Below are 72,089 nucleotides of genomic sequence, written 5' to 3'. Positions count from 1 at the left end.
CAGTTATAGACCGCGTATAATCAATATCAGTTATAGGCCGCGTATAATCAATATCAGTTATAGACCGCGCATAACCAATATCAGTTATAGACCGGGTATAATCAATATCAGTTATAGACCGCGCATAACCAATATCAGTTATAGACCGCGTATAATCAATATCAGTTATAGGCCGCGTATAATCAATATCAGTTATAGACCGCGCATAACCAATATCAGTTATAGACCGCGTATAACCAATATCAGTTATAGGCCGCGTATAATCAATATCAGTTATAGACCGCGTATAATCAATATCAGTTATAGACCGCATATAATCAATACCAGTTATAGACCGCGCATAACCAATATCAGTTATAGACCGCGTATAATCAATATCAGTTATAGGCCGCGTATAATCAATATCAGTTATAGACCGCGCATAATCAATATCAGTTATAGACCGCGTATAATCAATATCAGTTATAGACCGCGTATAATCATTACCAGTTATAAACCGCGCATAACCAATATCAGTTATAGGCCGCGTATAATCAATATCAGTTATAGACCGCGCATAACCAATATCAGTTATAGACCGCGTATAATCAATATCAGTTATAGACCGCATATAATCAATATCAGTTATAGACCGCATATAATCAATACCAGTTATAGACCGCGTATAACCAATATCAGTTATAGACCGCGTATAATCAATATCAGTTATAGGCCGCGTATAATCAATATCAGTTATAGACCGCGCATAACCAATATCAGTTATAGACCGCGTATAATCAATATCAGTTATAGACCGCATATAATCAATATCAGTTATAGACCGCGCATAACCAATATCAGTTATAGACCGCGTATAATCAATATCAGTTATAGACCGCGTATAATCAATATCAGTTATAGACCGTGTAAAATCAATATCAGTTATAGGCCGCGTATAATCAATATCAGTTATAGACCGCGTATAATCAATATCAGTTATAGACCGCGTATAATCAATATCAGTTATAGACTGCGTATAACCAATATCAGTTATAGACCGCGTATAATCAATACCAGTTATAGACCGCGCATAACCAATATCAGTTATAGACCGCGTATAATCAATATCAGTTATAGGCCGCGTATAATCAATATCAGTTATAGACCGCGCATAACCAATATCAGTTATAGACCGCGTATAATCAATATCAGTTATAGACCGCGTATAATCAATATCAGTTATAGACCGCGCATAACCAATATCATTTATAGACCGCGTATAATCAATACCAGTTATAGGCCGCGTATAATCAATATCAGTTATAGACCGCGCATAACCAATATCAGTTATAGACCGCGTATAATCAATATCAGTTATAGACCGCGTATAATCAATACCAGTTATAGACCGCGCATAACCAATATCATTTATAGACCGCGTATAATCAATACCAGTTATAGGCCGCGTATAATCAATATCAGTTATAGGCCGCGTATAACCAATATCAGTTATAGGCCGCGTATAATCAATATCAGTTATAGACCGCGTATAATCAATATCAGTTATAGACCGCGCATAACCAATATCATTTATAGACCGCGTATAATCAATATCAGTTATAGACCGCGTATAATCAATATCAGTTATAGACCGCGCATAACCAATATCAGTTATAGACCGCGCATAATCAATATCAGTTATAGACCGCGTATAACCAATATCAGTTATAGACCGCGCATAACCAATATCAGTTATAGACCGCGCATAACCAATATCAGTTATAGACCGCGTATAATCAATACCAGTTATAAACCGCGCATAACCAATATCAGTTATAGGCCGCGTATAACCAATATCGGTTATAGACAGCGTAAAATGATCGATATCATTTATTCACCTCTCAGAATTCCAACGTTATTGTTCCTTTTTAGAAATGTGTTTACGCTCTCGATCTGTACAACTACGTATTGTCAACGTGATCACCGGACATATATCCACATTTAATTCATTTAGAAGAACTCTGAAAACTAAACATTCATTACGCAGATGCGCCGGGCCTGCCGATTTGGTTGCTGAGGACATTAACTATTACTTAAAATTTTAGTTAAACTTGCCGATATGCTATATGCGCTGGTTTCGCGATGTAAGCTAAGCAAATAGTATAGAAATTAAGAGGTTGTATTTTGTTATATTCATGTCACTTGTCTTTGTGTAGTCTTCATATATGTGCTCATTAAATCATTTCTTTGACATCAATGTAGGCACTCTTGACCTCTACAACTTGGATAAGAAATAGATATAGACTAAGAAGGGTATTGAAGCAAAAATTACATTTTGCTTCGTTGTTTTAATGATGCAATCCTTGGTCAAAATTTCAACTTGACGATGTATCAATTTTGTAGAAGGATGGAACGTTAAAATTTTGGCCAGGGATTGCATCATAAAAATACAAGCAAATCTTATATTTCACACGTGTAGAAGCAGAAAATAGCAGAATCTTTTATAGGCTAAGAAATATTTTCAAATCTTTTCTGTGAAAATGTTATTTAAAAATTAACTTACTTGTTTGTTTACATGGGTTGTGCCCCGTGGTGACCAATGTGAGAACCCCTTTAAGTCACGTGATTCTTCACACTGAAATGTTTACTGAAACGAAATGTTCACTGAGGTTTAGAAATGTTTACCTGAAATAAATGTACATTTGACAGATATGTTTACCAATAAAAATGTTCACGACCATTCGACATAACTCTTCCACGGAATGAAATGCTTTCTTGATTTGGTGGATACATATTCAAAGATATACTAATAGTACACACCATTGACCTTTTGGAAAATCTGATGTATTTCTGCTGCTTTAAAATATTAGTTTAAAGTAGTGTAAATGCTTTACACTTTTCCATCCTAATCTACATTAATGTTTTGCAACGTTTAGGTCATCTTGGGCCTCAGCAATTTGTATGCAATGTATGAACCGACGTCACAGTGTCCTTATCGGAATGTTCCTGTATCATACACATGTACATGTATAAGGTTATCAGACTGCAAGCGATAAGGAGTTTTTATTATATTCTTTCCGGTGATTTATAGAGATTTATGAGTGAAATAAAAATGATATTTCACTGTTTAAAAATTATCCCGCTCTCACGTGCAAATCAAACGTCAACGCGCAAGGGGCTGGGACACGAATTAAACAACGTAGTTTCTGAAATAACGTCACGTTTGCAAACAATTCGGCGCGATCTTCTGAAATCAGCAACTATCTGTCATTTAATATCCTTTTAGGCATTCAAACGAAAAGAAAAAAAATAGAACCGTTTCAGGGTAAGATCGCATTATGTTTCACCTCGTAATCACCAAACGTATATATTTCACTCGTGGCTATTCCTATGGTCAATCAATCAATCAATCAAATCTTTATTTTCTCCTATACAGAAGATATGCAAATATATTTACAACTTGTAAAGTGCTCTAGCATTGACCAATATAGAACAAGTTAACACAATAAACAAGGAAAACGTATCTAACATAATTATATATATGTATATATTTAGTTACACATATGTACATTGGATGCTTTTGTTTTTAGGTTTTATATTCTATTTTTTTCATCTTATAACGGGTCCACATTGTTATTTGAGCTAGCGATTTAATTAGTGATTATAAACATAGCTTTGATGAGTATAATAACAGGTATGTATAAGAATACGATACATGCAAATGCATACAAGTATTGCTGTGTAATCAACCTAACGAAACAGAACACAACACTGAAACTATTGTCCTCTATGTATTAACATTTGAATATAAATGTATTATGTATATTATATACAGCAAGCATATGTTTTTTATTTTACAGCTCTGCAAGGATCCTATCAAGTATCAAAGATGAAAGCGATCGAAAGAAAATCATCCGTCAAAAGTAGGACTGTTGTAGATAACAAAAATATACGATATTCCATCGTCACCATGTTACGCAAATCATTTCCTGTCACAGACAGTTTTCCAACAGATAACAGACAACCGCCACTGATACCACACATATTACACCAAACACATTGGGATACCAAGATTCCGAAAGATGAGGTTGAATATGTTAGGTCTGTTGTCAAGCACACTGTTACCTGGAAGTATTATTTTTGGACAGACACAATTGCACGAAGGCTCATTAGAGACAGACATCCAGGCTTTTTGCCAACATGGGACTCGTATGACAAGGGAATAAAACGTGGGGATGCATTGCGGTACTTCGTGCTGTACGAATTCGGTGGTGTTTATATGGACTTAGACTTTGTTGTTTACAAACCACTAGATCAAGTCACTGGTAAATATTCTTGCATTATACCACCCGAACCACTGGAGCAGGGCTTGTTTCTATTCGCGAGTCCTATTGTGTTGAACAATGGGATTATGCTTTGCAGACCAAAACATCCTTTTTTCAAGCACATGATAGAAAACTTGGATCAGAGATCAAAACAAGGTGTTTTGGAGGCAACAGGACCAGCATTTGTCACGGATGCATTTTTTTCTTACATTCAAAATGTCAGTGCAAACGGTTTGTACGATTTAGCGGAGGAACATCATGGAATAACGTTTAAATGGAGCAATTCGTATCACGGTTCTGAAAGTGACATTCACATAGCGAGTACTGTTTTCTTTAATGATGAACTTGGGCGAAAAAAGAATCAGGGATAGTACCAAACAGGATGTGTTAAAAAGAAAAGAAGTGAAAAATAATAATTGCTTGTAACGAAATCATAGCTAGAGGCTTGCACGAGAAAGGAATAACAATTTCACAGAATATAGCCGATGTCAAAAACAGTACGAACTATTATGATAAATTTTGTCCTAACGGGCTAAACTCACCAATATTTGACTTGAAATGTGACGAAGTTTTCAAAGCTGGACTGTTGAGATCCTATGGAAACTATACTTTTACTTCTCACAAATTTTATTACTCATGGGTTTTTCAAGAAAATGTAGAGAAAAAGCCTAACGTGTATATTGGAGATGTGGTCCCTCATGTAATACTGTATTCGTAATGTTAAGAAATACATGTTTGTCTTGTCAATCAGACAGATCTGGAAAATGAATTCCGCTAGTTTGTCCAGTGCATACATTGAATACATTACTTTTCCAGTGCGAACATTGAATACATTATCAATAACAGTGCACATATTCAATACAGTACTTTTCCATTGTAAACGTTGAGTTAATTATTTTTTACAGTGCTAAAATCAAATACAGTACGTTTCTAGTATAAACGTTGAATTCATTATCTTTACAGTGCTTATATTCAATACAGTACGTTTCCAGTGTAAACGTTGAATTCATTATCAATTACAGTGCAAATATTCAATACAGTACTTTTCCAGTGTAAACATCGAATACATTATCAATAACAGTGCAAATATTCAATACAGTACTTTTCCAGAGTAAACGTTGAATACATTATCAATAACAGTGCAAATATTTAATACAGTACTTTTCCAGTGTAAACGTTAAATTCATCATCAATTATAGTGCAAATATTCAATACAGTACTTTTCCAGTATAAATATTGAATACATTATCTTTTACAATGCAAATATTCAATACAGTACTTTTCTAGTGTAAACATTGAATGCATGATCTTTTACAGTGCAAATATTCAATACAGTACTTTTCCATTGAAAACATTGAATACATTATCTTTTACAGTGCAAATATTCATAACAGTACTTTTCCAGTGTAAACATTGAAAACATTATCTTTTACAGTGCAAATATTCAACACAGTAGTACTTTTCCAGTGTAAACATTGAATGCATGATCTTTTACAGTGCAAATATTCAATACAGTACTTTTCCAGTGTAAACATTGAATACATTATCTTTTACAGTGCAAATATTCAATACAGTACTTTCCGGTGTAAACATTGAATAGATTATCTTTTACAGTGATTGTATTGAATATAATACCTTGAACATAATTATTATCTTAATCAGTGCAATTTACGTCTTTTAAGGATTATTTTGTTTTGTTTTGAAGCTATATGTTTTTAGTGTTAATGTTTATAGAAATCATCCTGGAAATATCATCATTATGCTTCTATAAAGTGTATAATTAAGAAACAAGAAGTATTGCGTCACAGCCAGGTAGTGTTTTCCAGCACGGCTAAAAAACGAAAACGCCCACCCGGTGTGCTAGAAGTTTTTACAAACTATTACACATTCTTACTTAGGAACAGACTTGGAAAACTTTTGTAAACAAAACAGTATTCCAGGTTTATTTTACAAACTTACTTTTTTGAAATATGGTACCTACAAGTACGATTTTCAACTCCAAACTAACTCAGTTGAATTCTGTGGTCGATAACAAACACGGCTGCCAATCACGTGACCTTTGTTGTTATAAAGTAGAAAACCGAATATCTACCAAGTCGACGAGCGCCGGTTAGTTTTCATGTTTTTAACTTTAATTAGCTCAAGCCTAAAGGTTGCGGTGTTAATCGATTGGACGGCCGTTTTTTTTATCATACTTTATAAAATGGTATTTAGCAGGTAGTTGACAAATAACAGCCACCTGTTGAAAACCAAAGCAGGCATACGGCGAGTTGTTTACAGCAAAAAGTAAGTCCTAAGTCATTTATCCTACCTTTGAAAATGTACTAGGTCTAAAAGAAACAAATGTACAAAATTAGTCGTAAATTTTTCCCAGATAAAATAGTAAATCATGCTAGTTTTATACCTTTACTGAATCATTTTAAATAGGTTTTTTTCTTTATCGACTGAAAATCTTGGTATCGCCCCTGACATTACATCATGTTTCTTGAAGTTTTCTTAGATCTGGAATTGCCTGGGATTTGCAATCATTTCTATCAAGTCACTTGTGGCATTTAAAACACAATTTAAGCCTCGATGGAGTCACGGCCGAGTAGAGTCAAAATGCAGCCATTAAGCGCGGACAAACCTTATTAAACTCAAACATATAAACAAACAAACTGTTCCATATGGCAGACTTTGATTATCCATCATGTGGAGATAGTGGGCTGGGAGAATAGTTTTGTTTCTCGGTGAAACCACCGTTTGTATCATGCCCTTCGATGATCTGAAATTAGTTTAGCCTAAATGAAACTGAATTGCCAGGCATTTCCACTGACACTTTTCTTAGAGAAAATGTCGAGCAGCTAAAATTGATGCGCTTGAAGGCGAGCTGTCGACATCAGTTTCGTCCCAGGGAGTAATATCATTTATTTTATACCAACCATTTACCATAGTGTTCCAGCGTGTTAATGTCACATATGGTAGGAGTGGAAATGACGTCTATGTAGGCTAGCTTGGGTCGGACATTAAGGTCCAGGATGTCCAGTGTGCGTATTTCACATATGATAGAAGTGGAAATGACGTCTATGTAGGCTAGCTTGGGTCGGACATTAAGGTCCAGGATGTCCATTGTGCGTATGTCACATATGGTAGAAGTGGAAATGACGTCTATGTAGGCTAGCTTGGGTAGGACATTAAGGTCCAGGGTGTCCAGTGTGCGTATTTCACATATGGTAGAAGTGGAAATGATGTCTATGTAGGCTAGCTTGGATCGGACATTAAGGTCCAGGATGTCCAGTGTGCGTATGTCACATATGGTAGAAGTGGAAATGACGTCTATGTAGGCTAGCTTGGGTCGGACATTAAGGTCCAGGGGTGCGTTTCAATAAAGGATTTTAGTCGTAACTTCAATTATCTTAAACCTGTATAAAGATTAACAATACATGTACATCGATTATTTTTATTGACTCAATTTGGTGTTCATTTTCAATGCTGACTCGAGTTCAATTCACTCAAATATGTAATAAAATAATGAAACTATGACACTAAGATAATTTCAATTTACGATAAAAATCTTTATTGAAACGCACCCCAGGATGTCCAGTGTGCGTATGTCACCTATGGTAGAAGTGGAAATGACGTCTATGTAGGCTAGCTTGGGTCGGACATTAAGGTCCAGGATGTCCATTGTGCGTATGTCACATATGGTAGAAGTGGAAATGGCGGCTAGGTAACCTAGCTTGGCTCGGACATTTAGGTCCAGTGTGTCCCCTGTGTTCATGTCACATATTGTACAAGTGGAAATGGCGGCTAGGTAAGCTAGCTTGGGTTGGACACTAAGGTCCTGTGTGTTTCCACTGTGTTCATGTCAAATATGGAAGAAATGATATTGGAGGCTAGGTAAGGTAGATTGGGTTGGACATTTAGGTCCTGTGTTCAAGTCTGTTAATGTCACCTATGGTAGAAGTGGAAATGAATGGAGGCTAGGTAAGGTAGCTTGGGTCGGACATTTAGGTCCTGTGTGTTCAAGTGTGTTAATGTCACCTTTGGTAGAAGTGGAAATGGCGGCTAGGTGAGCCAGCTTGGGTCGGACATTTAGGTCCTGTGTGTTCAAGTGTGTTAATGTCACCTTTGGTAGAAGTGGAAATGGCGGCTAGGTGAGCCAGCTTTGGTCGGACATATCGGACTTCGATTTCTCAACAAGGTGTTTAATAGTTGATTGAAGGCTCATGCTAAAATAAAAAGAAATAGTATGCCACTCAAAGTATGGGTACTGAATTCAACACGTTCTACCATGCCTTATCTAAAAATAGAGCTGAAAGATCGATTGTCAACGCGATTAGTGGAGGTGTAAATAAGAGGAAACTCGCAATCTATAATATTTACAAAAATGTAAGCATTGTATAATCAGTCATCTGGTGAATACAAAGAAACAATCGTATAATGAGGCACACACTATCGGTTAATGTATTATATATTATTTATTTCACGCGTTTCGATAGTATAGCGTAACAGTTTTTTCAATCGGAATACGAGAGGGTTTTTATGGTAATGTGCTGATTGGTCAGTCTTGCACGAGGATTTCATGAGAAAGGTTTAAAGGTGTTTTGTGGTCATTGTGGCAGATCCGTGGTCTAGTGATAACACACTTGACTATCAATCCAGGGGTCGCAGGTTCGATTCCCCGACGCATCACTAAAAAAATACTAATCGTCTTCCGGGAGGGACGTTAAATGGGGGTCCCGTGTGTCAGTGCTATACACTGGTGCACGTTGAAGAAATAGGGTAGCTCTAACCAGGGTTACATTCTGTCTGTGCACTATGCTCCAAAATGCCTAAAATGACTAACACTCTTAACGGAGCACTCACCGAATGTGCACGGGCCCGAGTGCGAATATAGATAATCTTACACACCACGTATGTGGTCATTATACCAGTCGACTTCACGCTGTATACATCGTTTATTTTGTTTGCATTGCACATTATGTCGTATATGAATTATAAAATGTCAATCCAGACAAATGAATGAGGCTCAACAGTCATACTTTGTGAGCCGACATATGGCAAATGAGCACAAGCTTCCGGAGTTAACCGTCTCTGTTTTTCCTGGCCGGTCGGTGGCACAGTGTATGACTTTACTTGTTTTACACACAGGCATCTGGATCATTGTTTGTCACTTTAATGTTGTTTAAAACCATTTTGGGTACATACAATGAGATAAACAACACATCTGAAGATATTTAGTGTCTTTCATATACAAAAAGGAAACACGGTATGTAACTCAAACTTACCCGATTTCACGGTAGGGTCCAGTTTCATGCAAATTTCTCAACCAACATAAAAACAATCCATTTTTAAATAAGTGACATAGAAAGAAGAGTCAATCACCTTTAAAATGGGTGTGATCTGTTGGTATATATATAATGTCTTTACACAAACAAGCATAATTCAATGTCCAATTCTCGTGTTTTTCTTTAGTCGGAAAGAGTACAGCAAATTCAAATCTTCAATTTTCCTCGTGTAATCAGTACTAATGACAGTCCATTTGAAGTTATTTTATGTTTCAGTGTACAGATAAATTAATTCCATTTCTTAATATCACCATAAGACTAACACCACAGTTACAGAACTCACTTTATTGAGCAAAATAAGAAGAAAATATTTTATATCTTTGCAAAATTAACAAATTGCTGATACTAAAACACTTATTAAATATCACAGCACAAAAAAACAACAACAAGAAAACGGTACTTATTTAACGAATATACACTAATTGTCATTTCCTTTAAACGTAACGCGGCCATTTAACAAAGTGAACATTCGTGGGATTTTTTGACGATCATTATATGCAGAATTGAGGGTTCGTGAGTCAATCGCTATTTCTATCGATGACGCGAATTTGCCTTCTTCTTTGTATTAGCGAGCTGATCATGTTTATGATAATACTACAATTTATTTACTTCGAAATGGCAAACATCTAGCTGTCTAGATATGTTGGAAGTGTTGTCTGCTTCGACCTTCGTGCTTATCCTCATGTTTCTTTAAAGAACCATGTTCCTGAATATTAACATGCTTCTGGAGCATTAGTAAAGTTAGATAAATTTATTTAGGTTTTACCAGTTTTTTGTCACGCTATTTTAGCAACACAAAAGTAGTTCCGAGACTACACCAGGTATTCGCATGATACGGAATAAGAAAACGACAGTATGGTGAAACGGATTTTTCGATACGGCGTGCTGTATTTTCACTGTTGGATATGGAAAATGAAATCGATAGGCATATAATAACTTACCTGAAGTAAAAGCTTTCAGTCACATAATCTTACCCTTTGTTATTCAAAGTTATAAAATTGCTTTTTATGGAGAACAAGGTGATTTGCACTCGATAATTTCGGGAGATTTAATCGATTTAACAACTCGTAAAATTATTTGAATATTTGTTATATACACCAAAAGGTGAATCGGACATACTATTGATCTTGCCGCTAAAGGTAAAACAGCGTAAATATTGTCACCAATCGTAATTATATCTATCTAAATGTCGGAAAAAATATGTGTCAACCGACTGGAAAACAAAAGCTCACTTAGTAGTAGATGGATTTCGACGAATGTCGAATCAACAATAGTTTCATAGACATTAAACTAGAATCATTAGCAAAAGGGTAGCATATACTTAATGATGTTATGCTCTATTATCTGTAGATCGCCAATATTGAAATCTAACATATACTTTCACAAAATTTGAAAACAAAATGATACCAGCAACGAGCCTCTATATAGCTGCACTGTCACAGATTGACCGTTTTCTCAACTTTTTTCATATTTAGTTCGACTTGAAATGAGCAAATCTGTGCGCACTTGGCTGAAAACATAAGACTGTTGACAAAAGTGGCAGGTTTTCAACATTAACATTTGAAATATAATGTTTTATGGCTATACGCGTTACTGACGCTTTAAGGAAAATTAAATATTTGTGAATTTACTTATCATTTGAGATATGTTCTTTTATGAGTTATCTTAAATTGCCGAATTTAAGGTGTATTGAAGAATAAATCAGCTAAAAACGTCAAAACAGTCAATCTGTCAGATTGCAACTTTAAGAAAACAAATGATGAATCAAACTGTTGCAATGTGTTAATGAAACCTTAACTATGGGGGATTTTAGGTCAACAGTCGTCATTGTTAACCTCAATACGAACTTATAAGGAGTCATTTCACACGTTGTTGTAAAGCAAAAATAGATAGCAGTATTTTTGCGTTTGTTTTTGTTGTTGTTTTGCTTAAGAAATAAACTGAATTACGTTCTGCATTTTGAACAAATGATGAATACGCGGAATTATCGTCATAACTAAAAGTTCTGTTGTAAAGTGTGCTATTAGACGTGAAACAGATGAGGTTAAATGCAGTGGTGTGATTTTGTTTTTATAATTTAAGATTGTGAAATTGTATATAATGATGAAAATAAATGCAAATAGTATGTAAATATGAGTTTAATACCAAATACAGCACTTCATCAGAATAGTGCATCCGTTAGATAGAAACAAACAACAGTTTATAAGGGAAGTGGGTTTGCTTAACTGTATTTCTGATAGATTTGTACGTTTTTTACCGGATTTAACGAGATCTCAGGTAAGAAAACATATTTCCTTATTGAAATTTAGATGACAACGTTAATAATTGAAACATTTATGTAATTATGTAAATATTGTAAAATCAATATAAATTAAGTTGTAATATATGATAATGACACAATAACTCCTACAGCATATCGAATTTAATGTTAGCGGTAGTTATAAAACATATATATATAACCACTATTTTAATTCGATGAAACGCATATTGCTATGGAAATTTTACACTTGATCGCATCTATTTATATTCGAAAAGTGATGTTTTATGATAAAAGCGTTATTTATGTTTGAAGAAAAATTTAATATTTTGCCCCTTACCGAAAAAAATGAGATTTGTTAACTTATATGATTTCATTGAAGAAGTTGATGCCAAAATCAGCTGATTCTGAGTCCAAAAAGAAATAAAAAAATGTCGAAACGGCCAATCTGTGAGAGGACAACTTTCAGAAAAACAAATGATGAATGAACCAGTTGCAATGTATTTATGAAACTTCATATATGGATAATTTAAGGTCAGCAAGCGTCATCGTAACCTCATCATGAACTTATAAGGGAGTTATTTCACACGTTATTGTAAAGTAAAAATAGACTGCAGTATTTTTGCGTTTTGTTTTCTTTGTTTTCTTAAGAAATAAACTGCATTACGTTCTGCATTTTTAACAAAGGCTTAAATACGCTGGATTCTCATCAGTACTTAAAACTTAAAATATAAATTAATTTGTTAGTTGTGCTATAAGATAAGAACAGATTTGCGATTTTCTTTTTATGATTAAAGATTGTATTACATTGCTTATGATATTGAAAATAAATGCAAATAGTAGGTAAATGTGAGTTTAATGCTAAAAACAGCACATCTTTAGAATAATGCATCCGTGAGATAAAAACAACAGTAAATAATGGATAGGGATTTCCTATTTTTTTTCTCTGATAGATATTTACGTTTTTTACTGGATTTAACGAGATAGCAGGTATGGTGGTGCATATAACTGCCGTAAGGTAACCTGATATTGTTCACTTATTGTTTTGTGTTTAACACGAATATTATCTAGATAACCAGTTATAATGTGACTTATTACGTGGGATTCGCAAACCATAACTAGTTAACCTGTTAATGTTGTACAGCCTAAAAAAGATAACAGGTGGTAGTTCTTGGCACTTTCAAGCCTGTTTTCAGTCTTATGATATTTATCTTAACAAAAAGTAAAGCGAATATTTACTAGATAATTATCACAAAAGGTGTTAACACGAAACAATTCGCGAACGTTTACCGGTTATCTTACGGCAGTTATATGTCACCATAATCAGATAAGAAATTAACTTTGTTTCTTATTGAAATTAAGATTAACACATTGATAATGAAACATATATGTAATTATGTAAATACTTCAGCATCAATCTTATTTGTGTTAATGAAAATGTCAGAATAACACCTACAACACATCAATTAACATGCTAGCGGTAGTTATATATGTATTTTTAATGTATGTTTATTCGATGAGATGCACATTGTTTAGGAATTTCGCATCTATATATCGCACACAATATCTAGTTTCGACATCAAAATCAAAGAAAGACTTAAACCTGAGACAAATGGGTTGTCAGTTAAGCCCAAATTTCTCGAAGCAATTATAGCAAGTCCCTTACAATATGATTAAGCTATGCTAAATTAAGCTACAATTTGTTATAATTTGTATTATGTTGGCATTCTTAATATTTTGAATAATGATGTTGTGTTTTTACATTGAGAACAAGGTGATTTTCATTCGATAATTTTGGAAGATTTGATCGATTTATCAACTCGTAAAATCATTTAAATATTTGTTGTATACGCCTAAAAGTGAATCGGACATACTTTTGATCTTGCCGCCAAAGGTAAAACATCGTAAATATCGTCACAAATCGTAGTTATATCTACCTAAATGAGTGTCAACCGTGGACAACAAAAGTTTCTCATGTAGCCTTAAAGGGCCACATTTTACAGGGTCAGATATTGAAAACACAAGTTCTTGAAATGTGAAGAAAAATCTTGAAATGATAAAACATCACCAAATGTTTCAAATAAAACTCTTTTGTTTTTATTCATTTAAAACTGTGATAGAAAATGCTCTATTTTACGTTGGTAAAGAGGTGACATATTATTATTATTATTATTTATTATTATTATTATTATTATTATTATTATTATTATTATATTATTATGTCAACTTCATTACACAGTCCTATATCGCCGAAAAAGGGTTCCTAATGGTGTTGAATAGTGATTGTTCAAATGAATATCTGTCAGTTATTGTTTCGAGTATGTTGATGAAAGTAGGTACACGAACAAAATTTGGACACAGCTTAAAGCTTAATAGTTGCATGCACTAAATCTATGAGCGAGTCCCTTTACGAAAACAAATGATGAATCAAACTGTTGCAATGTGTTAATGAAACCTTATGTATGGAGGATTTTAGGTCAACAGTCGTCATCGTTAACCTCAATACTGACGTAAATGAGTACATTCATATATTTACACGTTTTTGTAACGATTAACAACCATTTTACTTGGTATCCGAAGTATGTTTACGTTTTTTTAAGAAATAAACCGATTTATGTTTTGCAATTTGAACAATGGATTGAATACACTTATTTCTCATCATTACTTATTTATATAAAGAATGTTGTAAAGTGTGATATAAGACGAGAAACAGATGAGGTTAAATACAGTGGTGTGTTTTTTTTTTATAATCTAAGATTGTGATATTGCATATGATAATGAAAATAAATGCAAGTAGTATGTAAATATGAGAAAGAAACAAACAACTAAATACATCACTTTATTAGAATAATGTATCCGCGAGGTCAAACAACAGTTTATAAGGGATATAGATTTGCTTTACCTTTCTTTCTACTAGATATGTACGTTTTTTACTGGATTTAACGAGATATCAGGTAAGAAATCATCTGTGTTCCTTATTGAAATACAGATTGCTACATTGATAATTGAAACATATAGATCATTATGTAAATATTGTTACATCAATCTTTATTAAGTTGTTTTATGAAAATGTCAGAATAGCTCCTACAAGATATCGAATATAATGTAAGCGATAGTTATATAACATATATAATCACTATTTTGATTCCATTAAACGCATATTGGTGAGAAAATGTAACACTTGTTCGCTTCAATTAACCGTTTTCTACAATAAAATACACTATCAATATCAGCGTCGATTAGGACTTAAAGCATCTTTGTATTAAAACAAATAAAAAGGTAAATAAGACTATTGAAAATAGAAATAAAAATAGAACTGAAAGATCGATTATCACCGCAGTAAGAATGAATGTGTAAATCAAAGGAGTTTTCGTTGATCGAAACTGTTAAGCATTTACACTACTGTTGCACTGTATAATCAAACATTTAGTAAATAAAATAAAAACAACTATGGTCGCATTTTAAAGCACACAAATAGGCTGATGCAAATTATCTTAAGTTAAGTAAAAGCTATATGTCAAATAATGTATCCAATTGTTATTCAAAGTGATAAAGTTGTTTTTTATTGAGAACTAGGTGACTTTCAGTCGGTAATTTCGTGAGTTGAAATTGATTTATTTATCGTCAAATTATAAAATGCTATTTAAGCCTAAATGTGAAGCGGACATACTATTGATCTTGCTGCTAAAGGTAACCAGCGTAAATATTGTCACCAATGGTAGTTATATCTACCTAAATGTCTGAAAAAACAAGTGTCTACCAGTTATCTCATGCAAGTCGCGTGATCACGTTTTAGACCGTCATATATAGAAAACAATGTGAAATGTGAAGAAAAATCATGGTTCAATGATAAAACATCACCAAAGGTTCCAAATTCAGCTATTTTGTTAATATTTATCTAAAATGTGATAGCAAATGCTCTATTTACGGGAATATCGAGGACAATAATAATAATAATAATAATAATAATAATAATAATAATAATTATATTTATTATTATTATATATTATTATTATTATTATTATTATTATTATTATAGTTATTGTTATTATTATAGTTATTATTATAATAATAATAATAATAATAATAATAATAATAATAATTATTATTATTATTATTATTATTATTATTATTATTTGTCACCTTCATGACACCGAACTATTTCGCAGAAAAAGGGTTCCTAATGCTGTTGAATAGTGAGTTTTCAAATGAATATCTGTCAGTTATTGTTACGAGTTGATGAAAGAAAGTTCACTAACAAAATTTGGACAACGTTCGAAATGTTGCCTGCATTTAATCTATGAGCGAGTCCCTTTAAGAAAACAAATGATGAATGAATCTATTGCAATGTATTTATGAAACCTTATATATTGAGGATTTTAGGTCATAAGTTGTCATCGTTAACCTCAATACTGACTAAAACGAGTCAATTTCATACATTTACACGTTTTTGTAACGTTAAACAACAAGTTTACTTGGTATCCGACGTTTTTATAAAAGAAATAAACCGAATTATGTTTTGCATTTTGAACAAAGGGTTGAATACGCTGAAATCTCATCATGACTTATAAATATAAGATATGATGTAAAGTGTGCTATAAGACGAGAAACAGATAAGGTTAAATGCAGTTGTGTGATTTTTTTGGTATGATTTAAGATTTTGATATTGCATATGATAATGAAAATAAATGCAAATAGTATGTAAATATGAGTTTAATACTAAAAAAACAGAACTTCATTCGAATAATGCATCACTGAAATCAAAATAAACAGTTTATTTGGGACGTGGATTTGCTTGACTGTTTTTCTGATAAATTCGTATGTTTTTTTACTGCATTTAACGAGTTATCAGGTAAAAAATCAACTTTATTCCTTATTGAAATTCAGATTACGACATTGATAATTAAAATATTTATGTAATTATGTAAATACTGTAAAATCAATCTAAATTAAGGTTTTTTATGTATATAAAATGACATAATAACTCCTATAACATATCGGATTTAATGTTAGTGGTAGTTATATAACACATACCCAATGTTTTAATTTCATTAAACCCATATTGCTATGACACCTTTACACTAGATCGCATCTATTTACAATCGAATTGAAGAAACACTTTAATTAAATGATAAAACATCACCAAAAGTTTCAAATAAAACTCTTGTTTTTATTTATTTAAAAATGTGATAGCAAATGCTCCATTTTACGGTTGTAAATTTATTATTATTATTATTATTATTTTATTATTATTATTATTATTATTATTATTGTAATTATGTCACCTTCATGACACCGTACTATTTTGCCGAAAAAGGGTTCCTAATGCTGTTGAATAGTGATTGTTCAAATGAATATCTGTCAGTTTTTGTTTCGAGTTTATGAAAGTAAGTACACTAGCCAAATTTAGACAACGTTCGAAACACACATGTTGCCTGCATTAAATCTATGAGCGAGTCCCTTTAAGAACACGAATGATGAATGAATCTATTGCAATGTATTTATGAAACCTTATATATTGAGGATTTTAGGTCATAAGTTGTTATCGTTGACCTCAATACTGACTTATATGAGTCGATTTCATACATTTACATGTTTTAGAAACTACAAGTTTACTTGGTATCCGAAGTATTTTGACGTATTTAGTAAATAAACCGATTTATGTTTTGCATTTCGAATAAAGGACTGAATACGCTAAATTCTCACCATTACTTATAAATATAAAGAATGTTGTAAAGTGTGCTATAAGATGAGAAACAGATGCGTTTAAATACAGTTGTGTGATTTTTCTTTTATAATTTAAGATTGTGATATTGCATATAATGATGAAAATAAATGCAAATAGTATGTAAATATGAGTTTAATACTAAATACAGCACTTCATTAGAATAATGTATCCGTGAGATAAAAACAAACAACATATTATAAGAAAAGTGGGTTTGCTTAACTGTATTTCTGATAGATTTGTACGTTTTTTACCGGATTTAACGAGATATCAAGTAAGAAAACATCTTTTATTATTGAAATTCAGATGAAAAACATTAATAATTGAAACATTTATGTAATTATGTAAACACTGTAACATCAATATAAATAAAGTTGTAATATATGATAATGACACAATAACTCCTACAACATATCGAATTTAATGTTACGAAAAGCGATGATTTATGACTAAAAGCGTTATTTATGCTTGAAGGAAAATTTAATATTTTGCCGCTTACCGAAAAAAATGAGATTTGTTCTATTATTAGTTATCTTATATGATTTAATTGAAGAGGTTGATGCCAAAATCAGCTGATTCTCAGTCCAAAAAAAAATGTCGAAACGGACAATCTGTGAGAGGGCAACATTAAGAAAACAAATGAAAAATGAATCAGTTTCAATGTGTTTATGAAACTTCATATTTGAAGAATATTAGGTCAGCAAGCGTCATCGGAAACCTCAAGATGAACTTATAAGGCGTTATTTCACACATTTTTGTAAGGTAAAAATAGACAGCAGTATTTTTACATTTGTTTTGTTTTGTTTTCTTAAAAAATAAACTGAATTACGTTCTGCATTTTGAACAAAGGGGGAATACGCTGAAATATCACCACAACTCATAAGTATTAGTGCTATAAGATGATCAACGGATGAGGTTAAAGAGAGTTGTGTGATTTTCGTTTTACAATATAAGATTGTGATATTGCATTGGATAAAGAAAATAAATGCAAATAGTATATAAATTTGAGTATAATACTAAATACAGCACTTCATTAGGAGAATGCATCCGCGAGATAAAAACAACCGTTTATTATGGATATGGATTTGCCTAACTTCATTTTTTTTCCTAATAGATTTGTACGTTTATTACTGGATTTAACGAGATATCAGGTAAAAAATCATCTTTGTTCCTTCTTGATGTTCAGATTAAGACATTTATAATTGAAACATACATATAATTATGTAAATACTGTAACATCAATCTAAATCAAGTTGTTTTTATGAGATTATCATAATAACTCCTATAACATGTAGGATTTAATGTTAACAGTAGTTATATAACACATACCCAATGTTTTAATTTCATTAAACCCATATTGCTAAGGCAATTTTACACTTGATCGCATCTATCTACAATCGAAAATTGATGTCTTATGACTAAAAGCCTTACATATGCTTTAAAGATAATTGAATATTTTGCTGTTTACCAAAGAATTTGGATCTGTTCTTTTATGAGTTATCTTATATGACTTTATTGAAGAGAATGATGACAAAATCAGCTGATTCTGATACCAGTAATAAACAAAAAATATCTAAAGGGTCAATGTGTGAAAGAGCAGCTTTAAGAAATCAAATGATGAATGAATCTGTTGCAATGTGTTTATTAAACCTTAACTATGGAGCAATTAAGGTCAGAAGCGTAATCGTAAACCTCAACATGAAATTATAAGGAGGCATTTCACACGTTATTGTAAAGTAAAAATAGACAGCAGTATTTTTGCGTTTTGTTTTGTTTGTTTTCTTAAGAAATAAACTGCATTACGTTATGCATTTTGGACAAAGGCTTAAATACGCTGGATTCTCATCATTACTTAAAATATAAATTATGTTGTAAGTTGTGCTATAAGATAAGAACAGTTTTGCGATTTTCTTTTTATGATTAAAGAGTGTATATTGCATATGATATTGAAAATAAATGCAAATAGTATGTAAATATGAGTTTTATACTAAATACAGCACATCATTAGAATAATGCATCCGTGAGATAAAAACAACAGTTAATAATGGATATGGATTGCCTATTTTTTCTCTGATAGATATTTAAGTTTTTTACTGGATTTAACGAGATAGCAGATATGGGGGCATATTACTGCCGTAAGGTAGCCTGATAGTGTTCGCTTATTGTTTCGTGTTAAACACGAATCTTATCTAGATAACCAGTTATTATGTTACTTATTAAGTGGAATTCGCAAACCATACCTAGTTAACCTGTTAATATTGTACAGCCTAAAAAAGTAACAGGTGGCAGTTCTGGGCACTTTCAAGCCTGTTTTCAGTCTTATGATATTTATCTTACCAAAAAGTAAAGCGAATATTAACTAGATCATTATCGCAAAAATTAAGTGGTTAACACGAAACAATTCGCGAACGTTTACAGGTTATCTTACGGTAGATATATGTCACCATAATCAGGTAAGAAATTAACTTTGTTTCTTATTGAAATTCAGATTAAAACATTGATAATGAAACATATATATAACCATAATCAGGTAAGAAATTAACTTTGTTTCTTATTGAAATTCAGATTAAAACATTGATAATGTAACATATATGTAATTATGTAAATACTTCAGCATCTATCTTAATTAATTTTTTTTATGAAAATGTCAGCTACAACACATCAATTAAAATGTTAGCGGAAGTTATATAATGTATATTAAATATATGTTAATTCGATGAGACGCACATTGCAAAGGAAATATGGCATCTAAATATCGCTTTATTTGCCTAGTTTCGACAGTAAAATACACTATCAATATCAGCATCCAGAAAGACTTAAACCTGAGATAAATGGGTTGTCAGTTAAGCCCAAATTTCTCGAAGCAATTATAGCAAGTCCCTTACAATATGATTAAACTATGCCAAATAAAGCTACAATTTGTTATAATTTGTATTATTTTGGCATTTTTAATATTTAGAGTGATAATGTTGTGTGTTTTTTCATTAAGAACAAGGTGATTTTCAGTCGATACTTTCGGAAGATTTGATCGATTTGTCAACTCATAAAATTGTTTCAATATTTGTTGTTTACGCTAAAAGTGAATCGGACATACTTTTGATATTGCCGCCAAGGGTAACCATCGTAAATATTGTCACAAATCTTAGTTATCTCTACCTAAACGTCGGAAAATATAAGTGTCTACCAGTTTTCTCATGCAGCCTTAAAGTCGCGTGATCACGTTTTAGACCATCAGATATAGAAAACAATAAGTTCGTAAAATGGGAAGAAAAATCTTGATTCAATGATAAAACATCACCTAAGATTACAAATTAAGCTATTTTGTTAATATTTATCTAAAATGTGATAGCAAATGCTCTATTTACGGGAGTATCGAGGATAATTATGATTAATATTATTAATATTATTATTATTATTATTATTATTATTATTATTATAGTTATGTCACCTTCATGACACCGTTCTATTTCCCCGAAAAAGGGTTCCTAATGCTGTTGAAAAGTGAGTGTTCAAATGAATATCTGTCAGTTATTGTTTCGAGTTTATGAAAGTAAGTTCACAAATAAATTTTGGACACATTTTGAAACAAAAATGTTGCCTGCATTAAATCTATGAGCGAGTCATTTTAAGAAAACAAATGATGAATGAATCTGTTGCAATGTATTCATGAAACCTTATCTATGGTGGATTTTAGGTCAGCAGTCGTTCACGTAAACCTTAATATTGACTTAAACGAGTCAATTTCATACATTTACACGTTCTTTCAAGGCGGTACCTAACAATTCTTGATAAACATACCAATTATATATATATATATATATATATATATATATATATATATATATATATATATATATATATATATATATATATATATATATATATATAGTATTTATGCACTGTGCTGTTTGTAGAGTTGTGTGCTGTTCTATGTTTCTTATTTGTGAATTTGTGTTCTATGTCTTTGGCGTTGCCCATTGCCACTAAACCGGGTTTATGTTTAAACTTTTTGCTACTGAGCATGTTTCTGTAGCTTGCATATATACTGGTAACGATAAACAACAAGTTTTCTTGGTATCCGAAGTATGTTTACGTTTTTTAAGAAATAAACCGATTTATGCAATGCAATTTAAACAAAGGATTGAATAGACTTATTTCTCATCAGTACTTATAAACATAATTATGTTGTAAAGTGTGCTATAGGACGAGAAACAGGTGAGGTTAAATACAAGTTGCATGATTTTCTTTATATGATTTAAGATTGTGATATTGCATATGATAATATAAATAAATAAATGCAAATAGTATGTAAATATGAGTAAAAATACTAAATACATCACTTCATTAGGATAATGCATCCGTGAGTTAAACACAACAACAACAGTATATAAGCAGGGGCGTACCTAGGCATACTCCAGTACGCCCAGGCGTACAAATGTATTAAGGTTCCCGCAAAATGGCCAGTAAAAAGTCCCACGTCAGGGGATATCGGTCCCGCTCCAACCCCATATATCATATTGGGACCACAATATAGAAATAACTTTACTTTTTTTTCACCGCTCTCAAGTGTTCGGGCGTACATTTCAAAATGCTTCAGGTACACCGCTGCTTAATAAGGGATGTGGATTTGCTTGACTGCATGTTTTTCTGATAAATTTGTGTGTGTTTTTTAAACTTTATTTAACGAGATATCAGGTAAAAACTCAAATTCGTTTCTTTTTGATATTAAGATCAAACATGGATAATTGAAACATCTATGTAATTACGTAACTACTGTAACATCAATCTAAATGAAGTTGTTATATATGAAAATGACACAATAACTTATACAGCATATCGATTTTAATGTTAGCAGTAGTTATACAACATATATAAACACATATTTAATTCAATAAAACGCATATTGCCAAGTAAATTTTACACTACTTCGCAACTACTTACATTCGAAAATTGATGTCTTATGGCTAAAAGCGTTACTTATGCCTGATTGAAAATTGAACATTTTGCAGTTTACCAAAGAATTGAGATTTGTTCTATTATAAGTTATGTTATATGACCTAATTGAAGAGATTGATGCCAAGTCAGCTGATTCTGAGTCCAAAATAAACCAAAAATGCCGGAACAGTCAATCTGTCAGAGAGCAGCTTTAGGAAAACAAATGATGAATCAATCTGTTGCAATGTGATAATGATATATGAAGGATTTTAGGTCAGCAAGCGTCATCGTAAACCGCAATATGAACTTAAAAGGAGTCATTTCTCACTTTTTTGTAAAGTAAAAATATACAGCAGTATTTTTAAGCTTTTATTTGTTTTGTTTTCTTCAGACATATAGTGAACTACGTTCTGTATTTTGAACAATATGATGTGGATTTCCTTAACTGCATGTTTTTTTCTGAATGATTTGTGTTTTTTACTGGATTAAACGAGGTAATAAATCAACTTTGTTTCTTATTGAAATTAAGAAAACGACATTGATGTTTTAAAACATTTATATAATTATGTTAATATTGCAACATCAATCTAAATTCGCAATGATTTTCGTTGATCGAAGTTCTTATATTTACAAAAGTGTCATGCACCGTATAATAAAACATCTGGGAAATAAGAAACAACTGCTGTCGTATTATAATAAGCCACGCACAATAGGTTAATGCAAATGATTTTACTAAAGAAAATGCTTTAAAACACATACTCTAACCCTGTGTTATTTAAAGAGACAAAGTTGTTTTTCATTGAGAACAAGGTGATTTTCAGTCGATAATTTCGGAAGATTAAATCGAATTACTAGCTCGTTAAATTATTGAAATATTTGTTTTATACACCATAAGGTGAATCGGACATACTTTTGATCTTGCCGCCAAAGGTAAAACAGCGTAAATATTGTCACTAATCGTAGTTTTATCTACCTAAATGTCGGAAGAAATAAGTGTCAACCGTGGAAAACAAAAGTGTCTCATGTAGCCTTAAAGGGGCTCGGTCACATTTTACAGGGTCAGATATTGAAAAAACAAGTTCGTGAAATGTGAAGAAAAGTCTTGATTAAATGATAAAACATCACCAAAGGTTTCAAATAAAACTCTTGTGTTTTTATTAATTCAAAAATGTGACGGAAAATGCTCTATTTTACTATGGTAAAGGTATTATTAATATTAATATTATTATTATTTTTATTATTATTTATATTATCATTATTATTATTATTATTATTAATAGTAGTAGTAGTAGTAGTAGTAGTAGTAGTAGTAGTAGTAGTAGTAGTAGTAGTAGTAGTACTATTATTATTACTAGTTCAACTTCATGCCACCATACTATTACGGCGATAAAGGGTTTGAAATGCTGTTGAAAATTGAGCGTTCAAATGAATATCTGTCAGTTATTGTTTCGAGTTTATGAAAGAAAGTTCACTAACAAAATTTGGACACAGTTTGAAACAAAATGTTGCCTGCATTAAATCTATGAGCGAGTCCCTTTAAGAACACAAATGATGAATGAATCTGTTGCAATGTATTTATGAAACCTTATATAAAGAGGATTTTAGGTCATAAGTTGTCATCGTTAACCTCAATACTGACTAGAACGAGTCAATCCATACATTTACACGTTTCTGTAACGATAAACAACAAGTTTACTTGGTATCCGACGTTTTTATGAAAGAAATAAACCGAATTATGTTTTGCATTTTGAACAAAGGGTTCAATACGCTGAAATCTCTTCATGACTTATAAATATCAGATATGATGTAAAGTATGCTATAAGACGAGAAACAGTGGTGTGATTTTCTTTGTATGATTTAAGATTGTGATGTTGCATATGACAATGAAAATAAATGCAAATAGTATGTAAATATGAGTTTAATACTAAAAAACAGAACTTCAGTCGAATAATGCATCATTGAAATCAAAATAAAACGTTTATTAGGGACGTGGATTTGCTTGACTGTTTTTCTGATAAATTCGTATGTTGTTTACTTCATTTAACGAGATATCAGGTAAAAAATCAACTTTGTTCCTTATTGAAATTCAGATTACGACATTGATAATTGAAATATTTATGTAATAATGTAGAAACTGTAAAATCAATCTAAATTAAGTTTGTTTATATATGAAAATGTCATAATAACTCCTATAAAATATCGGATTTAATGTAAGCAGTAGTTATATAACACATACCAAATGTTTTAATTTCATTAAACCCATATTGCTATGACACCTTTATACTAGATCGCATCTATTTACAATCGAAGAAAATTGAAGAAAAACTTTAATTAAATGATAAAACATCACCAAAAGTTTCAAATAAAACTCTTGTTTTTTATTTATTCAAACATGTGATAGCAAAATTAATGCTCTATTTTACGGTTGTAAATTTATTATTATTATTATTATTATTATTATTATTATTATTATTATTATTATTATTGTAGTTATGTCACCTTCATGACACTGTTCTATTTCCCCGAAAAAGGGTTCCTAATGCTGTTGAAAAGTGACTGTTCAAATGAATATCTGTCAGTTATTGTTTCGGGTTTATGAAAGTAAGCACACTAACAAAATTTGGACACAGTTTTAAACAAAATGTTGCCTGCATTAAATCTATTAGCGAGTCCCTTTAAGAACACAAATGATGAATGAATCTGTTGCAATGTATTTATGAAACCTTATATATGGAGGAATTTAGGTCAGCGGTCGTCATCTTTAACCACAATACTGACTTATATAAGTCGATTTCATACATTTACATGTTTTTGTAACTATAAACAACAAGTTTTCTTGATATCCGAAGTACGTTTACGTTTTTTTAAGAAATAAACCGATTTATGTTTTGCATTTTGAATAAAGGGTTGAATATGCTGAATTCTCATCATTACGTATAAATATAAAGAATGTTGTAAAGTGTGCTATAAGATGAAAAACTGATAAGTTTAAATACAGTTGTGTGATTGTATTGTTATAATCTAAGATCGTGATATTGCATATAATGATGACAATAAATGGAAATAGTATGTAAATATGAGTTAAATACTAAACACTGCACTTCATTAGAATGATGCATCCGTTAGACAAAAAACAAAAACAGTTTATAAGGGAAGTGGGCTTGCTTAACTGTATTTTTGATAGATGTGTACGTTTTTTACCAGATCTAACGAGATATCAGGTAAGAAAACATTTTTTTATTGAAATTCAGATTACGACATTGATAAGTGAAACATATATGCAATTATGTAAATACTGTAACATCAATCTAAATAAAGTTGTTTAATTTTTATAAAAATGTCAAAATAACTCCTGCAACTTATCGAATATGATGGTAGCGGTAGTTATATAACATTATTATTTAATCAACATTTTGATTTCATTAAACGTTTTTATTTTGCTTGTACGCAAGTTTCCTTTTTGTCTTTGAAATGAGTTCTAAATACGGATTGAGACAAACAAATTATGCCCCCGATCCCCCCCCCCCCTTCAAAGAAAACGCGGTATATTGCTTTGCACTTGTTGGTCGGGCGGTCGGTCGAACCATTCGCCAGAAGAACAAAGCTTGTACTATTAAACTGGACAGTTCCTGCACCTACGGTCATCAAATTTTACATGAAGGTTGGGTCTAACAAGTAGATGACCCCTATTGATTTTAGGGGTCATCAGGTCAAAGGTTAATGTCACAGTGACATTGGATGTTAAAAATATCGTTCGTGTGATAACTAGACAATGCTTGCATCCATGGCCCTCAATCTTGACGTGGAGGTTGGGCTTGAACAGTAGATGACGCCTATTCATTTTTGTGGTCATCGGGTCATGGTTCAAGGTCACTTTGGACCAAAGCTTGAGTGGTGATATCTCGACAATTCAAGGACCTATGGTAATAAAACTTGACACGAAGGCTGGTCCTGACCATGAGATGACCCCTATTGATTTTCGAGGTCGTCGGGTCAAAGTGACTTTTAACGCGAAAAGGTTTTCAAAGCTTGTCTGAGTGATTACTCGACAATGTCTGCACCCATTGTTCTCAAACTTTAATGAGAGGTTGGGCCTGACAAGTAAATGACCCCAATTGATTTTAGGGGTCATCGGTCAAAGGTCAAGATCACAGTGGACCAAATATTGTCGGAGTGATTACTCAACTTCCTCGACTTATGGTCATCAAACTTGACATGAAGGTTGAACCTGACCAGTAGATGAACCCTCTGGATTTTACGGGTCATCGGGTCAAAGTTTAAGGTCACAGTGACCTCTAACGCGAAAAGGTTGTCAACCCTTGTTCGAGTGGTAACTCGACAATTTTCTGCACGCATGGCCCACAAACTTGACCGGGTGATTTTAAGGGTTATCGGTACAAAGGTCAAGGTCACAGTAAACCAGTGTTTGTTCGAGTCATAACTCAGTAATGTCTGAGCCTATGGTCATCAAACGTTACATGAAAGTTGGGCCTAATCAGTTGATGAACCTTTTGATTTAAGAGGTCATCGGGACAAAGGTAAAAGTCTAAGTGACCTTTAACACGAAAAAATGTCAAAGCTTTTCCGAGTCATAACGCAACGATGTCGACACATATGGTCATCAAATTTGACATGGTGTCTTGGCAGTAGATGACCCCTTTTAAATTTAGAGGTCATCAGGTCATAGGTCAACGTCACAGTGACCTTGAATGCGAAAAGATTGTCAGAGAGATAACTTAACAACGCCTGCACCCATGGCCCTCAGCTTTGACATTTCGGTTGGGGTGACTAGTAGATTACCCCCATTGATTTTGAGGTCATAAAGTCAAAGGTCAAGGACACAAATCATATCGATCATTAACATTTACGTCATATTTACTGATTTGCTGCCCTCACAATTTAGATGCTCATAATCTTAAAACTGCCTCTAAGGTATCCAATAAAAATGACAAATCAGCTGTCATTTCAGTCCATGCATCTTTCATTCAATTGACCAAATATTTCTGACAACATGGCGCCTAAAGGAAAATAACGTTTGACAAGTTTCTTGTTTAACAATAGTGAAACTCGAGATACCTTTTTAACAGATGTGAAATTCAATGTCCAAATAAACGCTATATTTAAAATAATTTGCTTATCTTTATGCAAAGCCTGCATCACGATTAAGCCTCTTGGACGGTATAGGGGAGACATGTAAACACGTAAGTAGACATAATTCATGCCATTGAACTCGTTTTAAATCGAATGATATTTATAAAAAAACTTCTTCTGGTTAACTTTCGTCCGTATTCCGAGTCATAAACTATTAATTAATTGTAGTGTAATCTGTATTATGAAGTTGAAATTCATTCGCAGTGAAGTTTGTTATTGCTAAATTATTTATTATTTCTATAAGATAAGTCCTTAGGTTTAATTGCTAAATTAAAATTACTACGCGTAGTTAAATGTAAAACAATATGACATCGTACACCGTCCAAATAGGGCAAAGCACCCCATCTCGGAAGTGCCTACTCATTGTTACACGCCTTATCTCGTACAATTGGCTTATTTCCTTATTTATATGTTTTGAGGTTGAATGGTTTGTGATTTTGAAAATATGCTGAACATGCTAGATCTACTTGATCTACTTTTTGTTTACAATTTTACCGCATTGTTTGTACACCTTCATCGAATTTGGTCACTTAATCGAATACACAGTGGTTACTTTTTTCCAACACTGCTAAATGTTTAGTTAACATGTGGAATTTTCTCTCCATATATGGTGTTGGGGTCGTAAAGCACAAGCAATCAGTGTAATTTCGCGTGCAAATTGGTCAATTGACTATGGAATATAAAGAAACTTTATTAAGTAGTCTGTAACCTACACATCCGAGGTTGCATTCGATGGAAGATGGCCGAGGTTTTCCGATTTTAAACAGAAATGAAAATGGAGAGGAAAGCGTTCACTATGTCGGTTTATTGCTAGGTCAAAAGCGATAGCCACAAAAGTCAGGATAAATAGTTTTTGTTAAATGATGGAATGGGAGTCGTATTTTTTAATTTGTGCTCTTAGTTTAACAAATATATCAGCCTACTTCCTCGTGTGTTATTGTTACAGGGACTCAGTGACGAGTGATAGCCTCGATATATAGAGGATATTGGCTTGATTCAGTGTAAGATCGTAATATATTTTTCACCAAGTGAGTTCCAAAAGCCATATTCAACAAGTGGCGTGTTGATCACGAGGTAAAATATATCGCGATCTTACACTAAAACAAGCATCTTTTATTCATTTATTTTCATGTATGCCTAAATAATATAAATTGACGTTTCGCATTATATAAGAAACAATAACAAATACGACGCTACATTACCGGTCTGGTCATTACAATATTTTTTCAAGAAATCAAACATTGTTGTGGCGTTCAGCCCTTTAATCTGTTCGGTGTACTCCTATTATTTTATGAGTGGAAATAAATAGGTTTATTTAAAGTAATGTTTAAAAAAACACACAAAAAAACATCATATAAATAATTGCCATGCCACATCCGTTAGTTGAAGGTCTTCAATATTAACTACATACTCTGTAACCTTGTTTTTTGCCTAGTTTGATCTATATTATCTCTTCCTTTTCCTTCTTAAATGAATGGTATGTCTTTATAAGTTCCTGTTTGTTCTAGCTTTATTTAAAAGTTGGTTTCCTGTAATAATTAAAATGATTTGCCCAATATATTACCTAATATAATTATTTTCTCAAACGTTAATAGGTAACAAATATATGGCCAGATAGAACGAATAAAACAAATTTAACCTGAAGTAATAGCAACACTGCTTTACTTTAAATTATAACCTTAACAGTTGAACCCTCGATTTCAAAACAAAGAGTTTGATGGTTAATTTAAGCTCATCAATTCAACGTTAATATATTTCATGATAAAATAAGAAAGAAATATATTGCCACTCAAAGTATGTGTTATAAGAGAATAAAAACAAAACACAATACAAATAAATGATCTACATACAGCATAATGTAAGGTACTTATATGGCGATTAACACACATACATATATTCACACAATAAGGAACTAGAAATGTGTGCTCATTTTTGTATTAAACCAAATTAAAAAAGGAAATACGAATACTGAAACAAAACGCGTTCTATCATGCATAATGATTTAAAAATAGAACTGAGAGCTCGATGAATAGCGCGGTCAAAATAAAGTTGTAAATCAGAGGAAAGTCGCAATGGTTTTCGTTGATCGAAGCTGTTACATTTACAATATTGTTATGTACCGTTTAATCAAACATCTGGGAAATAAGAAAGAAACACATATAAGGCTCACAAAATAGGTTGACGCAAATTATCTTAACTGAAGTGAAGATAAAGGTCAAATCACGCACTCTTACACTTACTGAAAGTGATCAAGTTGTTTTCATTGAGTACAAGGTGACTTTCTGTCGATAATTTCGGAAGATTTAATCTATTTATTAACTCGTTAAAATATTTAAATATGTGTTATATACACCATAAAAGTTAATTTACAGATCATCGATCTTGCCGGCAAATCCACCGAAAACATCAGTGTCAGCCGAGTGAAACAAAAGCTGACGCACGTAGCCTTAAAGTTCACGTTTTTGAGCATCAGATACCGAAAATAAATTCGTGTAATGTGAAGAAAAGACTTGATTTACTGATAAACCATCACCACAGGTTCCATTAAATGAAGCTATTGTGTCAATATCTATTTGAAAATGTGACAATAGATGCACGAATTTGCCGAAAAGGGAAACTATCGCTGTCGAACATTATCTATTTTAAATGAGTGCCTGCAATTTGTAGGTGAAAGTTAGAAAAATACTTTAATTTGATGTATGCATTTTTGCGCTGGACAATGACAATAGAGGAATTTTTTTAAATTATGTTTGCATTTTTTTGTATATCGATTATGACGAATGCACCAACACTAGTTCCATAGAGTATATTTTCAACCAAGGATTATTTGATAAACTAGTATCAGTAGTAAAAGGTTATTGATCTTAAGCTCACTTTTCTGTAGAACGAACATATTGAACTCTAAAATATACTTGAACAATTGTGAAAACAAAATGTCCCAGCAACGAGCCTCTTATAGCTGCACTCTCACGGGTTGACAACCTTTTGTTTTGTCTTGGAATGAGCTCATCTTTGCGCATATGGCTGAAAACATAGGGCTGTTGTCTATGGAAAACTTTGTTAACTATAGCAAAATGTGGAAGTTAGATATAAATGTAGATAAAACGAAGATAATAGTATTTGGTGATAGAGCTAGAAGGGATAGAAATATTACAGTGTTATGTCAAAGGTTTGAAGTTGTAGTAACTTTTGAATACCTTAGAAAATTTGCAAATGCCAAAAAACATGTTGTTGATCAAGCGAGAAAAGCTTTATTTAGTCTGTATGTTAAACTAAGAAATTTAGATTTACCAATTGATTGCCAATTGAATTTTTTTGATAATACTGTTGCACCAATTTTGTTTTATGGTTGTGAAGTTTAGGGATTCGGAGACCTAAGCACAATTAAAAAAAATACAAACTCATTGTATGAAGCATACTTTAAAGGTAAAGAAAGCAATAAAGTATTGTTATTAAGAAACGGATTATAGGATTCTGGTATAAACTTACTCACACTAACTACAATTTATAGTCGATATTGTATTAACTACTTTCTAATGAGTCAATGGCATGATCCGTTGTTAGACAATGTTAAGACTATTTTTGATGATTGTTGACTTAGTTTTATATGACAAAACCCGTACAAGAAATGTAGAAATGTACATATTGATGTTCTTCTGCACAACATATTTATGTAATATAAAACTGAATAAAAAACAGTACTTTGACGGTACAAAGGAATATTTGTTAAATCTTGTTGAAAATTCGCTAAATGATCAATACAAGCAATCTTGGAAAAGTACTGTAAAAGAGTTTCCAAAGTGTAACAATTATAGGATTAACAAAACGGATCATAAGTTTGAAGATTTTTATAGTTCAATTCCAGAAATGTTTATCCAACCGCTCATAAATTTCAGACTTTGCAATAATTATTTGCCCGTTGAGACGGATCGCTGGCATGGTATTCAAAGAAATGACCGAAAATGTACTTTATGTAACTTAAATGACATTGGCGATGAATATCTTTACATACTTAAATGCACCCACTTTGCCAAAGAAAGAAGGAAATATTTGCCAGCTATTCATAGAAATGATGTCAATATTATACCCTTCCAAATGATAATGTGAGAGAATGATTGTGAAAGCTTTAAGAAAACAAATGATGAATCAAACCTTTGCAATGTGTTTATGAAACCTTATGTATGGAGTATTTGAGGTCAACAGTCGTCATCGTCAACCTCAATACGAACTTATAAGGAGTCATTTCACACGTTGTTGTAAAATGAAAGTAGACAGCAATATATTTACATGTTGTTTTGTTGTTGTTTTTCTAAAGAAACAAACTGAATTACGCTCTGCATTTTGAACAAAGAGTTGGATACACTAAATTCTCATCATAACTTCAAAATATTAGTTATGTTGTAGGTGGTGTTATAAGATCAGAAAGAGTGGAGGTTGAATACAGTTTTGTGAGATTGTGATATTGCATATGATAATGAAAATAAATGCAAATAGTATGTAAATACTGAGTAAGACACTAAATACATCACTTCATTAGGATTATTCATCACTGAAATAAAAACAACAACAGTTTATAAGGGATATGGATTTGCTTGACTTCATGTTTTTTTATAGATATGTACGTTTATTACTGGATTTAACGAGACATCAGGTAAGAAATCAACTTTGTTCCTTCTTTTTTTTCTCTTTCCCTTCTTTTTTGCCATGTATTATTGTGACCATAATATTTATTATTTGACATATCATGTTTTGTCAAGAAACTGTTATTTACATGTTTACGACAATAAACAACTCTGTCTGTCTGTCTGTCTGTTTGTCTGTCTTATTAAAATTCAGATTAAGACATTGATAATTGAATCATATATGTAATTATGTAAATACTGTAACATCAATCTTAATAAAGGTTTTTTTTATATGAAAATGACAGTCTGAGAATACTTCATACAACATATCGACTTTTATGTTAGAGGTTGTTATATAACATATACAGCACATAATATAATTCGAGGAGGCGAATATTGCTAAGAAAATTTTACTAAATATCGCATCTATTAACCGTTTTCTAACAATATTCCTAGAGTCGATAATAATACACTATCAATTTCAGCATTCAATAGGACTTCTACCGTTTAGCCATATTTGTTTTTAAATTTTGTTTTAGAATGAGACATTGTTTGGGTAAATGTCTTAGAACCAGTGATATAATACTGCTGAAAAAAAGATCGGATCGCATATTAAAACTTTGGATCTGATATTTTGCCAAGATTGGTTTATTCGAAGATAAAAAAAGTTGTTAAACCAGTCAATCTGTGAGAGTTCAGCTTTAAACCATATACCAATGGGCTTATATGTTAGGCCCTAATTCATCCAAGCAACTACACGACGTCCCCTATCCTAGGATTAAGCTATGCTAATTTTGTTTCGTTTTGTTATAATTTGAATTATTTTGGCTTTCTTAAGACCTCTCAAACTTATCAAGTACCTTATCACAATAAGCTAATTTTTATTTAATAATATAACGATAAAGTAAGAATTAAGGCTTAATGAAATAAGAAACTTTTAACGCTGAAGAAATTTCCAGACATTATGGCCGAAAGCTCGTACAGCTATATTCCACAGAATTTGCAAAAATACGATAAACATACCTAGTAGAATTGTCAACACTCGCATGTATATATACCATACCCCATCTTTATACAGTACTCCATGTATATACCATACTCCTATGCCAGAGCCTATAAAATAAGTTTTAAAGCATTGTTTTCAAACGTATGTTTTCTTAGAGCTGCATACTTACAGATTGACCATTTTGACAACTTTGTTTTTAGTTTTTGTCATTAATGAGCCATTGTTTGCGTAAATGTCTGAGAACCAGTGATATAAGACCGCTGACAAAGGATCAGATCGCAGTTTTTCATATTACGTTCGAAAATGTATGTGTTTTGCAAAACAATTTCCTAAGCGTTAGTAAGGCTTTAAGCCACAACACTTCATTGTTCGAACATTGAACACTGCGATCTGATATTTTGCCTCCAGTCTTATATCACTTTCTAGATGTTTACGCAAAGATGAATTCATTTCGAGACAAAACTTTTTTAATTTTATTTCAAAACGTTCAATCTGTGAGAGTGCATCTATAAAATATGACATATTGTTGATTTATGTTCCCAATTTGTCTGTGAAATGTGTTCTAAGGAGAAAGAGAAGAAGGGTTAAATTGCTTTGCACAGGTTGGTCGGCCGGTCGGTCTGTCAGTAGACCAAAGCTTGTCCGAGTGATAACTCGACAATTCCTGTACCTATGGTCATCAAACTATTTATTTTAGGAGTCATCTGGTCAAAGCTCATAGTCACAGAGACCTTTAACGCAAAATGTTATAAAAACTAAGTGATAACTATGACTGCACCCATGGTGATGTTAGACCTGACCTGCAGATGACCCCTTTTGAATTAACGGTCATCGGATCAAAGATCATGGTCACAGTGACCTTCAATGCGAAAGGGTTTTCCGAGTGATAACTCGAGTGATAACTCGACCATGCATGCACCCATGACCCATGACTCCGAGGTTTGGTCTAACCAGTAGATGACCACTATTGAATTTCGGGGTCATCAGGTCAAGGCCACAGCGACCTTGAACGCAAAAAGCTTATCCGTGTTATAACTTGGGAATGACTGGAACCATGGCCATCAAATTTGACATTTAGGTTAGGTGAGTCGAAGTTCAAGGTCACAACTCATATTGATCATTAAAATTTACGTCATATTTACTTATTCTCTGTTGCTAAGAGGATACATAGATATATGCAAGATATATGCAAATAACAGTTATCATCTGAACATGATTAAAACTGTACCTATTATCCTCACATTTTGAATAGAAATAATCTTTTAACTGGCTCAGAGGCATCCAATGTCAATGACAACTTAGCTGTCATTTCGGTCCATGCATATTTCATTCAATTGTCCAAATATTCCTGACCACTTGGCGCCCAAGAAGGGCAAAATGTTCGACAAATCTCTTGTTTAACAAAAGTGAAACTCGAGATTTTTAACATATGTGAAATTCAATGTCCAAATAAACGCCATATCTAACATTAATTGCTTATCTTTATACAAAACCTGCAGCACGATTTAGCCTCTTAAACGATATAATGGGGACATGTAAACTCGTAAGTTGACACAATTCATGCAATTGAACTCTTTTTAAATCGATATAATTTTTTATATGCATAAAAAACTTCATGTAATTTGTGGTTTACATTTCCTCTGTATTCCGAGTCATAAACTATTAATTAATTGTAGTGTAATCTGTATAATTAAGTTGAAATTCATTCGCAGTGAAGTTTGTTATCGCTAAATTATTTATTATTCCTATAAGATAAGTCCTTAGGTTTAATTGCTAAATTAAAATTACTACGCGTAGTTAAATGTAAAGCAATATGACATCGTAAACCGTCCAAACAGGGCAAATCACACCAATTCGGAAGTGTCTACTCATTGTTACATGCCTTATTTCTTTTAATTTACCAATGGCAATGAATCAAAGCAAGGTTATACCATCTCATACAATTGGCTACGTTCCTTATTTATATGTTTTGAGGTTGAATGGTTTGTGGTTTCAAAAATATGCTGAACATGCTAGATCTACTTAATCTACTTTTTGTTTACAATTCCAACGCATTATGTGTACTCCTACATCAGATATGGTCACTTAATCGAATACACAGTGGCTACGTTCAACTTTTTTTTCTAACGTTGCTTAATGTTAAGTAAACATGCGGAACTTTTTTCTCCATATATGGTGCCTGGGGTCGTAAAGCACAATAATTCAGTGTTATTTCGCGTGCAAATTAGACAATTGACTATGGAATATAAAGGAACTTTATTTAGAAGTCTGTAACCTACACATCCAAGGTTGTATACGATGAAAAGTGGCCGAGGTGTTCCGATTGTAAACAGAGATGTAAATGGAGAGGAAATCGTTCACTACGTCGGTTTATTACTATGTTGAAAGCGATAGCCTCAAAAGTCTTGAGGTTATGTTAATGAATGGAATAGGATTTGTATTTTATTTTAATTTATGCCCTCAATGTAAAAAATATATATCAGCCTACTGCCCCGTGGTGTTTGTTGTTACAGAGTCCCAGTAACGAGTATCATTCGGAACTCCTCGGTCATTTTTATCGAGCACAACCTCGGATGTATGCCGGCACATTAGTAAAAGTAGTTCGTAAATTTTTAAATCATATCAGCAATTAAATGTAGTATTTTAGCTTGTATTGATTGATCTAAATTTAAATTAATTGCCAGTAAAGTGTATAATTGCAAACATAATTAAGATTCCCTGGAATTAAGTCTCATTAAGTTCAACTGCTAAGTTAAATTACTACGCGATCTACTTGCAGCGGACTTAATCATACCGAGTATGTAAACCGTCCATATACATTCGAGGTTGTTTTCGATGAAATGGCCGAGGAGCTCCGAATGCAATAAGTGTATGCCCTAATATATGAGCAGCGTCGCGCGATTTTGGGCCTTCGGACATATATTTGCTATTACAATGTTTTAAGGTATTTGAATGGAATGATATTTTAGGAATATATTCTGAAAATTTCATGATGATATCACTTAAATTGCGTTAGATACGTGCTTACAAGTAAGACCATGTATTGCGCATTTTGAATACTAAATTTGACGTCATGCAAATGACGTCGTTACGAAAGCACATTATTCAAATGAAGTGCAAACTTAATGTATCAATATTACAACTAGCTTATAATTTAGATTATTTTCTTATCAAAGAATCTTCAATGACCATTAATTAAGATAAAAATAATTAATCATTTTTGTATTTTTAATACATTTCGCCATTTTAAACACAGACTATTATTCCGGTCAAAATATGTCGGGACGAAATCCATGGTTGCTATGGAAACATGAGTAAACCAATGGTCAAAAATTATCGAGAAAATGATGCACCAATGACAAATCTTAAAAAGAAAGAAGTTTGGAAGAAATTGATTTACATAGAAAAAAATCATTATTTTTGGCATTTTTTACTAATGATTATTTCATTTTTCTGTCATGCTTTACGATGAAATATGGGGTTTTAACAGTGAAATAACAACAGTGAAAATATCAATTTGATATTTCCACTGCAAAATAAGGAGTGAAAATATAAATTTTAAAATATAAATATAAAAGAACTACTTTTAAAATCCTTTGTTTTTACATGTACTTGCCTTGGTCAAAACAGAACACTGGACTTCAGTAAATTATGTCAAAAAATGTTAAAAAAAAATAAAGAAATATTTTATAAATTTAAATAAATATATAATTGGAAATGAACAACTTACCGTTTATTACCGGTTATCCCGTTTATCAAACATTTTACTGATCTTTGAAGCTGAATGTTCGAACATTTGCTTTCATTCCAAACAAATTACAGACAAAAACAACTGTTCGAACATAAATAAAATTTTATAGCATCGTTCAAATGTATTTTCAACTGTTAACCGCTGTAGTACGTAAAATGAGCTTCCTGGAGAATTCACACAACAATTTACAGATAGATCCGATATTTTTTACCCCACCCACATCTCTAAATGTGTCAACAAACTAGCGTGGCATTTACTCTTCTGGAAAACAAACATTTTAAAGTGAAACGGACTGGTCTCTGACAGTAAGATGACTGAATATTAACTTACTATAAAAACACGCGTATATGCAGTCTTAAACTAAATAGATAGGTTAAAATCCAATGAGTATCCACATTTGTTTTGCTAACACATTTGACCTTCCAAATTTTCATTCTATAAATAGCGGCGTAGTAATTTGGTTAAAATAAAAAGTGTTTTCATTATTTTTTGGAACATTTGTGCACTAATTATACTTCATTTTTTACTGTTCATAAAGCTTTGCAATAAAAAGCGAGCGAATATTAAGCTTTAAGAATGAATAGCATAGAACTATTTCTCAGCAAACCGAAAGTACAAAAGTTGACAGCTATAATTATGCATGAGGGGCGCCCCACGGGTAGCGGCGTAAAGCCCACCCTTTTCAAAAAAGGGGGTAATTCAGAAATAAATAAAAAACATATAAAACTCCGAAAATAAGCATAAAAGAAACAGAAAATTTGTTTATTTCAGTGTAATATATTCTATGACACTCGTGAAATAAAATACGATCTTACACTGAAATAAACAAATATCCTCTATGTAATCATTATGTCCGAAGGCCCAAAATCGCACGATGCGGCTCATATACTAAGAGGATAATGGTTTCTTTCAGTGTGAGATCTTTATTTTTTTCTCACTAATTCAGCACCAAAGGCTATGTTTCACGAGTGACGTGGTGGTCACGTGGTGAAAAATATTGCGATGTTTTACTAAAACGAGCATTTTTTGATATATGCCTAAATAGGATATAATGTCATTTATTTTAAGTTTTTTTAGAAAATTGCGCCAAATTGTACGCGAACGTAACGTCATTTTGGAAATGACGTCGTTAAAATTGGGTTCCAGCCCTATGGCTATGCGCGCAGTCGTTGGATTTGGAATTGAGAGCTGGCTAATTTTTTAAAACTTTAATTTGTTATGCAGAGTGTCAAATGTATCATGACGAAAGAACATTTCGCTCTTTATTTGAAACAATGTCGAATTCGAACTTACAATAACGGTCCTAATATTACAATAACGTTTTGGTTTTTTTTGAAACTTTTCGGCATTGTTGAAGCGTTCAGCCATTCAACATTTAAGCTCAAATGAATGCTTTTGTTATATTATTTTATGAGTTGAAATATAAAGGTTTATTTTAAGATATGTTTAAACAAAAACTAACGATCATAAAACTTATTGCCATGACAACATCCGTTAGTTGAACGGCTATGCAAGATACGTTCTTAATTTGTAACCTTGTTTTTGCCTAGTTTGATTTATATTTTCTTTCTTAAATGAATGCTATGTTGTAGAAGTTCCTTTTTGTTCAAATGAATAAATTAGAAATTAGAAATTAAATATTGGTTTAAATATCATTTTCTTCTTTCAAAGTGAATCATTATAATTACAGTCGAACCCTGTTGGTCCGAACTCCCAGGGACCGGCGATAATACCAGAACAGAACAGAACAGAACAGAACATTATTAAGACTTGTACAAAGTACATCATCTTCTTAACCATATACACATAATAATTGATAATACCTCGAGTCTCGAAAAGCTCGAGCCAAGCGGGAATTGTGTTTACCTTCAGTATAAAGAAATCGGTCCTTCACATATATTTCGAACCAACGAGGAATTCGAGCCAAGCGATTTCGAGACAACGGGTTTCGACTTAATAATCAATTATCATTCAATATAACACTTATTTTGTTTTCTTATATGTTATTCTAGAGTACACCTATTTTTCCTTTTAAAAACACGATTTCTATGATATTGAAACTACCGATTTATTTTCTTCAAACAATGACACAAAACAACATGTACAATGGATTAAAAGTCAACTCACGTTTGCTTATAAATGTAAACTGGCCTCGACAAAAGTATTTTTAAGCACATTAATTAAGTAAAGTAAAACCGAAATGAAATGCTATAGAAGAAATTTGAAACGCTTTAAACATTTCACTTGGCATTCCACTTAAAACCAGCGTACTGTTCAAACTAAAAACGACATGATGGTTGGCCCACATGGTAATACTTAAAAAAATAGTTTTTATGAGACTACACTTTAAACAATTGTTTGTTTGCGGTTAAAAAACCACAATTTGGGGAATGGGAATGTTTGAAACAGTTGTTTTTATCCAGTAGTATACACCCTATGTCAACTTATAACGCCCCTTTGTAGAAAAAGATGGACTTCTTTTGATAACTCAGACGCCATGTTTTTTAAACGGGCCGATTTCACTGAGTTGGTCTTCTAACCGTTAAACAAGCATTTTTTAAAGATGGCCTAAAACGGTATCGTTACTACTCCTTGCAATCATACGGTGACAATACAAAGTATAACACAGATGTTTTCATTGACGGCATTATTATTTTTAAATATATCAGTTACTTATTTTGTCAAATTAACTTTAATATTATTAAAGTCACCAGTATAAGAATCTATTTCAATTACTTTATTTTATCTTTAACAGGAATCACGACCAAAGCTTGGTGAACACGGCGACAGTACATCGGAAAAATGGATTAAATTAATTTCCAATTAAACGTATACCAAGCGGTTGATGTTTATCGAACCGTCAAAACTTAAGCAAATTTCATTTATGTAAACAGTTTATGTGATACTTTGAAGAATATGACAGTATACGTTCATCGCCACAACCCTATTATATTTTTTTCTACGAATGTGATTATTTGCTAATTAACAGATATATTTCACCGTGATTTTATCGAAAATGTTATCATTATGAGCTCGATAGTGATTTAAACAAAATAAGCATCTTATACACAGGAATCAATACATGATTTTAAACGAATGTGAAAGTGTTCGCGTATATCAATGCTTTTAATATTCGTCAAAGGGAAGCTTTTGCGAAGCGTATTTTTTTTTTAAAAACTCGAATTCAAATTTAAAGTGAGAGTCTGAATAATGACATATAAATTTGTGTTTATTGACGAATATGACAGTGTTCGTTGAATTACCTAAACTCGGAAGTGATTTCCCCACGGAAGCTTATAAGTGATTTTTGCAAGGTGTGAAACTTGTCTGATTTTAACCGAATGTCAAAAAATCGGTTGTGAACATTGAACATTTTCATTGTGTCATGGATCCCCGAAATCAACGGCCGGAAGATGCAGCATGCGAGGCGGCACGGGAGGCTGAACCGGAAGAGCGGCCTGGGTCCGTGCTGTACGCCGTGGAAGATGTGCCGGCACCGCATCTCTGTTTTCTGTTTGGACTTCAGGTCAGAATTACATTCAAGATCATTAAATGATTTTCTTTAAATGTTTTTCTTAAACTCCAAGTGAATCGAATAATTATGAATTAAATGAATCTTTGTCCACACGGGGAAATTTCGGCAGATCTATTTACTATATTTTTTAGTGTGTATTTGAAAAAATGCATTCCTTACTATTACAGGGACTATTTCATGGTTTGTAAAATGTATTTTTATGGACTTGTTCATTCGAAATTAAGTGTGGCAAATCGTAAGGAGTATGGAAACGAAGATACTGACGGCTTGAACCCTTTAACAAATGTTGATATATGCTCAAACATTGCCTTTGATGTCCATAATATCGATATGACGTAACGTGATTCAGCAAAAGTCTGTAGAGTGATTGGTTGATTGACATTATCACATGATGCTACCAATGTATTCAATAAATGTTAAAAATCCGCCAGCTTACGTACTAGTCCTTGTGGGCGAGTGGATATGGAAGCAGTTTCTGTTGTTGTTTTTCTTAACTGTACCGGCGTGGGTTCGGTCCTCACTTAAACTAGGTTTCTACATACTTTATCTGTATTTTTTCACTGCAATTTCGGTATCAAAGAGTAAAACAATTATAATATACGTGTTTTCAGATGTATTCACAAACAAACTCATGTTTGGTGCCAAAACATGAGCGAGACCCATAAAGCTCTGAAGTGAACACATAATATGACAACCTATTTATTCAGCTTAACCTCATTGAATGACAGTTACGGCTCTCTTAATCCTTCATTCTATACGAATCATTAATATGAATGAGAATGTGAATAGGAACATTTGAGATTATGAAGAACTCGGCTGTCTGTGTGACTAACTCAACTTATATTACGTTAAATATATTTGATCTCCATGGGTAGCATTTAAAACCGGCGTGACATTATATTTACTGAACGATTTAAAATCTACCTTTCGAAACTGATTTTTACAAAGGAGGCTTTATACAGAGGGAATACACTGATAATTGCATGGGCGGATCAAGGTATTGACGTGAGAGGGGGGGTTGCTTACGGGCGCAACCTTTTGACATTCTCCTCACCCTCTAAACCGACGTTCATATGGTTTAAAATGTTGGCAGGGGGAGGGGGATTTTTTTGACAATTTAAGTCCGAAAGAATGCATTTCAAACGTATTTTATTACTCTGTTATCTCCGATAGTATGCATAGCATAAATGCTGAATTGGTGAGATTGACCTAGTGGTAAATGTGTCCGCCTCTCAACCAAGAGGTTGTGGGCTCGCTCCCCACCAGTGGTCTCAAGGCCTCTCAGAATGCATACCAGTAGTTCCCACCCAGACAACGGAGTCGAGAGTCATTCATATATTGATAATTGCCAATGAGCTGAAACAGCTTTTAGTTTCTTTACCATGCAGCTTAAATAAATAAGAATAATAAACTGGTTGCGTAAAATTATTGATATGTGTTTTACATTAAAATATAAACAAAAGAAACATCACGTAAAAAGTGAATTCTTCAGCCTTTTGTTTTTCTTATCCGAATAAAATATTGCTCGTGTACTAGGTTCAAAAATCAAAATGTGGAAATTACAACGTTTTCACGATTTTTCATTCTATGGTGTGCTTCAATTCGTGTTTAAGAAAAATGATCACAAAATATTTTGCTTTTTCATAATTTCCTGAATCTTTTTTTAACTTCTAGAATGTCATTGTGGTAACAGACCACACATGACTTCAAAATAGTTTCGACTTTGATAAGAGCAATAATTATGCTTAATTCCACTTGTTTGATTTTCACAATTATTCAAAATACTTTGAGATAAACATCGCCGGTGAAAGTCAGACTGAACGGCTCTTAAACCAAATTAAAAGTAAACTGGACTTTTGATTGTCACAGTGACCAGAACATAGGATTGGCCGAAGTAGGTTATTTGTTCAATGAATTATATTAAAGGGACTTGACACCAGATGACACACAAAAAAGTGTCTACCACTTTAATCCAAGTAATTTAAAAAAAAAAAACGTCGGTATTTGTATCTGTACAATTCACGTGATTTTCACTTGATAGATATGCACACGATAAACTTGAAAACCATTATGCGCTATTTGTAAGCAAGGGCAGCGACAAATTAATCTTTAAATCATGTAAAATGATGTACATGTACTATCGGGCCCACACTAGCTCGGTTGGACACTCTCAGGCTTGTTTTGATGAACGACTGTATTTGCCGATTTTGTGACCATTTTGTGTCTAGTCCCTTTAAAGCTTGTGTCTCTAGTTTGGCCACTTTATTAGTTTACATATGACACGCTATTATTATTATTATTATTATCATTATTATTATTATTATTATTATTATTATTATTATTATTATTATTATTATTATATTTTTATTTTTATTTTTATTATTATTATTATTATCATTATTATTATTATTATTATTATTATCATTATTATTATTATTATAATTATTATTATTATTATTATTATTATTATTATTATTATTATTATTATTATTATTATTATTATCTTATTTTACTACACTCACTCATTAGTATGCAGAACATACTTAAAATCATTAGTATGCAGAACATACTTAAAACACAGTTTACGTTTTTGCCGACAATTCTCGCCCCAGCCTATACCAGGGTATCCTCTCCATATTTGAATCCTCCTTTTTCATGTTTTCACCACTTATGTTATGCAAATATATATTCAAACGAGTTTATAAGTAGACAAATATTGCTGTTGTAAGACCACCTACACTAACTCATTAACATGCAGATCATACTCTACTTCTTGCTATTTTTTTTATTTTTTTTTAAGTTGTAAAACCATTCAAAAGTCGGTGTTCAAAAACATGAAGTCATACCAAATCATTTTCATGTTTAGCGACCGCGGAGGGATAAGTTTTGGGATTTCTGATCGAAAAAAACGTATGAATTGAAAAATACGAGGAAAGTCGAGGAAAGATGAAATTATTTCATTTTATATGATCAACGATCTTGCCGAATATGTTTAATTTATTTTAACTATTATATGGACTACTGAATACATTCAAGTGTTAATAACTTGCTTCATGCTTTGTACTTTATATTATAGGCATTTAATATCATAGAATGATGAATTCTGTGTGAGCCCCATGATCAACAGAATTGCATACAAGGTTTTTTTCCACTCAATTTTAGTGGAAATCTAACTTTATATGGAAAATAGTAATGAATGGACTAAGAAGGATCTGGAGTCTATATGCTAAATAGGATGCCACTAATTTAGTATTCGTTTCTTTCGGGGATTCGTTTGTTTTGTTCAGACAGAGAGATAGGTATTTGTACCATGGGTTGACGGTAAACATAAAAACGATTTGGTATGGCCTATTGCTGTGAAAAGACATAAAACGTTACTTGCAAAATACAACTGTTCGAAATTTACGACATATCAATTTAGCAAAATTTAAAAATTGGACTAAAAGATTTTTAGGTTAACTAGCACAGTCGTAAATTGTGAAGTACAATTTTGACACACAGACAAAAAAACAGACGGGCAGGCAATAAATTGTCACTTATGATGCATGGCATTCACAAGAACATTTCTAGGAATTGTTGACAAAACACATTGACAAAAACATCATCCTTTTTCTTGACATTATCAATGCTAACAAAATATGCATAATTGATGGGGGAAAAACATTTCGTCTAAATTTCGATATTAATTAACATTTGAAGAATTAATCATAAATTGCCGTTACATCTTAATTTTCCTCTTTTAAAATTAGTCATTTTCATTTGAAATAGACTTTGACATTATAAATTACTGCAACGATTTCTCTCAATGCAGCCTATAATCACCGCGTTATGACAATAAATATGATTAATTAACATTTATAAGAAATATTACATTATTTTAATTTTAAAGAAACTCGGTCACGTTTTTCATTATAATTCATCAAATTCTTTGGGTGTGATATGTGGAAATAGGGTTATTTAAATGATATTGTTTTAGCAAAAGTTCGAATTTGATCGTATTCTTAATAACTATTAAAATGTGCAGAAAATACTTTCTTTAGCCGATACGCTACTGAAAATTAAATCATTTTAGGCTTGGGTTTTTCAAAAAATTCCTTTCAAATGAGTAGTACGTCGTTGGTACGTTTTGTTCATAAACAGTAAAAAAAGCAATTTCGGTGCCAGCACAATCTTAATGCGTATGCCCCTTTAAAGTAAATTTAAAAACTTAGACTTCTAGATATCAAAACTGGAATTTGTTTTCCTATTTTGAAGTAACTGAAGCAAAGGGGACTTTTGTGACTATCTTGAGGGGCTTATGTCACTACCTTGTGCGAACAAAAGGGACAAATGTCACTATCTGGATCGGGGATATGGGCTAGAGGCACTACCTTGTGCGAACAAGAGGGACAAATGTCACTATCTGGATCGGGGATATGGGTTAGAGGCTCTACCTTGTGCGAACCAGGGGTGGGGGGGGGGGGGGGGAGGGGTTAATGAAACTATCTTGTGTGAGAAAGAGAGCTAATACAACTACTTTTGGCGGGAAATGGGGCTAATGTCATTACCTTTTGCGACCAAGAGGGGCTGGGGCTATTATCCCTACCTGGTGCAAGAAAAGGAGGTTATATACATACTTTGTTCGAGAAAAGGGGGTTATGCCACTATCTAGTGCGGTAAAGGAGTCAGATGTTACTTCCTTGTGCGAACAAGAGGGGGTGGGTTATTTCACTACAATGGGGGTATATGTAAAGCAGGCTAATTTCACTGTTACTACTTGGTGCGGGAAATGGGGATTACGCCATTTTCTATTGGCGGAAGCGGCTTTCATCACTATCTAGTGCATGAAAGGGGGCTTATGTCAATATCTAGTGGGTATACGGTAAGTGGCTTCTATCACTATCTAGTGCGGGGAAAGGGGGATAATGTCACTTTCTAGTGGGTGAAAGTGGCTTTCATCACTACCTAGTGCCGGGAAAGGTGGCTAATGTCACTTTCTAGTGGGGGAAGATGCTTTCATCACTATCTAGTGCCGAGAAAGGGGGCTAATGTCACTTTCTAGTGGGTGAAAGCGGCTTTCATCACTATCTCGTGCCGGGAAAGGGCTTATGTCACTTACTAGTGTGTGAAATGGCTTCCATCACTATCTAGTGCCGGGAAAGTTGGCTTATGCAACTATCTAGTGGAGGGAAGCGGCCTTTATCACTATCTAGTGCGAGAAAGGAGGCTTATGCCATTTTCTAGTGTGAAAAAGCGGCCTTTATCACTGTGTAGTGCGGGAAAGGGTGCTAATGTCACTATCTGATTCGAAAGAGCGTTTTTTAAATATAATTATATCCTGGGAAAGTGGCTTTCATCACTATCTGGCGCGGTGACGTGTCATTTCGGGAAAGTGGGTACTTTCAATTTATGATACTTGTACTTCATGATAGGGTAATATTACTCTGCAGGTGCGGGTCAATGGGCTTACATTAAATGACTGTTTCATGGAACTTTTAGCATAGCCAGAGTTTGTTGTTGTTTTTTTCAGCAAGCTATTATGTGCATTGGCGGCTCGCTGTCCATTCCATTCATAATTTCCGGTCTGATTTGCGCAAGTGATATGCCGGAAGTGACATCAGAACTGCTCAGTATTACAATGTTTATGTGCGGCGTAGCGACCTTGCTGCAGATTATTTTCGGAATAAGGTATGCTAAGATACTGTGTTGAGCGGATTTCCAAAGTATTTTTCAGTATTCCGTTGTTTTTATTGTTGTGTTATCCTTTAAACTATGCTATAATAGAATAACACGATTTCATTAAAACAACTGAAACCTTACTTTTTGGAACCAAAAGAACTGAAATCCGGTGCACTGGGTCGACCATTGGGATCTCCTCGGCCATTTTTATCGAAAACAACCTCGGATGTATATGGACGGTTTACATATTCAGAAATCGGTAGGTTTAAGCCCGCTGCAAGTAGATCGCGTAGTAATTTAATTTAGCAGTTAAACTTTATGACTTAACTCTTTGGAATCTTAATTATATTTGCAATAATAAACTTTACTGACAATCAATTTAAACTAAGATCAATAAATATAAGCTAAAACAATACATTCAATTAATGATATAATTAAAAAAAATACGAACTACTTCTACTGATGTACCGGCATACATCCTAGGTTGTTTTCGATAAAATTGGCCGAGGTGTTCCGAATGTCGGTCGGCGATTCCGTTCGTTCCAAAACTGTCAAGCACACCCATTACATATTTTTTTTTTAGTTCAGGCTGGGTGGGGGTGGTGTAGGTTCGAATTGTTATGGGGAAAGTGGGAATGCGTTATTAAACTTAATAGAACAAATGCAAGGGACCCATACGACCTTGACCGTTAAATCCCAAACAACGGATAAAATAGTACAAACATTAGTAGTGATAGTATCATGACTTCCATAGCTTTTAATATGCTGACTGTTAACCATTTATAGTCATAACGCCAGTAATCATAAACTCTACGAGTCTACGGGCACCTGGCGCCCCCATCCTTCCCTAAAATCGTCCATGTTTACTTTTTATTTTAATAAATAAATCTCCCCTATAATAATTTAAACCAAATAAATTTCGCTTTGGATGGAAGTCAAAAGGTTAAGCCCCAAAGTTATGTCTTCCTCCAACCTTAAATCCTAGAACCGCTCCCGCATAGGGCATTGACCTTAGACTCGACTTAAGCCTTATCTGAGAAGCTTGTTCAGCACCTTCAATAGGTGTTATCTTACTTTAGGTCACTGAACACTTAAAAATATATAAAATTAGATGTACGTGAAGTTAGCGGCCTAGCGGCCTAGCGGCCTAGCGGCCTAAAATGGTTTCCTATTTCAAAGCATGTATAGATGCATTTTCTTCTAAAACAATGATATATTAACTGTTTTTATGCACAGACTATCACTCTGAGGCGATTATCAACATTTTTTTCAAAAACGTCGATAAAGCAGTCAGCTAATTCAAAGCAGTAAACATGCATTTTCTTCTAAAACAATGACATATTAACTGTTTTTATGCACAAATTAACACATTGAAGCGATTATCAACATTTTTTTTCAAAATCGTTGATAAAGCAGTCAGCTACATCAAAGCATTAAACATGCCTGTTTTTCTAAAACAATGATGTATTTACTGTTTTTATGCACAAATTATCACTCTGATAAACCATAAATTTGTCATTTTTTTAGAAGAAAAGGCATGTATAAATGGTTTATAATAGAAACCAATTTTAGGCCGCTAGGCCGCCAGGCCAATAACTTCACACCGCTAGGCCGCTGAAGTGCTCGATCGACTTTTTTGAAAAAATGTTTATAATTGCTTAAGAATGATAATTTGGGCATAAAACAGAAAATATATAAAAAATATTAGAAGGAGAGGCATGTTCACATGCTTTGAAAAGCTGACTGCTTGTTCGACTTTTTGAAAAACAACTGTTGATATTCGCCTCAGAGTGATAGTGTGTGCTTAAAAACAGTTAATATATCACTGTTTTAGAAGAAAATGTATGTATACATGCTTTGAAATAGGATAGCATTTTAGGCCGGCAGGCCGCTAGTAAAATTAGTTCAAGTGAATGAACAAACACTGTCAAGAGAATAATGACCTGACACGACTATTTGTTTTTGCTAAACAAAGTGGAAATTTACATTAATGGCCTTTTTGCTTTTAAAGGGACACTGTATTTGTCTGCTACGTAAATTGTAGTAAAATTTAAAATAAAGTCAATAAATGTATCTGTATTAATCACGTAACTTTTAAATGCTAAATATATACACTATAAACTGGGAAACAATTATGCGCTATTTTAAGCGGGTAAATTCAGCTATGACATCGACGAAATATTCTTTTAATCGTTTAAATGATGTATTTTCGGCTTCATACTAGTTCGTATTGATAAATGTAGACTTGTTTTGAGAAATTACTGTATTTGCCAATTTTGGATAATCTGGTGTCTAGTAGTCCCTTTAACTCGTGTAACTTATGATAACTTTTATAACTATTGAATAACACTAAAATATAATCATGGTAATCGACACCATTAATCGGCAATGATAATATTTTACTGAACGAAAAATACTACATGCACATGTTAATTAACATTTTCTCTTAGTTTCTGGTCGATTCTACAAACGTTTTAATGAAAGTTGACTATCGTAATGCATAGACATTCGTTCTTACTGTAGTGCTTATTATTGCAAAGTGTGATAAAGGGGGCTGCCTTGACCCCTTTACCAGTTTAATCTGATCTATTTTTCAACGATTTTGAAACAAGCTACATTGTATTACAGCATAATATTAATGACTCTCGTTGGCACAATGCTACGCCAGTGTTGTCTTGTGCAGTGGGAGAAACCGGAGTACCCGTAGGAAAGACACTCGTCAAGTTTGGTGACCACAAACCAAACTCACGAGCCCCCACGCTTGGAATCGTACCCCTTAAACGTTTTGTGAGAGCGAGTGCGCCAACCACCGTGATCACCCCTTCATTCAACAATTGACAGGGCATGGGGATGAGGGGAATGCATAATAGAAAAAAAACGTATTTTTCTTGACTATTTTTCAGGCTAGGCATTGTCCAGGGTGGCTCCCACACGTTTGTAGCCCCCATTGTGGCAATGATGGCGGTGGATAAGTGGGCGTGTCCGGAAACAGGTAGGCCCGATGGGAAGGGTGTAAATGTGCTAAGTGCGTGGCGGGATGGGTCAGGGGACTCTAGGTTTTCCTACTAGGAATCATTCTGGGTTGTGGATACCTTTATGGCCACTATGGCGATGCACAATTAAGCGTTTCCGGAAATAGGTCGGCTAATTGTGTGTCGGGAATAGTGCGGGTACGAGAAGGTTAAAGTACAGGTTTCGTACCATGCACGACCAAACATAGAGGCGTTTCGTACCATGCACGACCAAACATAGAGGCGTTTCGTACCATGCATGACCAAATATAGAGGCGTTAGCTCTGGGAGCTAAATACAGGGGAGAAAACAGATCTCGTGCCATTCCAGACAGGCGCGTAGCTGATTGTACGCAAAAACGCAGTTGCATGATGAAAATTTGACAGATCGAAGTTTTTGTCATACAAAAAAAACAAACAATTAGAAATAAAAACCGAAGGGGTAAGGGGGTGAAGGGGTTAATATGCTGCCCGTCATCGATCTGTGTAATCCAAAACTGGCCCTAGCTACGCGCCTGCCTGACCTGACTCGAAAAGCTGATTACCGCAAAAAATGCCCGAATGGGATATGGTATTCATTGTTGAATGGGTTTTAAAATGTTAGAATTTGTTAATTATTGCTTTGTAATTAATTTTCGGGGTAAAAGGTATCCAACTTACATATACGCTGATTTTGGATGTAAAGGTTTTGTGTTCAGATTTTTAAAAAAAAAATATATATAATAAACATTGTATTTTGACCTTCAAATTTGCAAAACATTTCACTTACGTCCAATTTCGGTTGAAACAAATGGCAAATATACAAGTTGGAATAACTTTACATGCGCGTAGCTAGGGTCAATTTTGGATTACGCAGATCGATGCCTTGGGGTATATCACCCCCTACTCCCCTTCGGTTTTAATTTCAAATTCGTTGGTTTAGTTGGTATGACAAAAAAGTAATTATTAAAATGTCAGATGTTCACAAAACATCTTTTTAAAATTCTAATTCAATAAAATATATAGCGATTTTTTGTTAATTTGAAGGTGCCGTAGGAGTAAATGGAACAGCCATTGACAGGGAAGAAGTCTGGCAAAGCAGAATGAGGGAGGTACGTACGCTGCTCCACTCAGAACCATTTCACACAGACAAATGTCCTGGATAATTGTCGAAATTGTAAATCTTGGACACCATTCGAAATATGATTGTATACATATAAATATATTGCAATTTGCAACCAACTTCACGTGTCATACCATAGATAACGTCATAATGTTTGCCGTCATATTTCCCGCTTACATAACATATAGTGGCACATGTAATCAGTTTGTGTATACCACGTGAAAGATTACGTCATATATGCTACGTCGGAAGGCAATATTTTGCTTAAAATGAAGACTTAAAACAAAGATAACCTTTCTTTTACGACGCTATTTTAAATGTAACAAAGGGCAGTCTATGCCGTCTAAAGAGCCCAGCCTTCGTTTTATTACCGGAGTTTAATTAGATGATAATTTTCCTCAAACACTTCGACAAACCTGTCTCCAAAATAATGTTTTGACATTGCTCCGTCAGACGGCTGTAATGTAAAAAGGTTTGTCGAAGTCTTTTAAGGAACTAAACTCTCGATCAAACTCTGGTAAAAGACCGACCGTGTCATGTTTTGTGGAAGTAAGGAGTTGAACAGATTTTGCTAAGAAATATTTTATTTGATTTTGGATAAAAAAGCATTCACATTCTTTTGGAAAAATCTGTTAATATTATTACTTTCTTTTGGCGTCAAAATGCCCAAGACTACCTTTTCAACAATGTCTTGATGCTATCTTTTCAAATTAAAAAGTTATTCAAACAAATAATGGAAAGCAGTGGATGGAATTCATTACCTGGTTACAATGCAAAAATATTTTGTTTAAATAGCTGCAATCACCACAAAGACTTAAGATTGGGTAGTTCCTATAAATATGACTCATAAACATATTCATTTTGTATTAAGACATTTCCGGAAAAACGTAAATGCTTTCGTAAATATTGCTCAAATGTTAATTACAGCTTTACATGTTGCAACGGATATATGAATTATGCTTGCTAATCATTGAACCTCAAATCTAAATAAAAATGGATTTTTTTAAACATTTAATTTGGTCCTTAAAACGACGTTTGTATTGTGGCCGGCCCTAAACTGCTTTAATGCTGCCACAGTCGTTCATTGGTAGTCACAGAGACAGAGTTAAAGTTGATCAACAGCAAATTTGTCTACCGGCCAACGGCAAATTTGTCTACCGGTCAACGGCAACTTTGTCTACCGGCCAAAGGCAAATTTGTCTACCGGTCAACAACAAATTTGTCTACCTTTAAAGCACGTATTTTAATGATAACAACCAGTTCAGTGCTGTTTATTTTCAGTTTGTTCTGTTGTTTCTAACTACACGTATATATAATTGAATTCATCTAGAACGATTGCATAAATTCTATCACACTGAATTGGCATTTGCGTACCAAGTTTTAGTTAGAGTTTATTTTTGGTCTACTTAACATTAAACCTGCAAACCGAGCACAGTCTGTCGCCAATTTAATGGTTTAGAAGGCAAAACATAAACATGAACTATCTAAGTGTCAACGCAAAGTGTCTCTATCCTTGCCATCGCGCATTAAAGATCGTCAATATAATCAACTTTTTAAAATCAATTAATTACTAAATGAAAGTTGGTGTTAGTGTCGTTAAATGCTTTATTAATGATTAGATCAGACTCCCTCCGACGACCAAGCGTGACATGACACTAGGTGGAAGTTAATGACATCAAGGAAGGTCTTTCTGATTAAGAATGGGCGAAGCGAGCGTAGCGAACGAGCTCTTTGCTAAATCATTTAGATTATACTACAGGTCATCCAACTTCAGTCAACGCTAAATCTGAGACAGGGAGTTTGTATCTGATGAGTAACAATAGGCAGACCTTTAAACACTCGCGAAAGATTATGTTCTTTATGCTTAAGCCTAATACTCAATGATTGCCTCAGCATCTGCAATTTCATTGGCTAAAAATGTAGGTTGTATTCTTAACTGATGTCTCGTTCGACAGACTTACCGCACGTTTTTTTTTCACGCCACCGCTCCTCCGAACGGAAATATAAAAATCTGCGATCTGTTCTTTTGTCAGCACTCTGATATGACTGGTTTGCAGATATTTACGCAAAAAATGGCTCATTCCAAGACGAAAAGTAAAAACGTTTTCAAAACGGTATATATCTGTGAGAGTTAAGCTGAATATTCCATTGGGTATTTTCCTTGTACTAACACTCAGAAGGGTGACCAAAGTTGTTACATTTCAGATTTATCATTAAATATGATTATTATATAGGATCCGCTCCTCTTTTTGAACTAAATGTTAAAAATTAAATTGTGAACACTCGATCCACTCTTTCGCGGCCAAATTCCGTCGAACAATGTTTTAAATTGATATGGCCTAAAAATTAAAGGGGATATGGACCAGATGGTTTAAAAATCGGTAAATACAGTATTTCCCCAAAACAAGCCTAGAACTGTTAATGTAGGAGGAAGGAGCTAGTAGGAAGCCCCCCCCCGGTATAATGGTTAAAATAATAACCGTAACAACCATGTTGCTGTCTCATCTGTGTTTTCCCTTTTAAAATAACGTATAACGGTTTCCCAGTTTAAATCTGATCGGTTTATGAGTAACAATAAATATACCGACGCTGTTTTCAAACCTTCTGTGATTTACGTGGCAGACAACCGTAGTAAATTTAGAATTTGAAAACTGCGAAAGATGCATATGTCGTAAACGATTGTATACATCAGTAAGTTCACAACGATGCCAATGTTATATTAGTTTTTTTATACTTTTCTTTTTGCAATTGAATCATCTGGTGTCCAGCCCCTTTAAAACATGCTGTCCCTTATTCTTTTACAGATCCAGGGAAACCTGATGGTTGCATCGTTGACGCAAGTGTTTCTTGGCTGTACGGGGCTAATTGGAGTCCTAATGCGTTTTATCGGACCTCTCACTATCGCCCCGACCATCTCGCTTATCGGCCTCTCTCTAACTGGCGTCGTTATAGAATTTAACAAAGTGCACTGGGGCGTCGCCTTCCTGTGAGTAGAGTCTACGTGTTTCTAACTAGATATTCTATACTCTCCCTTTAAGGACAATGAGGAGATTAGCCCGGTATGGCGATAACAGCCCCAATTGTCGCATTTCCTTGAGTAGGGCTTGTGTGTTTTTTAAATAGATATATATCAAATAAGAGGTTTATTACCGATTAAGAAGGGCCGGGCAGGATTATGGGCCAGATAACAATAGCGACCATCTCATCATTGCTCCTGCCATATCGCTTTTCCTTCGCGTCGTCGAGTTCAAAAAGCTTCATTGGGGCGTCGCCTCTCTGTGAGTAGGGCATGTGTTTTTTTAATGAGATAGATCTGCATGTATATGTATACTAACGGGTTGTGAAGGGTCGCACAGAGCAATAGCGGCCCTCTCAATATCGCCACGTCCATTGCTCTACAATCAACAGTTGGGCGTCGCTTTTCTTTGAGTACAGAACCACTTGTCTCGTGTTAATAAATAACACGTACAACCCCTATTGTTTTATTACAATTAAGTTTTAGTCTCGAAGCTAGCTCACCCATCAGCAATCGACATTCAGCTCGACTTTCAAAATGACGAAGTCCTATTGTCGAACGGGCTCGGCATTCAGTTGGACCTTCGGCTCAACATTCAGCTCAACATTAAGCTCGCATTCAAAATGCCTAAGTCCTATTGTCGAACTGGCTTGGTAATCATTTAGACATTCAGCTCAACATTCAGTTCGATATTCAAAATGACGAAGTCCTATTGTCGAACTGGCTCGAGGCATTGAGTGAGACGTCCAGATCAACATTTAGAGACAAACTGCGAATGTCGAGCTGGCCCGTCATTCACTTCGACATTCAAATGACAATGTCCAAATATCGAGCGCTGACAAAATGGCAAAAGGTCCGAATGTTGAGCTGCCCTGTCATTTGGCTCGACGTTCAGCTCAACATTCCTACGAACGATCCTAGATATACGATCCTAGATACAACTCTGTTATATGACATTTAGCGTTGTAACTTTCAGAGCTATGGCACTAACGCTGATGTTCACGCTGTATCTAGGGGGCGTACGGGTACCATTTCCGGGCTGGACCCGGATCAAGGGCTGTCACATGATCAAATACCCGCTCTTTCAGCTGTTTCCGGTACGGGCATCCGTCTGGTTTGTTTAATTTGTGGTGTAATAGTCTACTCTTTAATACTTTCAAATGTTATGATCATATGACTGTATTTTTAAAGTCACTGAACCTTTTTACATGTACTTGCCTTTTCAATTCATTGATGCTACTAATAAATAATGGGAGATAATTACTTATGATTATAATAATACTTCACAGAGATAACTTCCCTTGCCTGTGTTTTAGGTGATCCTGAGTATCTGCTTCAGTTGGCTGTTCTGTTATATCTTGACGGTGACGGACACGTTCACCACCAACAGCACACTTCCGGCGTACCAGGCGCGAACAGACGCGAGGCTTGACGTCCTCGAGCGGGCGCCATGGTTTTACTGGCCCTACCCCTGTAAGAACGAGGACCGCAATGGCCGTTTTTTTTAATGTTTTGTTTTTTGTCTAGAAACATATTTAAAACGTTTATTAATCATACTGACCGTTTGACTGTCCGTCTTGTGAACTTGATCCTATTTAAAACACGCTTCCCCCACCTAAAAGGTTTCCTAGAAAGCTCGTGTCTGATGTACATTCAAGTAGTCTTGAGACACAAGCCATTAATCGGCCATTAGTTAATTAGCTATTTTACTGAAGAAGTATTTTAACTACTTATATTTAATCCAGACAAATCACTGCTTACATTTGTTCAATGACCCCCACTGTTGGGGTAGACAATACACAGTTATATCCCTTGACCAATGGAGTATGAATTTGAAATACCTTCAGTCTTTCTATAGTAGGTACACTAATGTCCTCTCATTGATACAATATTGCCACCCTCGCTACTCACATTACACTATAGTTCTTAACCATTTAAAATATTTCGTTGTTATATCGCACATGTAATGCACCAGTCAATTGAAACCACGCCCCCAGTTCTTGGGAATAGCGGGGACTTTGACTTTCTGCCCAGCCAATCCCAGGTAAAATCCCCGTCCTGCGGGGACAAACTGCTGGTAAAATCCCCACCAAATGCCCCCGCGTCCCGGGGACATCCTAGGTAAGGACCATTCCCCGCGTTTATGGTACGATAACAAAACCACTGCATTCACCCGGCACTGCGGGAACACCTGGAAGGTAAACACGGCCCATTTCCCCGCTATTTCCGGTATTCCTCGGACCTTGGGGGGGGGGGGGGGGGGTGCGTGGTTACGGTTGACTGGTGCATAAATGTTCATCATAGCGTGATTACGTCAAGGGTGCATATTCAAACAGTGTTTGATCGAAGGTCAAGGTCACACAGAGAGCTCTTGTATTTTTAAATCACTGACAAATGTCAATATAACATTGTTCATAAGGAACGAAGTTTCGTACACGGTGCAATATTTCAAGGTCAATATCACGTTTAGTGGTCAAGGTCACGTTTCCTGTTTATTTTTTTTCTAATGTTTTAATCTTTTTATGAAAGAGATTTATTGGTGTCTTAATTCCCTGATATACACTGAATTTAGTACAAATTGCAAGATTCCAACAACGGTGATTTAAGGTCAAGATCACTCATTGGGATCAAGGTCACGTTTCCGTATTTTTTTTCTTCTTAAAGTGTAATCGTTTTATCGAAAAAAATGCCTTGAAGATCTCATCCCATGATATAGACTCAATATAGTAATTCCTTTTTGGGCGATCCTTTCGTTTCAGTTCAGTTCGGAATACCGAGCGTCAGTGCCGCCGGCTATGTCGGTCTCCTTGCAGCCACTCTGTCCTCTATCATAGAATCCATCGGCGACTACTTCGCGTGTGCCCGGATATCAGGGGCGCCACCCCCGCCCGCGCATGCTGTCAACAGGGGAATCGGCATTGAGGGCCTCTCTAGTATCGTTTCCGGTCTGGTAGGGGCGGGCCATGGAACCACATCGTACAGCGGAAATATTGGAGCTATCGGCATCACAAAGGTTCTCATACATGAACACGACAATGAATGTATTTCATAGCATTCAATAAAAACATTTTATAAGTGTATATCGCCACGTTAAAGCAAAAGGCTCTTATTGACCGACATATATACTTCACTCTCACCTTCAGCTTATGAACACTTTTGAAGTAAGCATGCACGAGAGGTCAGTATTTGTTTTCTATGCGGAGTTACTTTTTTCTTAAGAAGTGAGTTTTAAAGACAAGGTACTCACACAGTGACACTTAGAACTGATTCCATCAAACTGCTATTGCTGTTAAGTATGCAACTTTATAGCCGCTCACCACCCCTCGGCCAACCGATTGGCGCACAAGAAAAGCTTAACCAGGAACAACTTCAACGCTCACCTATTCCTTGTTCTTGTTGTATAATTTTATCAGAAACGATCATACTTTCGAGCAACACTGCTTAAGATTTGCTGCTGCACTACAAACAGATGAGGTCTTAGGGCTTTTAAAGTCTGCCCGCGTCTATTGGCTGCATGATGGCTTGACCACACAGCCCCCTCGCCGTCCTTGTGTAGTTAAAAGGTCAATTAAGAAACCGAAAGGATGTAATTTACCCTTATTATTGAACGCGGTTTAAAGCATGGCAGAGCAGTTTAGACCCAAAAAGGTTGCTGATTAAGAAAGATAAATGACATCTTAAGCGTAACATCACCGAGAAAATAAAAGAAACCGGTTAAATTGTCGCGGCGCCTTGGTGAATTTGCAATGTTTTACCCAAGGAAGGCTTAGACCGGATAATCAGTGCCTCAGAGTGCCGTATAAATGCGACACAATTATCTTATGAACATGAACACTTTGTTGAAGACGAAGCTTCATCAAAATCTTGATCCGCTAAATTTGATGCATATTGCTTCCTTTACTACGAGGAGATATAGGAGATACTCTTTAACCCAGAAATGCATCCATTTTTCCAGTTAATTATGACTAACCATTTAGACAGCGCGGCATTGAATCCGATATTATGTGGGGAAATGGACAAGCTTTGGTGATCCTTTTGGTAATCCCTGACCTCACAACCGTTAGCGAATACATATCTCCAAATATTTCAGGTAGCGAGCCGCGCGGTCTTTTTGACGGCGGGGGGTATTCTTATTGTGTGCGGCGTCGTCGGCAAGTTTGGGGCGGTCCTGTCTCTAATACCCGACCCCGTCATCGGAGGCACCCTGACCGTGCTGTTTGGGATGGTGTCGGCCGTCGGGATCTCCACCCTTAAGTATGTGGACCTAGACTCTACCCGGAACCTCACTATCCTGGGAACCTCCCTTTTACTTGGACTCATGGTTCCGCAATTCATCAATGATCCAAATAATGCCGCGGCCATTGACACAGGTATGGCCAAACTCTTCGCAGTGGTTACTATCCATTGTTGTACAGTTCGAATTTCAATGGAAGCACCTAAACCATTTTCCATCAAAAACAATCTTGGATGTATATGGATGGTTTACAATGTCAGGCATCTTTACATTTGATTACCCTGTATGTAGATCACAAAGTAATTTCGATTAAGCAGTTAAGCCTAAGGACTTGATTGAATTATGCAATAAAACACTTGAATGGTAATAAATTAGAACTTCAAATTACACGTTAAAATACTACAATTAGTTAATTGAAATTATTATTACTTTAACGAACTACTTTTACTAATGCACGGGCAAACATCCGCAGCACGTCGTATGGCGGAGAAGACCGAGGTGTTCCGATTTGTGCGTCACTTCGTTGTTTGTCGGTGGGCGTTTATTGACCTTATTTTGCCATGTGTACACACCTTAGGTTTAGTTTAGTGTCCTTATGTTACCACGATCATATATGTTCACTTTGCAGGATCCGAGGAGCTGGACCAAATGATCAGGGTTATGCTGGGAACCGCCATGTTCGTCGGCGGCTTCGTCGGCTGCTTCCTTGATAATACCGTGCCAGGTAAGACCACAGTTACTTGGTATTTGGACAGCATTTTTGGCCAGTCGAGCTATCTCAGGGTTGGAGCGTTTGGTCCCTAGAGTGATCTCTTGGACTGAGAATCATAAAAAATGTGTTTAAGTACTCTATGATACACATAATAAACAAATAATCCACTTTTAGTCGTATATTTTTACATATTAAATATTTTAAAATTTTCTACAATGATAAAGATTGTATAAAATTTAAAAATATTTAATATGTAAAAATAAACGACCAAAAGTGTATTATTTGTTTATTATGTCTATCATAGAGTACTAAAACACATTTTTTATGAGTCTCAGTCAAAGAAATCAGCCTACTAGGAAAATTGCTCGAATCAGGTAGCTCGACTGGCCAAAAAAGCTGTCCAAATACCAAGTAACTGTGGGTAAGACGTCCAAGTGTAGGTCAAAAGAGGAATATTGATTGTTTCAGTGTATGATCGCAATATATTTCACTAAACGAGCCGCAAAAAGTTACATTTCGAGTTCGGAAATGACGTCGTTGAAATTGTTTCCGCTGAAGTTTGTTTTGTGCGTGAGTACGCGCTAAAAAACAGTGGAAACAATTATAAAAAAACATTTTCTGTGATTGAAACAGTGATTTTTATTTTATTTTACTGATAGATCTCTATAAACTACCGGAAAATATGTGATACAAAGGTGTTGTCGCTTTAGAGACGCTTCAATTACTTCAAAAGGAGGTTACATTTGAAGTATATGCATTGCCACTTCCATGATAATCGGTTTTGGTATCGACTGCTCCATTAACCACAACTTGCTAGGCATACCTTTGTGGGTCAAAATTGTTGTACTTTAATCACACAGATTTCTAGATATCGTTATAATGGTTATACACATTAAGTGACGTCGTTAGCGAAAACGAATCATAAGGAGAAAAATCATGTTGTTGTTTTTTGCGAGATTACGTGCCTCGTGGCAATTATAGCTAGTTTTACATACATTTTCGAAAAGGTTATTTAATAATTTGCACACATTATTATTTGTTTGTTTCTTAATCCTACTTCTTGGTTAAATTTAAGTCTTTTAGTGTTATTACCTTGTCTTATTTCCGAATATTCTTGTCGCCTGAGAAAAAAAAAATGGTAACTAGTATATTGTGGATTGTGCTTTTACTAGTTATTTAGAACATTGTTTTAAAAGTAGACAGTCACTTCCAGGGACGCCGGAGGAGCGCGGTATCCTGTCCTGGCGTCAGAATTTAGCCGCCGAGAATTCCATCTACAACAAAGACTCCAACATGTACGATCTTCCCTTGGTCACTAAGTGCTTCCGGCGGGCCGGATGGTGCGCCTACATCCCCATCTCCCCATCATTCGACAAGGATGTGTCTCTGATCTGTCAGAAGTGTTGCTGCTGTAAGAACTCCAATACAGATAATACCGGTCCAGAAAAATACGCGTATGAAAACTCTGTAGATGTTGAAGTGCCAGTTGTGCAACAGAATGGAACGAAAATGTGACGTAATTCAAATAACAAAATATGACGTAGTGAAACCTGTGACGTATTTCAAATACCGAATTGTGACGTAATTCAAATAAAAAATGTAACGTAGTGCAAAAAGCAAAGAGTGACGTATTGCAAAAAGCAAATGATCAGGTAATTTTGCAAAATGCAAAATTCAAACTGTGAAGGAAGTGCTAAAGAAACTAATACTAATGTTGTCAGCCATTTCGAAAGTCGCTTCCTAGTGACAGAATGGCTGGCTTAATAAAAAACATTCCTGATTTGATTTTTTGTAAGTAACGGACACAAACGTCTTATACGCGCAACGTTAAATTCTTACTTGCAATCGATCGCCTGAAAGCAAGTAGCAGAAAATGACATTTCGGTAGGCCAAGTGTGTCAGCCCTCCTCCACTGTTTATTTTAATCCATGTCAACTCTTGTAGTGTGGATAGAAATGATAAATTGTCGGTGAAGTTCTACATTTTTTATGTAATTTTCTGCTGCATTTATTGTGAAAAGTTAGTTAATTGAGTCATTGAATCATGTTGCGATAGCTCCAATGTTTCTGACGCGATGTAAACGTCATATTTTAACTTTATTCGGGGAATGTAACTTCAAGATGGTGTTGCAATTTTAAAAAAAGTTAATCGGCAAGGGGCACAGTATAGTTTTACACTTTATAGATGCACAAAAGAAAGGTATTGATTTTGATATATTATAATGTTTAACTAATTTGATTTTAACATGATTTTTGCAGTTTGTATAAATGCATTTTTTTTGCGTAGTGTTAACCAATATTGTGCCTCTTTTAAATCGATAATTTAGCCTTACAATGCTTTGTCGACAACATGTCTGACTGGTCAGTGTTTATTTCAGGAATGAATTTTCGGACTCCACACACTTTTACCAGCCCAAATGCGTTCATACCTCGATAATGAAGTCAATCATTCCTTTCATTTTCACCAAAAGTTCAATATTTCTTACCATAATTGTTAAAAAAAATACTTTCATTTTCACCCATTCTGTAGATGGATCGACCCGACCGTCACATGGAACACTTTATTAAATGACGTCATACAAACGCGAGAAAGAATATAATTATTTCATAGTTGAAACGTCAAATTACTTTTTAACGTAAAATTAAAACGCTACTGATAGCAATAATCCTAACAAATCATAAATGATAATTTTTCGACACATTGTTTGAAGTTGAGGTGAAAATACATGTAAATATATGAATATAAGTAAGCTGGTGACCTCTATATATGAAACTTATTTTAACTTCGCCCAGTACTCAGATACGATATGCTACAACGTACAGGCGTGACGCACTACGTGTGCGGGTTCATCTACGTATGAACTACTTTTTGAGTCTCACGTCATCAAGATATGTGTTGTATGTATGCATAATTAATACGAAATCCAAAATGTTATGTCATATGACAGAATATAAATTATATCTTAACTGCTTGTTCAGAATGTTGTTTACGAAACTGATCTCTTATAATGAAATGCTATAATACATAAACCACTGAAAGGTTTTTGTGCATTTCATGTAATTTATTTCATATCATGCGGGTATGAATAAGTTTTTTTTTGCAGAAAACATATCATTCAATCTCTGGACCTTATAAATAAAATACAAAAACTTTGTATACGAAACAGTGGATTTGAATTTAAATAATTTCAAAATTATTATTTTGTGCATCTTTATGTCCTGAATTTAAACCTTTTAAGATTGTAGATAGTGTATATTAATAAAACTGTATATTAAAGCAGCCTTTTTTATTTTTTAATCTCGATCGATCAAAATAAGATTAGTTTAAGTACCGGCCACAATGTCTCAAAATATCCATAACGTTTTTGATTATATCAAAAATACTTCTAAATTTCATTTTTGAAAATCATGGCTGACTATAAATTGAATTAATTCTTTAAACATTTTTTCCTTAGACACAAATGAAAAATAAAGATGAAAACAATCGTCAGCACATTTGGGTTTGCGACCAGCGACCTCATCAACGGCGCCGGTGGGGACATATTCTTCATTGGGTTTCATATAACGTATACTTCGTTCATTTGTCAACAATTTACTGCTTTTTGTTTTGTTTTTAACTGAACATACGTTAAAACAAAGTTATCATTTATTGCCGACCGTATTTCATTTGTATATTTTGTTGTTATCAGCATAAAGCTCATTCCGCGCATAGCTCATCAGGGACAACATCATCATCGACGAAGGTCATGCTAGACATGCAGGTGTAATACTGCACAAAACTTATTCCGCGTACAGGCAAGCGTGTTACACCGTACAAAGCTAATTCCGTGTACATGCCGGTGCTATACCGCACAAAGCTTATTCCGTGTACATGCAGGTGTTTAATACCGCACAAAGATTATTCCGTGTACATGCAGGTGTGTTATACCGCACAAAGCTTATTCCGCGTACATGCAGGTGTTATACCGCACAAAGTTTATTCCGCGTACATGCAGGTGTGTTATACCGCACAAAGTTTATTCCGCGTACATGCAGGTGTGTTATACCGCACAAAGCTTATTCCGCGTACATGCAGGTGTGTTATACCGCACAACGCTTATTCCGCGTACATGCAGGTGTGTTATACCACACAAAGCTTATTCCGCGTACAGGCAGGTGTGTTATACCGCACAAAGCTTATTCCGTGTACATGCAGGAGTGTAATACTGACAAAGCTTAATCCGTGTACATGCAGGTGTGTTAATCCGCACAAAGTTTATTCCGCGTAGATGCAGGTGTTATACCGCACAAAGCTTATTCCGCGTACATGCAGGTGTGTTATTCCGCACAAAGTTTATTCCGTGTACATGCAGGTGTTTAATATCGCACAAAGCTAATTCCGCGTACATGCAGGTGTTTAAAACCACACAAAGCTTATTCCGTGTACATGAAGGTGTTTAATACCACACAAAGCTTATTCCGCGTACATGCAGAGGTGTTATACCACACAAAGCTTATTCCGCATACATGCAGGTTTGTTATACCACACAAAGCTTATTCCGCGTACATGCAGGTGTGTTATACCGTACAAAGCTTATTCCGTGTACATGCCGGTGTTTAATGCTGCACAAAGTTTATTCCGCGTACATGCCGGTGTTAAATACTGCACAAAGCTTATTCCGCGTACATGCCGGTGATAAATACTGCACAAAGCTTCTTCCGCGTACATGCCGGTGTTTAATACTGCACAAAATTTATTCCGCGAACATGCCGGTGTGTTATAGCGCACAGAGCTTATTTCGCGTAAATGCAGGTGTTTGATACCACACAAAGCTCATTCCGCGTACATGCAGGTGTTTAACCCTCACAAAGCTTATTTCGCGTACATGCAGGTGTTTAATACCGCACAAAGCTTATTCCGCGTACATGCAGGTGTGTTATACCGCATAAAGCTTATTCCGCGTACATGCAGGTGTTTAATATCACATAAAGTCTATTCCGCGTACATGCAGGTGTTTAATACCACACAAAGCTTATTCCTCGTACATGCAGGTGTGTTATACCACACAAAGCTTATTCCGCGTACATGCAGGTGTGTTAAACCGTACAAAGCTTATTCCGTGTACATGGCGGTGTTTAATATTGCACAAAGTTTATTCCGCGTACATGCCGGTGTTAAATACTGCACAAAGCTTATTCCGCGTACATGCCGGTGATAAATACTGCACAAAGCTTCTTCCGCGTACATGCCGGTGTTAAATAATGCACAAAGCTTATTCCGCGTACATGCCGGTGTTAAATACTGCACAAAGCTTATTCCACGTACATGCCGGTGTGTAATACTGCACAAAGTTTATTCCTCGTACATGCAAGTGTTAAATACCACACAAAGCCTATTCCACGTAAAGCTCACGTGTGTCAACATTATCGACGAAGGCCATGCTAGAAATGTATTGCTTAATACCCCATATACTTTATTTCGCGTAGAGCTCACGTGTGACAACATTATCGACGGAGGCTATGCTAGACATGCATTGTGTAATACAGCATATACCTTATTTCGCGTATAGCTCACGTGTGTCAACATTATCGCCTAAGGCTATGCAAGACATGTATTGTGTAATACTGCATATACCTTATTGCGCGTATAGCTCACGTGTGTCAACATTATCGCCTAAGGCTATGCAAGACATGTATTGTGTAATACTGCATATACCTTATTGCGCGTATAGCTCACGTGTGACAACATACTCGACGGAGGCCATGCTAGACATGTGTTGTGTAATACAGCATAAACCTTATTCCGCGTAGAGCTCACGTTTCACAACATTATCGACGAAGGCCATGTTAGACATGTGTTGTGTAATACCGCATAAACCTTATTCCGCGTAGAGCTCACGTTTCACAGCATTATCGACGGAGGCCATGTTAGACATGTGTTGTGTAATACCGCATAAACATTATTCCGCGTAAAGCTCACGTTTCACAACATTATCGACGAAGGCCATGTTAGACATGTGTTATGTAATACCGCATAAACATTATTCCGGATATAGCTCACGTTTCACAACATTATCGACGAAGGCCATGTTAGAAATGTGTTATGTAATACCGCATAAACATTATTCCGGGTAAAGCTCACGTTTCACAACATTATCGACGAAGGCCATGTTAGACATGTGTTATATAATACAGCATAAACCTTATTCCGCGTATAGCTCACGTTTCACAACATTATCGACGAAGGCCATGTTAGACATGTGTTGTGTAATACCGCATAAACATTATTCCGGGTATAACTCACGTTTCACAACATTATCGACGAAGGCCATGTTAGACATGTGTTATGTAATACCGCATAAACATTATTCCGGGTATAGCTCACGTTTCACAACATTATCGACGAAGGCCATGTTAGACATGTGTTATGTAATACCGCATAAACCTTATTCCGCGTAAAGCTCACGTGTGTCAATTGTATCGACGGAGGCCATGATAGAGTTGGAGACGTGTTATACAGCATACAGCTTTTACCGCATATAGCCTACGTGTGTCAAAATCATCGACAGAGGTCATGCTAGGTATTTTATACCATACTACGCTCATTCCACATATAGCTCACTTGTGAGAAACGCTTTAAGCTTTTGACTGCTCCAACACTTTTTTTGTCAATTATTGAATTTGCGGTTAGCTCCCTTAGGCTGACAATGAGTGATATCAGCGAATTGAACAGTTTTACTATGAGCTTAATGTATTCTTTTTCAGAAGTACAATCCGCTTATTTCATTAAATACGTCATAATTTTTTTAGGTTGAAATCATTTTTTAAGATGTATCAAGTATGTTTTCAACACCTTATTATTATAGAAATAACAGAACGCAAGTTTATTTCCACACATAACACATATATAGTACTATACATCAATGAAGTAGACAATGATAACCCATGCTCAATTTTCACTGTTAAACGTTTGCTTTGCAGTTTATATGAGTTTTATTACTAGTTGAGAGTTTTACGGTAACATAAGTAGAAGCAAATATGTTAAGTGGCACTCTTATTCAAAATCATTACATACACATGTATCACAAACATCAATTTTGATTGATAAACCTTTAAGTGCTTATGATGCATTTATTGAAAATACTAATTACAATGTACAAATAACAAGATTGCGACCGTGTATTTTATAGCAGGACGCGCAAAATTATTAGATATTTTGGTAAATGCTTAAAGATTTACCGTGGTCTACTATAGTCTCATAAGGTATAAATACCGTGTTTTATACTCATTTTGTTCAAATTAAACTGGGTATCCTCACTAAGAACCATTGTTTTCAACATTTATTCATCTTATATTGAAATATTAAAACTATATTAATTGTGGTAAATCTAATCTGGGAGTTAGAGTGCATCTTTAAACTCTTTTTCAGAAATGATATTACGTAAGAATCTTTTTACAACTATTTAACAGTTGGTATTTAAACATTAAATAATCAATCATGTATGTAAAGTAATAGAATTCTTTCTCTGAAAGAGAACGATTTTTAGCAAAAAAAATATGTTCTGTACTCAGCAACAATATTGTTTTATACATATTGTATATAGGCTTCATTCAATAAAAAATGACATTTCTAAGACATTATAATGTGTGCAAATTCTGTGTTCCAAAACTGTATTATTCCAACTACCAGCTGCTTCTATATTTAACCGATGCGACCATAATCTGAACTGGCTTGAAGCAATTCTGTTTTGTTTTGTTCATTTACCAACTTAATGTAAGGTTTGAATTCAAAATTTGAAATGTTTTTATAAAATAACGCTCTTGAAGAGTCTGACAATCTGCTGTTCAAATTTTTCATAAACGTCACGTAGTCTTTGCTTCAAAAATGACATAAAATTTTAAATATCACAAACTCCTTGTGCAAAGCCACACGTGATAAAAAAAACCATATCACTAAATATTGTTTTCTGCATATACGAAGTCGTTTGGTGTTGTTGTTTTTACCGAAATTGCATGATTTATGAATTGGATTTGTATTCTTTCAATTAGCAATTGTTTTGAAAATCACAAAACTCCTGAGTCATAAAATTAAATAGGTTTTAATAAGTTTGTCAAAAAGTTCCAATTTATTGTCAGGTGTCGATATTAGATTTTTTTTTTAATTTAAGAATTGCCTTATCTGCTTGACCAGACAACGTTTTGGAAGCATGCATAAGTGAACCGAGTGACTTAAAGACTATACCTTAATATGTAAATTTACTGACAATGTCGATTCCTAATTGAAAAAAAAATGAAGATTAAAAGGAAATCTACCTCCTAAAACCAGAATATTAGTTTTGCCTTAATTAACCTTAAGATTCCACTTGTTACGATATTCCTCTAATATAGTGGTATGCGTTAGCAATTCTTCTGCTGAATTAGCAAAACTAACAATATCGTCTGCATATAAGAGTAAAAAGAATTTAAACATCTTGTATCGGCCCCTTTGAGATATATTACTTCCTCTAAATCGTTAATTATACAAAGGAAATAATAACGGCGATATACATTCGCTTTGACGGACACCTAATAGGACTTCCAAACACTGCACGTAGCTCATTTTGGTGTTTAACTCTTAAATACACATGATTGTTAATTATAAATGAAAACAGATTGGCTCTTAGTCCTAATGTATACAGTTTATACCTCATATTGTCTCGTACTATATAGTCAAACGCTTTTTTAAAATCAATAAAACACAGAATAACTGCTTGTTTTTCTTAAAAACATGGCTAATTAAATTTTGTAAAAAAATATCAAAGTTTGTTATCTATTAACAGTCTTTCTTCCGATATTGACATAACAAAGTTCGATTGGATAGCCCCCCCCCGCTCTTTCATCTGCTGCTTGTCGTATTGATGCGAACAGAGATTTCCAATTCGGACATTTAATTGCTTCCCATGGGTGGTTGTGACGACGCCCATTATTGATTAATAGATGTAGTTTACATGAAAATATATAAACACATGTTTGTATAATTCAAATCTTCATATTTGCCACCGCTTTATACTTTACATTTTCAACATGATAATTTTGTGATGATTGGGCCGACTGCTCAGAACTTTATTCAAGTTAAAACGTGATTAACGATATCGTTGTTATTTTTTTAAACGTGAATTAGTTTACAAATGTGCTCACATATTTAAAAACAACAACATCTTGCTTAAATACTACAGTTTACAAGTGTATCCATTAAACAACCAGAGCAGTAAAGATTAAAGATTTCACAACGATGACTTTAACAACGTTATTAACTTTAATGATGCTATGAACAATCGGTCCAGTTCGGTGTTTATTTCTTGCTATGTCAGAAGTATGTTTTGCTTTTCATTTTGATTTTTATTATGTCCGAAACCGTTGTATTTAATTTACTACCCGACACATACGATCTCAAAATAAATCTGAACTATAAATGTCGAAACTGTCACTAAAACTAACATTTTAACTTCGATATCGGTAATCTTTGTAATAAACATGATTTTCATTGGCAATAACCAACAAACATAAACTTTTATTTGCATTAGCTTAACATGAAATGACCACAATGAAATTAAATATTTGACATTTATTTCATTTAACTGTACACTTAGCATGTTTCATTGATACAATTCACGGTCATGTGAGTCTATCATGTTCATATGCTGTTTCATTACTTAGCACTTAGAAAACTTCGATGGTTAAAGGCCTTTGGGGTCATTTGCTTATTCAATACATAAATAAATAATTTACGGTCAAATAAATATTAATAAAAAAAATGTCTAAAAACACAAGTACAACTCGGTAAACATAAAAGTAGGAATGTGTATTCCCGGCATTAATCGTTTTTACAAATACGTTACAAATACATTACATAGAATATAATTGACCAGTCTCTAGTTGATCAATTACATTTTGTAAATAAATAGTTGATTTATCATTATCAAAAGGCTTTACTAGAAAACCATAGAAAACGTCCATCCAATGACAAATTGCAATAATTGCTTTGCGACTGGTCATTTCTTAAAACTAACAATACCTTCTATATATATATCTGTTCATGTTAAGACAAATTCCTGAAATCCTCTTTTCAGGAGATTACAAGTTCGTCAATATTCTCAGTTTCGTTTTGTTTGTTTATTATCAGTTTCGTTTGTAATCAAATGGGTAAGAGCCGTACAAAGTGCAATACATGTATTTACAATTGAAGTTAAAAAGAAACAACATCTGTTCTGCTAGGGCTGTGTTTTTCTCAAAACACAAGACCTGCGCTGGCGCCGCCAGCAGTAATGATCCGCACCAGAGTTTCAGTCTCGATTATTCCGAGGCAGGAATCTGTTATTGTATTGTTCGTAATTGGCCCGGAGTTCAATATAGACTTTGTTATGTCTCCTTGTGCCATGGTTATGCGCTTGAGTCACATACGTAACATGGAGTTCCAGTATTTCAACTAGACAAAGGGTGTTGACTGCTGTATGGTAATGGGTTAGTCCCTTATCCTTGCGCTTTATGGCTTAAATATCCAGTTTGTTTTAATTGTGGGTCCTAGACTGAAGAGGAGTATTCAAGATTGTGTCGAACTAGAGAGTTGAATGTTTTTTTCTTTTCCTTATGTGTTGTAGTTTTAAACCTGTTTCCTCAGAAGGTGGAGTATTGTTTGTTTATTATTTTCCTGTAATGGTGCCAATATGAGTTTTCCAGGTTAAATCTGATGTTAATGCGACTCCGAGGTATTGATGATGCAGAACTCTCTGGCGTCGTGTTTAACTGATGGAGTACTGCGTAACGACTTGGTTCCCTTTTTCTTGTAATTTTAAGATGGTAGCATTTTAAGGCATTGCATATCATTAACCATGTGTTTGACCAGATTACGAGTGAATCTGTATCTTGTTTGATTTGTATTTGGTATTTGGCGTTGATGATAGCTCTGTACAAAGGAAAGTCGTCAGCGAATAGCTTGATCCTAGTTGCTAGTGAGACTTTGTCGGCGATGTCGTTGATATACAGTAATAAATCATTTTTATAGGCCTGCTGTACCATTGTTTTAATACATTTCTATTTAATACGTGGTTTGTCAAACCTTTCCAAGTAAATGTCTTTTTAAACAACTTTCTAGATGTGGAGACAGGACCCGTGTAATGTCGTAATCATATTTTACACGCTGAGTGACAGACAAGCTTGCCGGCGTTATGATACGCCAAATCTTGGGGTTTAAATTGAATATTAATTAGATCAAAATTGGACATAGTATTTATTAAAGTCAACTACTTGTATATAAATGATATAATAAAATATAGTAAAAAGTAATTACTGTCATTCTGTCTTGCATACATCATAAATCAATGTTAACTAGAGCACAGTGTTTGTGTTAATGAGTGTTGGTAACAATGCTTTGGATTAATCATTGTCCGCCAGTATGAAGTTACCGCCAATATGAAGTTATAGAACGTGGAAAAGAAACAAAGACATCTGGGCCTGGTTTTACACGAATAGTCAAAATACAAAGCTAGGCAGTCTTTGGTTACTTGATTTGGTTTTCTTTTAAATCGGATTTAAGGGTTTTGGGCGGGACAATGTGATTAGATTGTTCATGAAAATGACCTCAGGCATTTATACATTTTTCTTGTCAGTACGGCCGTATCGGGTAGATATCGGGTCATTATTTGAAAATCGGCGGACCGATCTAACGATGGATCGATATTAACGGACACTCTATTTGTATGTATTGATGCAAGATATGTAACGCAAATCATGTTTTAGAAAACTAAAGCTATTAATGTTTATTGAATACCTTATGCGTACTTTCTACTTCATACTGAACGGATCAGTATAAAAACTATATCGGACATGCATCACTTTGCCCGCCAAATACAAGTAGAACCATTATCACATCCCCTACGCATTGAACGATATCTATCAGATTGCGCCTCATAATTGTACGTGCTATAGTTTAGATATCGATCCGATATGTAGCCGACATGATATCGACTATTTTTGTTTCCGATGAGAAAAGCAATACAGGTCCCAAACCGTTATATCCTTGGAAATACGCGTACCTTGCTATAATTAAATAGTTAATCGACGCAAATCTAAATTTTGAGCAGCTTCAATAAACAATCCAATCGAGCGGAGACAGCTAACATCATAAAGTCGTTTGGGTTCTTTACATTTAGAGCAATATCAGATATCTATATTTACATTGTAAATGTATATACATCGGATTTACCTCTAAGCAGTGTTTATATTTAAATATTTACTGACTGGGCCTGTCCCTGTTCATTTTATTACTATAAATTAAATATCAAGGTGAAAATATTATTGAAAAAACAACAACAACAGTTCATTTACAATAAATTATACAATGAAATAAAATAAAATTAAGTAATAGTTTAAAATACTAATATTCCGACATATGTCGGTCTAATGTGGACATATTAGACCAATATTATGAAGAAGGAACATTTGCAATGCCTTATTAAAGTGTCATTGTTTCACTTCTAATCACTGTTCTAATCAGTCTTTATTTTCGTGGCGCTGTTTTCAACCAACGTTCCATTATTTTCATTGCATTAAATTGATTTAAACCTGTCTTTGACAACAGTGTTTAACAATAACTGTCGACTGCTCTCCATAAACAGTTTAAAAATACCTAAGGCAACTGTTAAATGATCTTCTTTGCCCCACTAGCGCGTGCATGTCGCAAGGAGGGTACGGGACTCCCCGGAAAGCTCCATTATTTAATGGGGAGCCGATGTAGCCTACGCGAAGACCATAGGGGTGTTCCTTAAAAAGTGCACAAAATGAGGGTGCTGTAGAACTATCCAGATGTCATTCGTCACAGGTTTCACAGCATTTCGGTTACACAATACATTCGTTAATGCATTACCCACATTTTTTTATTGAAAAACTGTCCCATTTCTGCAACAGAACGTCTCTTTTAGTCACACGGGGATGGGACGTTATCAAAAGTTATGAAAACTACTGTAGTCAAACATTTAAAAATCATGGTCTACTAAGAGTTTTTTTTATCAGTGGCGATTTCTTTTTAAGTTTTGAAATGGTGAATATTGGGGATTGAACTTTTAACTAATAAGTCCCAAATCAAATACGATGATAGTCTTAACGAAGATGCCAGTCCTTGGAAGCTCCTGAACAATAACGGTAAAAGGTAATGCAGAATCTATGTTAACGAACCAAATAATTGCTCGTCCTGTGTGATTGTGTAACGGAAAGAGCAAACAGCATCACATTCGAATTATAGCTGTAAACAAACCGTTTTGTTGAGTTGGGAAATGAAAAGAGGAAAGTAAACATTATAAAAACATTAGAGTTCCAGCAGTGAATGAACCATGAAGGTGATTGATCTTTTGGGTTGGCAAACGAAAAGAGGAGACAACATAACATTATAATACCAGCAGTGAAAGAACCGTCTAGTTGGTTGGGAAATGGAAAGATGAAACAGCATCACATAAGGATTCCAGTAATGGACGAACAAGAAAGTTGTTTGTCCTATTGCATGGGGACAGGAAAGAGGAAGCAACCACCCATTATGACTCCAGTAATGAGTGAGTCATTAAACTGTTAGTTCTATTGGGTAGGGAAACGCAAAATGAGGCAGCGTCATTATTAGGATTTTAGTAATGAACGAACAAGAAAGATCTTTTGTTGGGGACAAAGAAAGCGGAAGCAGCATCAAATAAGGATTTCAGCAGTGAACGAACCCTTAAATTGCTCGTCCTTTTTGGCTT

The 72,089-nt window shown here is 34.3% G+C and overlaps 1 protein-coding gene across 4 annotated transcripts; it reads left to right on the top strand.

Annotated features, from left to right (window-relative positions):
• The first annotated feature begins 11,665 nt into the window (after nt 1-11,665).
• LOC128211292 (solute carrier family 23 member 2-like) lies at nt 11,666-61,618 on the top strand. 4 transcript variants are annotated; one of them, XM_052915940.1, is made up of 12 exons: nt 11,667-11,911; nt 39,837-40,607; nt 46,126-46,283; nt 49,178-49,266; nt 50,311-50,375; nt 53,191-53,372; nt 54,379-54,499; nt 54,719-54,875; nt 56,162-56,415; nt 57,493-57,772; nt 58,265-58,360; nt 59,562-61,618. In XM_052915940.1, the coding sequence occupies exons 2-12, from the start codon at nt 40,467-40,469 to the stop codon at nt 59,861-59,863; spliced, it is 1,845 nt and encodes a 614-aa protein (XP_052771900.1). In that variant the 5' UTR covers nt 11,667-11,911; nt 39,837-40,466; the 3' UTR covers nt 59,864-61,618. The 4 variants fall into 4 exon arrangements, with proteins under 4 accessions (XP_052771903.1, XP_052771900.1, XP_052771902.1 ...); XM_052915942.1 differs by lacking the exon at nt 11,667-11,911 and adding an exon at nt 14,755-14,845; XM_052915941.1 differs by lacking the exon at nt 11,667-11,911 and adding an exon at nt 22,996-23,045.
• Nucleotides 61,619-72,089: the final 10,471 nt, after the last annotated feature.

The sequence above is a fragment of the Mya arenaria genome, chromosome 12 (assembly GCF_026914265.1).
Source record: "Mya arenaria isolate MELC-2E11 chromosome 12, ASM2691426v1".
In the NCBI taxonomy this organism is placed as follows: Eukaryota; Metazoa; Mollusca; class Bivalvia; order Myida; family Myidae; genus Mya; species Mya arenaria.
Note: the sequence above shows the minus strand (reverse complement) of the source record. Positions and strands in the feature narration are given on the sequence as shown.

Bases quoted from the DNA above. Each gene is read 5' to 3' on its own strand.
- LOC128211292 (XM_052915940.1), top strand. From the start codon at position 40,467: ATGGATCCCCGAAATCAACGGCCGGAAGATGCAGCATGCGAGGCGGCA. The intron at 56,416-57,492 runs GTTCTCATACAT...CAAATATTTCAG, and splicing joins GAGCTATCGGCATCACAAAG to GTAGCGAGCCGCGCGGTCTT. The intron at 57,773-58,264 runs GTATGGCCAAAC...TTCACTTTGCAG, and splicing joins TGCCGCGGCCATTGACACAG to GATCCGAGGAGCTGGACCAA.